The 72,089-nt window shown below is 44.6% G+C and overlaps 1 protein-coding gene across 1 annotated transcript; it reads right to left on the bottom strand.

Moving 5' to 3' along the window:
* Positions 1–30,318: 30,318 nt before the first annotated feature.
* LOC144752753 (uncharacterized) lies at positions 30,319–59,377 on the bottom strand. The gene is made up of 4 exons (XM_078640608.1): positions 59,284–59,377; positions 32,813–32,905; positions 31,466–31,597; positions 30,319–30,739 (listed from the first exon to the last, which is right to left on the bottom strand). Exons 1-4 carry the CDS (start codon positions 59,375–59,377, stop codon positions 30,336–30,338), a joined length of 723 nt encoding a protein of 240 aa, XP_078496734.1. The 3' UTR covers positions 30,319–30,335.
* Between the last annotated feature and the right edge of the window lie 12,712 nt (positions 59,378–72,089).

Genomic DNA, 72,089 nt, shown 5'->3' with positions numbered 1-72,089 from the left:
GCAAGTGACACTGCATGACCAATAGCATGGCAGCAGCCAAAATACATGCCATGGTGCACGATATGACATGGTGGTGGCCCAGTGTAGATCACATCCGTAAAGGAGCAGGTCACACTCTGACATATCATTGTGCACCCACAACCCATGTTGTTCAATACACGCAGCAGACAAACAATGCACAAGGCCACAAAATCTGTCCAAGAACACAAATTACCCAAGTTGCAAAAATTTCAGCCCTCGAAAAGCACACAATTCAAAGACACACCACCTCAAAGGGATAAGGGTCCACGAAATCAGACCTACCGGGGCGACTCTCCCACAATGCAGCACACACACATAGCAATCACAGAACTTCAGCAATGGCGGCAATGTGGTACAAAGTGCAACACCTACACCACAGGACAGAGGACACAACAGGTTCCGCTTGTGCGTAGTAACTGGCCACTCACATCTGGCATTGCCTGATACTGTGTGATGATAATGTACGGGTACTACCACACATCCGTCATGGAGTCAAAAATCCCACTGTCTGCCATCAAATAGCCAGCTCCACCAAAACAGTCACAATGTGCACTGGCATGCACTCTGTATGTAAACATCTGCAAAGCGTCAACATACATGGGAAACTGTTAACCTGCATCTCCCCTTAACATTTGATATGATACCTCATCGTCAGTTACTTGCCTGTCTGGCCAACATTGTAATCTCAGGCCAGGTGTGGAACTGGATTGAATCCTTTTTAGCTAACAGAACACAGCAAGTGTGGCTGCTGCCCTTTTCATCCACTCCAAGAAGTATTACTGTGGGTGTTCCAAAGGGCTCAACTTTGAGCCTGTTACTCTTCAATGTTTATGTGACTCCACTGATTTATCTGGCGGAAGGGCTGGGCGCTAAAATCATAGCCTATGCTGCTGATACCCAGCTGCTCTTTACATGGAAAAAAGGTGAGGTATCTCTGGACTCCGCTAAAAACTGCCTGACGGAGGTTTTTAAATGGTTAGCGCATGCCCAACTTAAATGTAACGCGGATAAGACTGAGGTACTCCTCTACAGGTCCTTCCCGCAGAATTTTAGGGATGACCTGTGGCCCGAGGGCTACCCTATGCCAAAATCAATGGGTAGCCTAGCTAAAAATCTGGGGGTATGGTTTGGCGAGGACCTCAGATTCCTGACACAGATTAATACATTGGCGGAAGTGTACTTTGGCAAACTGGTAGAGAGACAAAATATCGAAATTAAAATATCGATATACAATATTATCGATGTTTTAATTTAGATGGTATAGAATATCGATGTGCAAAATATCGATAGACAGAATATCATTTGAAAGGTATGTATGTCACTAATATCGAAATTTATTAATATCGAAATTTTGTTTAGTGTTATGTATTTTATTATGTTGTTTATATGTTTGTTAAATATGTTTTTTAACGTATGTTTGGAAATTAGTAATTTTGTTTACATTTAGCGTTTTAGTATCAGAGCGGGTTGTGGGTTTATAGGGGAATAGGGTGGGAAGTAGTTTAATAATAAATAATTAATTAATATATATTTTTAAATATTATATTTAATAATTAATTGGTTTTTAATTATTATTAATTAGTTAATTGAATTAATTAGAGTTAATGTAGTAGTATTGACTATTTTTTGTTATTGTTAATTAATAATTAATTGGTAATTAATTAATATTAATTAGTTAATTAAATTAATTAGAGTTAATGTGTTAATATATTAATTTTTGTGTTATTGTTAATGAATAATTAATTCATAATTAATTATTATTACTTATTTAATTACATTATTAGAGTTAATGTGCTAATCAATTAATTTTTTTGTTATTGTTAATTAATAATTAATTGGTAATTAATTATTATTAAGTGATTAAATGACGTGATTTATTTATGTGTAGTGGGTTGTGTGTTTATGGGGAAATAGGTGTGATATCATTAAATTTAATTAATTAAAGAGATTGTATTTATTTATTGGTATTTATTGGTAATTAGTTGGTCATTAATACGTGTTAATTAGTTCATTTATAATTACATCAATTTAATAATATTAATTGTTATTAATTGATTAATTGATATTTATATTAATTGTGTTTTTGTATGTGTAGTGTGTTGTGTGTTAAAGGGGAAGTAGTGTGGGAAGTAATTTTTACCCTCCGCTATCCAACGCTTTTTTTACTGTTGCACCCTTTGGAGTGGGAATAGTAATTTTTACCCCTAAGCTATCCAACGCTTTCCCTACTGTTGCACTCTCTGTAGTGGGAATAGTAATGTTTACCCCTACGCTATCCAAAGCTTTCCCTACTGTTGCACCCTCTGGAGTGGGAATAGTAATTGTTACCCCTACGCTATCCAATGCTTTCCCTACTGTTGCACCCTATGGAGTGGGAATAGTAATTTTTACCCCTACGCTATTCAACGCTTTCCCTACTGTTGCACTCTCTGGAGTGGGAATAGTAATTTTAACCCTATGCTATCCAACGCTTTCCCTACTGTTGCACCCTCTGGAGTGGGAATAGTAATTTTTACCACTACGCTATCCAACGCTTTCCCTACTATTGCACCCTCTGGAGTGGGAATAGTAATTTTTACTCACATGCTATCCAACGCTTTCCCTACTGTTGCACCCTCTGGAGTGGGAATCGTAATTTTTACCCCTACGCTATCCAACGCTTTCCCTACTGTTGCACTCTCTGGAGTGGGAATAGTAATTTTTACCACTACGCTATCCAACGCTTCCCTACTGTTGCACCCTCTGGAGTGGGAATAGTAATTTTTATCCCTACGCTATCCAACGCTTTCTCTACTGTTGCACTCTCTGAAGTGGGAATAGTAATGTATACCCCTACACTATCCAAAGCTTTCCCTACTGTTGCACCCTCTGGAGAGGGAATAGTAATTTTTACCCCTACACTATGCAACGCTTTCCCTACTGTTGCACCCTCTGGAGTGGGAATAGTAATTTTTATCCCTACGCTATCCAACGCTTTCCCTACTATTGCACTCTCTGGAGTGGGAATAGTAATTTTAACCCTACGCTATCCAACGCTTTCCCTACTGTTGCACCCTCTGGAGTGGGAATAGTAATTTTTACCCCTACGCTATCCAACGCTTTCCCTACTGTTGCACTCTCGGGAGTGGGAATAGTCATTTTTACCCCTACGCTATCCAACGCTTTCCCTACTGTTGCACCCTCTGGAGTGGGAATAGTAATTTTTACCCCTACGCTGTCCAACGCTTTCCCCACTGTTGCACCCTCTGGAATGAGAATAGTAATTTTTACCCCTACGCTATCCAACGTTTTCCCTACTGTTGCACCCTCTGGAGTGGGAATAGTAATTTTTACCCCTACGCTATCCAACGCTTTTCCTACTGTTGCAATATGTGGAGTGAGTATTTATATTAATTTATATGTATAGTTTTTAATTCATTTTAAATGTATATATATGAGTTATTATTTTTTAAATATGTTTTAATGTTTATATTTAATATTTGTAAAATTATATGTATTTTTAAATAATTTTTATATTATTATTAATAAATTTAAATACGATGTTTTTAATTTCGATATTTTTGTACTACGATATTTTTTTTCGATATTTTTGTACTTACCTTTATGAAAATATAACTCCGATATTTTTTATGTCGATATTTTTGTGTCGATAATTTTGTATGTAGATATTCTGTCTGTCGATATTATGTCATAGATTCGGCAAACTGAAACTCCTCAAGAAATTCCTGCCGCTATTGCCTAAAACGGTTAAAGAAATGGTGACCCACGCTCTCATTCTTTCACAGCTGGACTATGCCAACTCTCTCTACATTGGCCTTCCCCGCTATCAGCTTAAAAAGCTACAGATCATTCAGAATGCTGCCGCTAGAATGCTACTGTGTATTCCGGGTAGTTCCAGCATTAAGCATTTTCTTTGTGATTTGCATTGGTTTCCGGTTGACCAGCGCATTCTGTTTAAGGCACTGACCATTGCCCTCTATAAATCAGGACCTTTATACCTCAGGAGGTGCTTCAAGTTCTACGTGCCATCCAGACTTCTCAGGTCCCGGGGACAATGTCTTGCTGCTATCCCTCACCACAATCTCGCCAGAATGGGAGGTAGGTCCCTCTCAGTAAGGGCAGCTATAGCCTGGAACAGCCTGCCTTTTGAGCTCAGGAACAACCAAGACCATAGGCTGTTCAAAAAGCAGTTAAGAACCTTGCTTTTTGATTAGTCTTTTAGCTGCGTCTCTCACTTCCACTCTCCTCTGTACAGGTTTTCGCGCCAGGACACTTCCGAGTAGCCACACGTGTTATAAATGCCGGTTAACATAACATAACATAACATATGTAGAGGGACAATCAACGCCTACTGCAGAGCAGACTACAAATCCGATCAGTGATGATGAAGAGGACAATCTGCATATATGTTCAGACACCCTCCAACAGATAATGGACAGCCTCTGCACCCCACCCCAAGGAGCAGGGCAACCCAGCTGCCTCGAGGTGACCCACCACCTGCAAAGACCACACAGCAGGAAACACACACCACCACCGCTGTCTCCCAGGACCTCGCGAACAACACATGGAATTTCAATGCCGTGTGTTGGGTTATTTATTTATTTATTCATTTACTCCACTTCTAAAGCGCACTATCACCTAAAAAAGGCATCCTGGCACTAGCAGACTCATATCGAAAGATGAGGCAAACTTATAGCAAGCTAGGGGTTTGGAAAGAGCCATGTTTTCAGGTGCCTCCTAAATGCAAGAAGGTCGGAGACCTGCCTAAGTTCAACCGGAAAGGAGTTCCAGAGTTTCACCGCGGCCACGCCGAACAATCTACCGCCTGCTCTAGATCTCCTAAACCTAGGTATGATCACCAACCTGGCCGAGGAGGAGCGTAGATTGCGGACCGGCGCATGCCACAAGAACTTCCTTTGTAAACAAGCAGGGCCCAACCCATGCAGAGCTTTAAAGGCCGGACAGAGAGACTTGAATTGCACCCTCTGTCTCACTGGGAGCAAGTGCAGCTGAGCCAAAGCCCTTGAAGAAGAAGATCTTGTTGGCCACCCCAGGACTAATTTTGCCGCTGCAGACTGAATTCTCTGGAGTCTATCCATGAGATAGCTTGGAGACTCCAACAGCTAGGAGTTATAGTAGTCTACTACAACAATAAATAGCAAGGGGTCAAATGCAAGCGCAAACTAAGTTACATCCCTATGTGTTGAATAGAAAGCAAAAGGAAATGAACTAATAGTGTGTTGTGCAAATCACACCTAGGGTCTCTTATCTCTTGTGAGAAGATTCCCATCAGTCACCACTCGGATCCGTCCTTCATCATCTGGGATCCTTCACCCTCGAAGGTAGATTGTGAGACCCACAGTGGATTGGCAGATGGTGAAAGCCTAATCCTACATGTGGGGTCCAGTGTGAGGGGAATGCTTGATATATATTGTGGTGACTGAAAAGCAGTGCTAAAAAGTGAGGTGCAAAGTGAAGTTGTGGAACAAACTATAAAATTAGGTAGAGAGGAGAAAAAGTATTTATAAGGGTTCTCTTCAATCCTAAATTAAAATGAGTGCGTAGTGGTCTAAACAAATAACCACTATTAGAGATGGAAGGTCGACATGTCTCTGCAGACTAATTAGATCCACGTGGTATCTAGCTGCTTCCTCAGGACCATTACCGCTACTGCTTTAAAAGAAATCAGTGGAAAAAGGAAAAAATATCACCTGAGATATAGTGATACCGTCCTTCTCCTGACCTCCCACGACAGCCCAGAGGGACGCCCGGGGTACCGATGGACAGAGCGGTGCCCTGTTTTACCTGCGCTTAAGCCAGGTGAGGTGGGACTTTTGTCTCCTGCCAAATTGTCAGGAGAAGGACGGTATCAGGTGATATTTTTTCCTTTTTCCACTGATTTCTTTTAAAGCAGTAGTAATTTGAGATTGAAGAGAACCCTAATAAATACTTTTTCTCCTCTCTACCTCATTTTATAGTTTGTTCCACAACTTCACTTTGCACTTCACTTTTTAGCACTGCTTTTCAGTCACCACAATATATATCAAGCATTCCCCTCACACTGGACCCCACATGTAGGATTAGGCTTTCACCATCTGCCAATCCACTGTGGGTCTCACAATCTACCTTCGAGGGTGAAGGATCCCAGATGATGAAGGGCGGATCCGAGTGGTGACTGATGGGAATCTTCTCACAAGAGATAAGAGACCCTAGGTGTGATTTGCACAACACACTATTAGTTCATTTCCTTTTGCTTTCTATTCAACACGTAGGGATGTAACTTAGTTTGCACTTGCATTTGACCACTTGCTATTTATTGTTGTAGTAGCTGCTCCTAGGGATAGTAGTATTGTTGGGTCGTTAAACTGTCCCTTGGACCCCCATTCTCCTGGTTTGTTAATGTTACAGTAGTCTAACCTACTGAGCACGGTTGCCAGGGTGAGATGGCTGATCAGCTGCAGGTGGGGTTCGAGCTCGTGGCAGCCAAACTTGATGCCATATGTGGGTGCCTGAGTCCCATCAGGGACAACTTACAGTCCTTAACGGACACCCACTGTCCACACCATGTTCCCCAACAATCCTTGGCTGACATCGCTGGGGCCATTACTCGTATACAAGAACTGTCTAGTCAGACAGGCACCAGTGATGACAGCACAGAGTTGGCACAGATGCGCAGGACAATGGAGACCATGGAGAAGATGCTGGCTGGAAGTATGGCTGCCACGGCTGAACATCAGCGAGATGTAGTTGGGATCTTCCATGCCATTGAGCCTGTCCCAGAGAACTGCAGCTGAAACTTCCACACACACATCTCCGACCCCTGATGTGTCAGTAGCACACAGTGTTGCAGCCTCATCACCTTCGCACCCTGATGTGTCAGTAGCACACAGTGATGCAGCCATTACACCACCACACACACCAGACACACGGGACACAGAAGAAGTATCAGAGGACTAAGATGTGGATGGTAATTACTGTGTGAGGAAGGAAGTAGTAGCATCCATCACCACCATATGGCCTGTCCCTGCCTGGTTCAGCCCAATGCATCATTCCCTGGGACAACACCTTCCACTGACCCCCGGAACACTCTGCCACATTTACCTGGACCCCAAAATGGACTGCCATATCTTCACTGGTTGACAATTACACAGCAATCCGGCTGTGGACTGCACTCTCCCTCTTCCAATTCATGTTTCAATCCCCAAAGGACTCTGGTTGGCCCACTACTGGGCTTTCATGTAATGTGGGCTTGGTATGGCCATGTACAGCTCCAGCTGCCGGCATTCACCAGAAAGTGAATATAACATAAAAAACCACACTGATGTGTCATGACTATGTTCACTCAAGTATGAAAGTATGGATGGAAGTAGGGACAATGATTGCACAAGAAGGTGCAGCCTGGTAAATTACATCAATGCCCATGTTTAACACTGAGCCACATGTCCAATTAGATGACTGTGAAGGTGAGTTTTAGCTGTGGCCTTATTGCACATGAACAAAAATCTCGCAACCCCCAACATAGGCATACGTCCATGTATTGAATAGGGCTGTGTAGGAATTACCAAATCGGTAGCAGGCCAGACGTGGTGTCCTACATCACATGTGACAACATAACTTCACTTCGCATACCTACTCACACACATCTGTGTTGACACATCTGTTTTGATTTATAACATTGCTCCACATGGTCAGAGGTTGGACACCATACTCACATTGCTGTAGACACGTAAGTGCACAGGTCTGCCACCAACTATCCCAAAACAATGTCTGGCTCACAGAGGTGGAGCTGTCAATAGGGACTACCCCAATTGTGCATGCGTCAGTCAGTCCCTCCCTGTGTAGGGACGATGCTCATTGTGGCACATGATTTGTCAATCTAATAAGCATTCATCACAGTTAGACACCAGTGAAGTTGCATAGACTTTATTGGCATATGTGTGTCAGTACGGACAAGGCAACAGCCACAACATGCAGGGAAAAGCTTAAGACACTTTCACGCAGCACGGGAACATGTAGTGGTGCAAGAAATGGGGAGGCACAATGTACCCAAACTCATTACGGGCGGCAACGGTCTCAGCCCACCTTGCCTTGCTGCATGAGTCATGTGATGTTTGGCACCTGCCCATTGATCCGTGTGAGGGGACACGACTCAGCCCATGGGGTCTGCATAGTGCTCTGCCACCGGACTGTGCCAACTGTCTGCTCTGCTGACAGTGATCAGGTGAAAGGGTCCGACAAGGTCACATGTCGTGCTACATTGCCATGTGTGTACTCTCCCCCCAGCAGTATGTCCGAATTGGGAACGTTGCCAAACAATGCTCTGCTGCTCCGACCATGGAACTGCATCACCTTGCACAGGTATGTGTACAAGTGCGTAGTTCCACACACATGCATTCTAAGTCCAGATGAAGGCAGACATGTTAACTGTTGTGGTGGGATATGTGAGCATTCTCCACAACCCAACAAGGTGTTGGGACATGTGCTGTAGGTAACAATCCGATCTGGCTGCAGAAACGTAGTTACCCGTCCATCAATGCAAGGACAACTTCATGGGCAATGTGTTCCAATAGTACATCGTTGTCGGGTTCAAGGAACACCAGGGTGAGCCAATCAATTAACTGGTTCAGGCAGATGTGCTAAGTCCACGCCGTTTCAACAATCCCCAACACAGCCCAATAGGGGAGCGCTTGATATGGTCACTGCACATGAGGAGTTGCGCAAACTCCCATGCACAACTGTCAGCACATACACCAAAGATCAGTGCATCCCATGCATGGCTATCCCGGTGACACTCCTGTTCGTGGGAAAACAGGGGGTGCACTGTCAGTTCATAATCCAATTCAGCTACCGTTGTGTTGAATAGGCACCTCAATGGGCCACTCGAATGTGCAAGATCGACAGTGGAACCAGGGCTGGACGCAGGTGACGTAGGCAAGTAGGAAACTCAGATGGAAACTGTTTTGCAACATCGCCATTGGCACAGATTCCAAAAGATGCAGCATTAGTGCACGGTACAGTTCCACGTGACATGGTTGTGCATGTGCCTTTGTTGTTCTCGTAGCACCGGCACTCCTCAGACCGGCGGCAGTACGGTGGATGATATGCCACAGCTCTGGTCAATGAGCCGTATGTGTGTGCAACGTTTGGTCGTATGGGTAGTTTTTAACCAATGTGTCAAGGGCATCCCTTGCAGGTGTAGGTCGTGCAGGGACAAGTGTGTGTGGGGTGTGGGCACATTGGTCTTTCATTAGCCCAGTTTGTGGTGTGAGAGTCATCGGAGGCTTGCATGGTATCTCACGAAGGGTGTTCCAGCCACATTCAGGACCAAGGTCGGGGGTTTGGTTGGCCTTCCACCTTGTGTGTTGAGACAAAGGAGCTTTCATACCTAATTTTAGCCTGACTACTGCTTGTGTTTCTTAAATGTGATGTGGCCTTCGCGCTAACTTTGATGCCCGGCTTGTGATTTGGGGTGCACCAATTTCGAGACACACGCAGCTGTTGGCATGTTTGCTTGAGCTAAGGGCCCGATTGGCCTTGCGCTCCTTGTTCAGTCTCTCTCTTTCTCTCTCTGTCTTTCCCTCTCTCTCTCTTTCTCTTGCTCCCTGTCCTTTGACGAGCGCCTGACACACCTTCTTCTCTTGGATATTGTCTTGCAGGCTGTGACTCACAGATTGTCCATGGATGCCCCTCCATGAATCTTCAAAATAGTTGTTTGGAGACAAATTAGAATGTGACATTCTGTTTGGTCTTTCAATGGTGAATGAATGAATCAGGATTTCAGTACTCACATGTATGTTGATTGTTGCAATTGTGCGACATCATGCGGGTGCTTTTGTTCATGTTTTTGTTCCATTGTTGTGCAGTATCTTGGTCCAAGGGAGGTGGTGGGTGCCTGGGGTTGGGCCCGGGGGAAGTGGGGTGTGGTCCTGGGGGTGGTGGTGGTGGTGGCGGGTGTTGTGGCCCTATTGGGTGTCTGGCCTGCATGTTCAGTGGCTCCATGCATCTGTTGTTCTTCATGTGTGACTCTGGGCTGGGCTCCCTTTTGTGGTGCTGCTGTCATCCGACTTTGCACCAGGTCAGAGCAGGTGTTAGTTTTCTGCTGCTAACGCGCATTATCGCATGTTTTGTGGTCTTATCGCCAATCTGGCTGGTCGTTGAGAATGTTGCGGAGTTGTGTTGTTGCAGCTTTTGGCAAGGGAACGCCTACTCTGCATCTTATTAGCGATAGTTGCCAGGGTCGTCTGTGGCAATGTTGTTTGCAGCTGCTATCGTGGGTAAACTGGTGATGTCAGCTGTTAGCACCTGCTTGTGAATGGGGTGGTAAATGTATCGCAACTTTGGCTGCTATAAACTACCGATAACTCAGTCATAGCTCCTTTAGAATATGCCCCCATGTTGTTTTGGCAAATCCTAATTGATAAATACAATTTACTTTAGTAACTTATTTTCCGTCCCATTGATTCATTTTGCTGACACTTCTTTTGACCTCTAATTTCCCAGATAAGCGCTCAGTGCCCGGCTATTTGCAGTTTTGAGTTGCTAATTATTTACATAGAGGACTACATGTACCAGAATGCAATTTAACGGGAACAGAGGCAAATGAGGGTTTAATATCATTGCGACCTGCTGACTTCTTACTTCGGAGCATTTTTCAAAGTGCAGTAATTACCCGTGTCCCCGTGAAGTGAATGGGTCATCAGATGTTTGTAGAAGGCTAAAATAATCTACCTCTGTAGTAAGTGACCTGCCAATGAGAGCTGGTATGCCCGCCTCCACTACCCTGAACATGTGGGTTTAGTTAGTGGTTGAAAAGGCAGCAGAGCAGTGCAGCCCTGTTCCATGGAATGGAGCCGGTGTCGTTTGTTCTGGTCTTGCATCAGAACACATGAAAGACAAATTCACCCGCCTCAATAGGTGATTTATTTTCATTACTTTGATTCCAAACTATATTTCTGTGCAGTTAGTATTGTTAGATCTGCTCAAGCTGTCCCTTTATCCTTTCGTAAATATTTTGCAATTATTTTTTACAACCATACATACGACTTTCAAATTGCAACGTGGCTTTAACCCCTTCGCTGCTAGGCCTTTTCCCCTCCTGTGCTAAGCCTTTTTTTGGTGATTTGGGGTAGTGCGCGCTTAGGCCCCTGTAACTTTTTGACCACATAAGGTATCCAGGCCAAATTTGCGTCCTTTTCTTCCAACGTCATGTGGATTCTAAAGGTGCCCAGAGTTTGTGGATTCCCTTGGAGAGGTCCCAGAAATTAAGCAAAATACAGTAACATTTTAGTTTTTTTCAGAAAAATGGGAAAAATGGGCTGCAAATGAAAGCCTCTGGGTTTTTCCCTGCAAATGTTATCAAAAAAGGGTTTGTGGGGCTGCAATCACCATTTTCTCAGCTTTTAGGGAATGACAGTCTTTTATCAGAGAACTAACATTTTTCACACAGTTTTTGCATTTTTCTGGGACATAGCCTATTTTTGCTATTTTTAGAGCTTTCAACCTCTTTCCAGTTAATGGTAGAAATGAGTTTGAAAGCAATAATGGATCCTGGAAATCTATACATTTTCAAAAAGTAAACAAAATTCTGAACTCAGAAAGGGGTCATTTGTCTAAATCCATGAAGGTTTCTTTATAGAAACTAACAGTTAAATATTGGAAAAATTGAACATTAGTTGAAAAAAACAGCCTTTTGTCTCAACGTTTTCACCTGTAACTTCTTGTAATTTTGACAGCTCTTTGAAATCAATATACCGTTACATCTGTTTGACCTTTCTGGTTGTGGGGATATATAGGACTTGTAGTTTTATCAGGAACCCGACGAACCCAGAGCCAAAAACTGAGCAGCAACTTGCAATGGTATTTTATTATTTACCAGGTATAGAGCATTTATTCTTGGAAAATGTATACATGGAAAAATCGGTATGAAAGACACCTATGTATTTCTGAATTGGGTACAAATTATAGAGTTTAGATACCATATATATTTGCACATTTTCAAAATTGGGAATACTCATACTAGCATGAGAATTATTGGTCATTTTTCAAAATGATTTTTTTTTTACACAATGTCTTTCATTGGGAAGGGAGAAATGCATGACAACTCAATAGGTAATAACAGTTGATTTACAAATCTGAATTACCCTAAGTCTCCCAATAAAAACTGTACCTCACTTGTGTGGGTCGGCCTTGTGCTTGCGACAGGAAACGGTGCAAAATGCAACCTGGTCACACCTCAATTTTGCAGTTAGAAATTGACCCTTTTTGGCAAAGTGCCTACCTGTAGTTTTTGAACCCTAGCTCTGTCAGCACCCAGGGAAACCTAGAAAACCTATACATTTTTGAAAACTAGACACCCAGGGGAACTCAGGATGGGGTGACTCGACTGCCTCCCACCAGGTTCTGTTACCCAGAATCCCTTGCAAACCTAACAAATTGGGGAAAAAAATTGCATTTTCCTCACATTTCCGTGGTGGAAAGTTCTGGAATCTGTGTGGATCAACAAATTTCCACCCACCCCGCGTTCCCCAAAGTCTTATGAGAAAAATGGTACCTCACTTACCTGGGTCTGCCTAGTGCCTGCGACAGGAAACGGCGCAAAACGCAACGTGGTCGCACCTCAATTTCGCAGTGAAAACTTGCCCTTTTTTGGCAAAGTGCCTACCTGTAGTTTTTGAACCCTAGCTCTGTCGGCACCTAGGGAAACCTAGCAAACCTATACATTTTTGAAAACTAGACACCCAGGGGAATTCCGGATGTGGTGACTCGACTGCCTTTCACCAGGTTCTGTCATCCAGAATCCCTTGTAAACCTAAATAATTGTGGAAAAATACGCATTTTCCTCACATTTCTGTGGTGGAAAGTTCTGGAATCTGCGTGGATCAACAAAATTCCACCCACCCCGTGTTCCCCAAAGTCTTATGAGAAAAATGGTACCTCACATGCCGGGGTCTGCCTAGTGCCTGCGACAGGAAACGGTGCAAAATGCACACAAGTGAGGTATCATTTTACTCAGGAGAACAAGGGGAATGCTGGGTGGTAGGACATTTGTGCCGGCACGGAGATCCCATGCAAAAATGTATGGAAAAGTGTTTTTTTACCAAATTTTAAGGTTTGCAGGGAATTCTGGGTAGGAAAACGTTGGGGGACCCACTCAAGCCATACCTCCCTGGACTTCCCCAGGTGTCTAGTTTTCAGAACTGTTTGGGTTTGGTAGTTTCCAAAGATGGCCACCAAGCCCCGGGCCAAAAACTCGAGGGCCCCCCCAAAAAATAAGGTAGTTTTGCTAAAGGTAATTTTTAAGTCTCCACCGTACGATTTGGGCCTTTTCCTGTTGCAGCCACTATGCCTACCCACGCAAGTGAGATACCATTTTCAATGGGAGACCTGGGGGAACGCTGGGTGGGAGGATATTTGAGGATCCACGGAGAGTCCACAACTTTACCACATAGAAATGTGAGATAAAAGCGATTTTTTTACAAAAATTGAGCTTTGCAGTGGATTCTGGGTAGGAGAATGATGAGGGACCCACGCAAGCCATACCTCACTGGAGTCCCCTGGGTGTCTGGTTTCTAGAAATGTATGGGTTAGATAGGTTTCCCTAGATGGCCACTGAGCCCCGGGCCAAAAAATCATGGGAACCCCCTTGCAAAACCAAATTGTTTTGACTGAAGTTTTCAATTCGAGAGCGTGAGATTCTTGGGACAATATTGCTTGGAAATTGTGACAGACATTTTCAAGTTTGCAGGACATTGTGGATAAAAAAACCTTAGAATTCACAAGAAAGACATGACCATATACTCCCATGGTTTAATAATAATATCTACATTTAGTAAGTTATTTATAGCTGTAATGTACACCTTAACAGAGTTACTCAAAAGTCAAACATTCCAGCACGGCTATTTATTTCTCAAAGACACACACATACAGGTTGGATTTGGCACGAGGGCGAGTGATGGTTCAGTACATAAAATTTTATTAACAAGATATTTCAACGAAATTAAATGCTCTGTCAATAAATAAATGCATAAAAACCGAACCAGTGACTCGCAACTCGTGAGCTGTAAAGCCACGACAAGGCACCAACCGTTTTACAGGCCATTCACGCACCTTTCATACCTGATACACACCAGACCATTGACACCATCCGGAAGGAAAAGCAACATATTACAACATTCACAAAAAGGGACAAGGTACACCCTACTGCAGAATGAGAAAAAAGACAAATATTACAGCACAGCCATCTAATCCGCAAGCGCACACACATACTGGTTGGATTTGGCTCGAGGGTGAGTGATGATTCAGTACATACAATTGTATTCACAAGTTATTTCACAAAAATGAAATGCACTGCGAATAATTGAAAGTATGAGAAACTGAACCACTGACTCACAGCTCGTGAGCTGTAAAGCCAAGTCAAGGCACCAACCTCTTTACAGGCCATTCATACACCTTTCATATGTGTGACACATACAAAACATTCACACCATCAGCCACGGGCCCATCACATTACAACACTCACACCAGCAGACAGCGCCTTTCAAGGGACCATCACTTTCACACGCCCACATTCCTGACACTGCAACTACACAAAATGATGGACTACGTGGAGTGTCGCACAACTAGCAGTGTGTGTAGTGACCAACAGAAAGTAACTACTCACACACCGAGAGCCGAGGGCCAGTCCACCCACAGCACCAGCCAAGCATCACTCCACGCACACCGCCAGCCAAGCGTCACTCCACGCACACGGCCAGCCAAGCGCCACTCCACGCACACCGCCAGCCAAGCGCCACTCCACGCACACCGCCAGACAAGCGCCACTCCGCGCACACCGACAGCCAAGCACCACTCCACGCACACCGACAGCCAAGCACCACTCCACGCACACCGACAGCCAAGCACCACTCCACACACACCACCAGCCAAGTGCCACTCCCCGCACACCACCAGCCAAGCACCACTTCACGCACACCGCCAGCCAAGCACCACTCCACACACACCGCCAGCCAAGCCCCACTCCACGCACACCTCCAGCCAAGCACCACTCCACGCACACCGCCAGCCAAGCGTCACTCCACGCACACCGCCAGCCAAGCACCACTCCACGCACACCTCCAACCAAGCACCACTCCAAGCACACCACCAGCCAAGCGTCACTCCACGCACACCGCCAGCCAAGCACCACTCCGCCCACACTGCCAGCTAAGCGCCAGCCTATGCACACCGCCATCACATTTTGAATATTTTTTAACAAAACAAACAAAATAATTGCAAATAGATAAAAATCGAGTAACACAAACTCTGTAACTAAATACATTGCACAAATGCCAACCTTAAAAAAGAATACAAATTATTTAAAAAACACAGACCAGGCAGTACATTTTACCACTCATGGATACTCCCAAAAATTCTTTTGTGTGTGGTAAGCTCTATAACAAGCAGGCACACACATCCCAGGGTTAGAAGGACACCCAGGGCAGTAAATACGAGTCTCCTTCCGCAAACCTCTTCGCCAACAGACTCTACATCTCCTAGTGGGAAAGTCTTTTGTAGATGTGGGAGGAATGTAATCAGGAAAGTGTCGATCTTTCAATCGAGCCACATCCTCCACCACTCCAAATCTAGGAACACTTACTTGCTCCACAACAACAAGGCTTGCTCACTTTGCCACTGGACTCAAGCTAACCTGGCTGATAACGGCTGATTAGCCAGTAACCAGTCCCATTATGGTTGTTTCCGGGCCAGGTAAGATACGGCTTGGCAGTTCGGGCTGGACTGCTCCCATGAGGCATAGGGTCAGACTAATTTGCATATGGCCATGTCTGAACTGGGGTGCTGCAGTGACCTACAACCTAACATCATGGGCATATCAAAATGGCAAGGCAAAATATTTGTACCAAAAAAGGGTAGTGACCTTTGACCAAGGGGACACTCCCCACTACATTTACACAATTGGCACAGTGTGTCAAACAACTTATTACCACTTTTATTTTTCCATCCCCCAAGGGGGGCAAACAAAGCTAAAAGGATGGCCCCCAAAACATAAACAAAAAAAGTGGGCATCCAAAAAAGGCCCCCAAGGGGAGTGACCCTTGTCCAAGAGGCCACTCCCAGCACATCCCTACATTTAAAAAAAATTTGCCCCCAAGAGGGGAGCGACCCTAGTCTTAGATGGTCGCTCCCCTACACACAAAAAAAATTGTGGGCTACCTAAAATGGCCCCTAAGGGGAGTAACCCATGTCAAAGGGGCCACTCCCCAGCACATCCTTTATAATTTTGATAAATTAGACTCCCCCCCCCCCGGGGGTAGCCAAAGGCTTACGAAATGCCCCCTAAAGGGGAGCGACCCTTGCTTAAGGGGTAAATAAATAATTTTTTTGAAGACCTAAAATGGCCCCCATGAGAGCGGCCCTTGCCCAAGGGGCCACTCTCCAAAATAATGCCCGATTTTATAGAATTTAATTCAAAATATAAATAAAGTTGTGCCCCCTCCAGGGTGGCCAACAACTTAAAAAATATGCCCCCTAAAGGGGAGCAACCCTTGCCTAAGGGGTCGCTCCCCAAAACTAAATAGAACACCTAAAAGGGCCCCCGTGAGAGTGGCCCTTGCCCAGGGGCCACTCTCCAAAACAATGCCCAATTTTTTAATATTTTTAAAAATATTTTTTAAAAGTTGTGCCCCCTCCCGGGTGGCCAACAACTTAAAAATATGCCCCCTAAAGGGGAGCGGCCCTTGCCTAAGGGGTCGCTCCCCAAAACTAAATATAACTCCTAAAATGGCCCCCTTGAGAGTGGCCCTTGCCCAAGGGGCCACTCTCCAAAACAATGCCCGATTTTATTGAATTTTTAAAAATAATTACATTAAGTTGTGCCCCCTCCCGGGTGGCCAACAACTTCAAATATATGCCCCCTATAGGGGAGTGACCCTTGCCCAAGGGGCCGCTCCCTAAACCAACAAACTTTGCCATTTCTTTAAAAAAAAAGAAAAATCCCTGGTGTCTAGTGGGCATTCCTGCTGCACGATCGCACGATCGTGCAGCAGGAATGCTCTAAAGAGGCATCGAGGGAAAGGAAAACCCTTTCCTTTCCCCCGATGCCTCTTTAGTTTAAACCCCCCCCCCCGCCCCAGACTTACCTCTTTCTCCTCCGACGCGCAGGAAGCAAATGGCTTCCCTGCGCGTCGGAGGAGAAAGGGAGTGGGGCTCATGACGAGCTGAGCTCGTCATGAGCACCCGAGCACTGTATGTCATGACGAGCTCAGCTCGACATGAGCATACAAGGGGTTAATGTGTTTTAATCTATACTCTTATGCAATTAATGTTTTTTTAAAACGCGTTGTGGCATTCAAGGAAAGTAAAAGAAAAGCAGTAGGATAGTCAGCGCTGGTGTCATAAATGTTTTTTCTTTCTTTCAGTCCTGCTGCACAGCAGTGCAACATGGCTAAAAAAAAATCACTGACATTAGTTCTCGCATGGTGAGACCTATTGGCTTTGCCAGTGCTTGTTTGTTTTAGTACCTACATATGCCAGCGGGTCTCCTCGATCCCTCCACTGTGGCAGCAGAGCCGTCGACTCCCTCGGGCGCTGCGTGCCTCTCCACAAGCTGTAAATCAGGCCTGCTCCACATCACAGGTCCATAAAGGTGCGCTCATTACCCATTCTGGCTGGCGGGAGTGGAAGAAGGAATAGGGTCCCAGTGGGGGACCTCCCACACACCTGTACCAGGCAGTAGATCACCTCAGCAGGTGCCACCGTCACAGGATTCACTGCAGGCGCTCCACCCCCAGGCCCTGAACCGGGACACTGGTCTTGTCCCCGGTCTATGTACCTCCACTCTGTCGGATCATCGGCGACTTCCGGGACCAGTGACTGCCAGCAAGCAAGGAGGGGCTGCCTCGGTGTTCAACCCTTCACCGAGGCTTTAGTAATGATGGTCGCCCTTAACTGCACCCATCCTCAGCTCCATGCTGCAGCTGCTTTAAATTTCACTGCCCGCGGTTGGTTGGGTCCCCTCTCTTCCACAGGCCCTCGTGGGATCTGCCCACCGCCGACACCTGCAGTTGGGCGCAACAAGGTGGAGGAAAGGATTCACTCACAGACCGCTGCCCGCACACCAACCTTGCCCCATGGGCCCCCGCCACAGGGGAACCGCGGGTAGGACCCACTGCGGCAAAACCGTCCTGCAGACCCAGGTCAGGAACGCCAGTCATGACCTGCATGCACTTCGGCTCCCGCCAGGGTCCGCTGAGCCATCGTAGCCCTGATAGCCCAAAGTCCGCAGGCAGGCGAGATGAGCCAGGGGGGAGAGCTGCCTGCCGCCATTTCAGGTTGGCTCCGGTGCAGAGGGAGCCACAGCCCACCAACACCTGTAATTGGTGCAGGGTCACCTTAGGCCCAGCCAAGGCTGCGTCAATTGCTTGGGAAAAAGCCTGTACCTTGTCTAGAGGCAGCCTGCACTCCCCTGCCACAGTGTCAATATCAATTCCCAAAAGGGACATGCACGCATCAGGGCCTACTGTTTTGCCAGGAGCCGATGGTACCTTAAATTCCTGAAACATAGCCACCAATTGCTCCAGGGCCTGAGCGCACGCTTCTGATGCCGCAGGACCCATGACCATAAAGTCGTCTAAGTAGTGCATCACCTCCCTGTAACCTGTCTTGTGCGTGAACAACCACTGCAGCATGGAGCTAAATGTTTCAAAGTACCTGCAAGAACCCGCGCACCCCATTGGCATACACATGTCATAGTACCATTGGTGATTTAGTTGAAAGCCCAACAGGTGGTAATCCTAGGGGTGTACGGGAAGAAGGCAGAAAGCTGATTCAATATCTGTCTTAGCCATGATAGCATTGGGCCCCAGGTCCCGCACCTTCTGCAATGCAGCATCAAAAGAGGAATAAGTCACCGAACACAAGGATGGATCAATGGAATCGTTCACTGATGCTCCCTTTGGCAATGATAAGTTGTGAATCATCCTGAATTGACCAGGCTCTTTCTTAGGCACCATCGCCAGAGGAGAACACACATAACCTGGCAAAGGGGGAGCTGGGAAAGGGCCGGCCACCCGGCCAAGTGCCTGCTCCTTCTCTACCTTTTGGGCCCTCCACTTTCTCCCATCGGAAGTCCCTGTCATAATCCAACCACGCTGTACCCCCATGTGTTGTGTGTGCCTTCAATATCTTATTCATGTAATACACCAAAGATACCACTAACTCAGGCTTCTTCTCCATCATCACCGTTGTAAAAACCTGGAAACCAAACAGCCAATTCATGATGGACTCTTCCACCCTTGACTTTCTGTCTCAGAAGGAACCTTCTTTCCCTTCCTTCTCCCTGAATTCTACATCCCTCCTCTTGGGTCTGATCAATGCGAAAATGTCTACATATTCTCTCTTCTAGATTTTTTCCCTCATTTCCATGGTGATATGAGTTGCCAACTTTCCAGGCCTACATAACAAAGTATCATGCCCCCCCACTGCCTTAGACTCCCCCTCCGCATCTTTGCTCGCGGTCTCCCCGTCTTACCTCCAGCGGACACTGATGCTTCTGGTGGGGCAGGGGGCGTTTGTCCTGCCGCCTGACTGGAGGTGCCTTGAGCTTTAACAAGGAGGACTACCTGTTTACTGATTTCGCTTAGCGCGCACTCCGCCCCGGATTTAGGAGCACATGGTGCTACTGCCACGCTACTTAGCTGGGGACCCCCCGCCGGCGCCGCTAGTTGTCCCAAAAGAGTGGCCACTGAAGCTAAGATGCTAGCCGTAGGTTCCTGTGAACCCCCTGCTGGAACCTCCGGTTGCGGATGGAGGGGGGGGGGTGGGACCACAGTCACTGGTATCGCCCCGGGTACAGATGCCCCACCTACCAACCCCACTGTTGGAGCCATAATGACTGGAGGTATTTCTGCTGTCCCATGCTCTCTAGGGTTAGGCCCTGGCGCTAATGCCTTCAGAGCTCCCCTGATCTCTGCCAGAATTGGCCCTACATCGTTCCCGCTTGGTGTGGGCTGTTCTTCAATGAGCTGCAATGCTATGGGGAGGGCCATTATCTCAGGAAGCACTGCCTGTGGTGATGAGATGGGGAGGGCAGCTATCTCAGGGGCCGGCTGCAGGAGGGGACCTACTGGTCTCGCGGCCTTATTCCTGCCCTATGCCTTTTCTGCCCCTTGCCCTTCTTCTTCCTGTTAGGCCCACCCCTGCACTCGCCTCCTGCCTTGTGCTGTTGCTGCCTAGGTTTCTTTACCAGGGGGGGAGGCTGCTTTGGGTGGCACTCCATTCCTACGGGGACGGTCCCCTATGCCAGCCTGCACCGGGTGCTCATCTTCTGATATCGGGGACTCCTCGCCCTGGTCATCGCTACTCTCCTCACCCTCCTTGCTAAGCTTAGCTAAAACTAATTTCAAAAGCTGCTCAATTTCAGGGTCCTTATCTTTTCTCTTGTGGCTACACCTTCTAGCCGGCATGATGACCCCTGGGGAGGCTTATCTGTGCTACCCACGCAGAGCCCCTTTTAAAATTACCCCCACCTGTGTCCCTAGTCGCCCTGACTGCTGTTTCAATTCAAAATGCCCCAACTGAGCGAAATGCAAATAGGTATATACAGTCAAGGCACAAACAAGTATTCCGTTCAAGGCACAAATAATATTTATTCCCACAATAACAATGAGACACTTAAGTGATTCAATCTCCGGTGTGTCCTTGGCTACTTCACGTCCCCACGCACACAGACTGGATGGGCTGCTTGCTCCTCCCCTTGGTTCAACCAAGCGCCTGGACCGCGATGCTCCACTGCGTGCCCTGCCTAAGCTTTTCCAAAGCTCTTGACCTTTGGCCCGCACTGTCCAATCCCATGCTCACAGTCCAAATTAGACATGCCCCCACCACGAGCTCTGCCTTTTTCGAATGCTTTACCAGGCGCTTGACCTTTGGCCTGCACAGTCAACTCACACGCTCCCCCTCTTATCCAGATGTTTCCGAACCCTCTTGCCACGCACACAGTCAATTAAGATAAGCCCCCACCGCGTGCTCCGCCTTTTGTAATGGTTCCTCAGCCCTCTCACAGCCCACCTGCCCCCTGGCCAGCCAAGTCGACAAAGAAAGATGCCGGGTGCCAAGCTCGCGAAGGGCCCTGAAGGCTGCCCGCAGGCCACCGGAGAAGCACAGGCCAAGCCACCTGTTCAACTTAGCCCACCCCCGCCTCCCACGGCTGCCCAGAGGCCCCCAAGCCCACCCGACACCTTACCTGGCGAGATGGGCCGCCGTAAATATGCCGACGCCACGTGGTCTAGACCGCACCTCCCCCGCTCGTCAGCCACTCGTCGCTGCTTTCTGCCACGTGGACCGGACTCGGCTGCACTGGATCCGGGAATAAATATCCAAGTGACGGAGTTAAGATAAAACGGGGGCGCAGTCCCAGGAGCGCGCAGCCGGTCCGGTGCAGGCAAGGAAAAAAGAGACCGGGACCACAGCTCCCAGAACCTAAATAGGTCCCAGTCTCCGCCCTCTCCTGCACCGGACGTGCGTTACCCAGTGCCCCGGAAGTAAAACGCGGCCGGTCGCCCATAGGGCTAGCCGGCCGCCTATCCTGATCTGTGGGCTTGGCGGGGGCCGGGGGGCCGGGCCCAAGAGGCGCGCTCCTCGAGCATAGCGCTCGGCAAATCAGGCCCCTCTTCAGGCCACCTCCACCCGCAGGTCCAACAGCAGCCTCCATGCACTTTTCTGCTCAGGACACCATAGCCGTTGCTAGACTTTTCCACGCTGGACAATCCCATGTTTTCGTGCATTTCACAGCTACTTCATTCAGGATTTTGGTAGGATTTTCTGGCGAACGGACCGGGAGCTCAAGAGGCTCATGTCCTGTCGGCCATGTTGCTGGGCCACGCCCCCTGCACCCACTGTGACTTAATGTCCAAAAGCTGTTTTCTCTGTGTAGGATCATCTAAATTCTACATGATATGTAAATTAAAACCTTTAATTTCTAGCTTTGTCGGGGACAATGCCAGTAAAATAAAAGTTGTTAGGTAATGATCACCTTTTTACTGGCATTTTCCCATATTTTTATTTTCATTACCCTATTTTTGCAGAACCTGTTTTTGTTGCATTCGTACTCTGCACACTTTACTCTTGCTAATCAGAGGTAAAGTACTTGTGGTATCTCTTCCAAACATGGCAAAATTAGTATACATCTGTTTGCCACATTTAATATACTTATAAGTCCCTAATATATGGTACTACAAGTACCCAGGGCCTGTAAATGCTACTAGTGGGCTGCAGCACTCATTGTGCCTTCCTCTAAAGTTGAATTGTAAAACACCTCAGGTCTGGCATTGCAGTTTGTGTGGGCAGTATTAAAACCGATAGTTTGACCTGACAAAATACATCTTTTATATCACACAGAAGGGCCAGAGGAGATTTAAAGATCTCCAAGGGTTGACTCCCCCACTCAGTATATGAACCACAGAAAGAAACCCTTGGGTCTATAGATACAGCTATCGTAGCTGGAGACCTAGCTGTAGTGGAGTAACCCTTTTAAATAACAGTTTCCCTCACCCACCATAGGTGGCGTGCTTCATCATTGGGAACCTCCTTGCACTGTGATGCCTAGTCATGGTACAGGCTACAACCTCTCCCTGAGAGGGAGGAGCTCAGGAATGTTTTTTGAAAAAAGAGGAATAATAAATACCCAAATGATGAGCTAGGTGTGGTGAGGGCAGGAGAGCAAAGTGAAAGTGATAAGTAAAACTAGCTACAGGGCCCGCGAGTACCATTATTAGTATGTCAGTGGGCCAAGATTAAAAAGAGGGATCTGCAGGGAGTAATTAAACCCACCTTTAGTGTCAAACAAAGGTCAACATGTTTCGGCGTATACACCTCCCCAGAGGTGTTGCGACTTTCTTCAGGAACTAAATTCAGTGCCGATGCTCAAAGTGCTCAAATCAAAAACAAACTAAACTATGACATATACAACACCGTCAAGTGATACTATGAGATGTTACAAAGTGGAGGACTTACTGATTGTGACCTGCAAAAAATTAACCCTGGGCGAAGAACTACGCTCCGTTCGCGGAGCTTGCGGAGTTTCGGCAGCTCCGCGTTCCGCGGAGAACGCGTAGCTGTCGATTACTCCGCGATCCGGTGCGTAGCGTAGTTCTCGCGCGCTGAATAACATTATCGCGTGCGCGGCAATGGCTTACCTTCGTTCTGCGTTCGTTTTTTCCTGGTCGCTTGTGCCACCATGTTTGGAAACACTCTCGCACAGTCCCGTGCGACTGTGCGAACGCGATAACGTCATTTGGATGCGCGATAGCGTCATAAGGATGCGCGAGGATGCTTTTTGGTAAGATCGAGTTGCCGAACACGCAGAAACTGCATTCTTGCACAGAATAACTCGCGAGCATGTTAAAACCATAATAAATTACCATTTTGGTTAGGAAAAAAAAGCAAAAAACCTTAAAGTTGTACCTTTGGCTTTATTTTTAGGGGGGAAGGACCCCTCTTTTTGTTTCTACTCTTGTTTTGAAGAGTAAGGAGGAAGGGCTCTTGAGTTTACAACTTCCTGTTCCTGTCCACCAGGCTCCTCCCAGTGCTTTGTCCATGTGGTGCTCACTTTCCTTTGGATTTTGAGCTGGAAGGATCACTTTCTGTCTGTGTTGGCTGCATTACTGATTTACCTTGGATTTAATGAGGACTTTTTGAATTGGAATTCTCTTTTTCAAGTAAGTTTGTGTAATGTATGAGAGATGTAGACTTGTGCTTGTTTGATTTGATTTTTTTTTTTAACTACAGTATTCAATCCTGGAATTAAATTATTGATGGAGGCCTGTACTTTCATGAGGTCCCAAATTGTATTTTTTTTTTAACTTGCATCCAGGCTTCATATAGAGGTACCCATGGGTCCAATCATGTTTCTGTAGTCTGTGTTTAAATGTTTATTCCAGTTTGTAAACAAACATCATGGATGGCATTGGATTATGTTCATTATGCAATAGCAATGTCTGTTGTGGAATTTCTGTTTGTGGAATTTAAAATGTTTCTAATTTTTAAGCCAATATCTGACCCTAGTAACCCATGTAGTTAGTGTGTAGGCATGCTTGAGTTCATTGTATTAACTTTCTGTGGTTGGCCTGGCCATGTGTTGGTGGCCATTTTATGTTTCCAGCCACTTTGCTCTTGCCATAGGCCTCCAACCTTGTGGCCTACTCTGGCAGTAGGCCATAGGTACTACTCATAGGGTCATGAAAGTTAATCAACTGTTTTTGTGGTGTACCCTTAATGTGAAAATCATGGATGGCTTGGATTGATATAGAAAATCTTATTTTTATGTGTGGGGTATTTCTGGTTTTGGGTGTGTTTAAACTTTAAATACTCTGTCAATTTCTGCCATTAGGTAACCCTAGGAATACAGCTTGGGTAGTTTTGGTAACTTCGCACAGTGTGAGAACGTGAACTTACATTTTTTGTCTTGTTCGCGCACTCAATGTACTTGCTCGGGAACGCGAACACGACTTTTTATTCCATTCGCGCTGCCGAACATGCCGATTTAGCATTCTCGCGGACAATATGTCCCGAGTTGCATAAAAGTTTCTCGAAAATGTTGCAGGTGTTTCTTGTGCACCCAAAAAGTCCTCATTTATGTTATGTTGTCATTTGGTTGTAGTTTTCTCTTTTTGGAGCATGGACCACTTCCATTTTCTGTCCTCTATGTAATTTTTTTTTTTTTTTGGGTGGGGTGACCAATTTGGGCGGTGGTGTGGTGTGTCCATTTTGTGAAGCAAAGCATTGTCCCTTTGCCATAGGCATTATTGTCTGTCTTCTCTTTCTTGTCATGTTGTTGTTGGTGGCCAGGCCATGTGGTGGCGGCCATTTTGTGTATGCTTCCTTTGTGATTTATTTTGCCATGTTGTTGTTGGTGGCCAGGCCATGTGGTGGAGGCCATTTTGTAAAGTTGTCCATGTTGTTGTTGGTGGCCAGGCCCTATGGTGGTGGTCATTTTGTGTATGCTTCCTTTGTGATTTATTTTTCCATGTTGTTGTTGGTGGCCAGGCCATGTGGTGGAGGCCATTTTGTGTATACATCCTTTGTGATTTTGCCATGTTGTTGTTGGTGGCCAGGCCCTATGTTGGCGGCCATTTTGTGTGTCCTTCCTTTGTGCTTTTGCCATAGGCATCCAAGGTTTTTGACTATTGTATTGTGGCAGTAGGGCAGAGTTACTACTACTCATAGCCATAGGTGCATTAAAGTTAATCAACTCTTGACGCGACATTACATTTTTTGTCTTGTTCGCGCGCTCAATGTACTTGCTCGGGAACGCGAAAACGACGTTTTCTTCTTTTCGCGCTGCCGAACCCGCCGATTTTGCATTGTCGCGGACAATATGTCCCGAGTTGCATAAAAGTTTCTCGAAAATGTTGCAGGTCTTTCTTGTGCACCCAAAAAAACAGAATTTGTCATTTGGTTGTAGTTTTTGGAGCCTGGAACAATTACTGTGTCTGTCTTCTTGTTTGTGGGTGGGCTGACCACGTGGGCAGCGTTGCGGCTACTTTGTGAAACAAAACAAAGCATTGTCCCTTTCCCAGAGGCATTTATTGTCTGTCTTCTTTTTTCTTTTACTTTTCATGTTGCTGGTGGTGGCTAGGCCATGTGGTGGCGGCCATTTTGAAGGTACTTCCTTTGTGCATTTATCATTGGACTCCCAGCTTTCTGTCTGATCTCACAGTAGGCCAGAGTCCCAGAGGTAGTAGTTAGCGGGGGTGCTGCCTTATGTAGCTGTTTTAGTTCGGTGTATGCAATTAACATCATTAGGGCATGTGTGTGTATGGCATTGCATTCAACAATGTGTTGTCTGGGCAGGGGTTTGTTTGTATGTGTTTTTGCGGTGTTAGGTTTACAACCTCTGTCTTAGCCATGGGCTATTTATTCCTTGCACATTAACCTGTCATGTGCAGCAGGCATCCTCCTTTTTCTGTCCATATTGGTATCTATAGGCCTGCTTGACTTTATTGGTTCTTTCTGGACTTCATGTGGCCTTTGAGCTGTGGTGCTGCTGGACTGGTATTATTAGTCTTCTGTTTTGTCTTTTATACATTGGCCTGTTTGTCTTTCAATTGTTCATGTTGCCTTACTGCTTGTTTGACTGATGTTGTTCTGCCTTCTTTACTTGTAGGTGCACAAAAAAGACTGAGGAGGTGCTGGTTGTTTCTTCATCCATCGCTCGTTCTACTGCCAGACGGACGTCCTTCAGTTGTACGCCACGTGTGGTGTGTGACTCATCTGACCAGACATCTCTGCAATTTGTGCTGCTGTGAGCTGACTGACATCAGAAGAAGATGGGCCCTAAGAAAGCTACCAGGTCCTCCACCACAAAGAAAGTTGCTGCGAAGAAGGAACAGCAGAAGGAAGTGTCACTTAAGTCTGGTATGGACCCCAAAACCTTTTTTGGCACCCCAAAAGGTACGCCTGCAGCAGCGGGGTCTGGGGTGCAAGCTGGGACCAGCACATCTGCATTAGTGGGGGCAAGCCAGCATCCCAGGGCCAAGCACATGATGAGGGTCGAAGAGGTAGCCAGCCTTCTGCTTGCGAGCAGTGATACTGAGCCAGAACTAAACTTATCGCTGTCTCAAAGTAGTACACAATCCACGCAAGATGGAAGTGCTCAACAACCTCCGCCAGCAGTAGATGTTCAACAACCACAACCACCGCCCGCAATAGGAGTTGTTCACCCACAACCACTTCCCGCAACAGTTGTTGAACAACCACAACCACCGCCCGCAACAGTTGTTGTTGAAAAACCCCAGCCCGCAATCGTACTTCCTCAAGAACAACAACCACCATCTCCGCACCAAATAGTAGTAGTTGTTCCTCCCGAAGTCGGGGCAGTTCAGGAAGTAGAGCCTCCTTCCGAGTAAGAAGAAGAGGAAGCCACTTCTGTAGGTGATCTATTTCCTTTGAATTCACCAAGGGAAAGGAGGGTTAGTGCATCGAGTTCTTCGCAAAGCATCCCTTCCGATGACCTTGATACGGATTGGCAGCCACAACTATCTGCGCATTCAAAGGAGAGACATCCCAAGAAGACCATGCTAGGAAAAAGGAAGTTTCCAGGCAGGCTTGAACTTATGGAGGTCGATGTAGGTGAGCAGGATACTGCTGGTGATAAAGACGGGTCTGACACTGTCATCATCACAAGCGTTATTCCTGGTGCAGAGGATGTAGAGACCAACATTTTCACCCTATCCAGAAATGCTGCAATGACTGATGAGCAGGTACCACGCATAACTCCTACACACTCAACACCCAAAGTAACACCAGCTCCAATTTTTTCATCAGCGAAGGCCCGGCAGCATCCGACATCCAGCAGAAGCGCCACTTCAACAGAAGGAGGTAGTGGCAGTACTAGGACTGAGCTGTCCCATAGTGAAATTCCACAATCCTCCAGTCCATCCGGCATTGGCAGTGGGTCCTCCTCTTCCTATGGCAGGAGACAAAAGTTTACCTCCCCAGTGTGGGACTTCTTTACGGTTCACCCAGTTCAGGAGAACATTGCTGTATGCACCATTTGTCATGTCAATGTTAGTCGTGGTAAGCTTGGTACAAACTATGGGACTGGAGGCCAAACGACCCATTTGAAAAAAACACACTTGATCAGGTGGGAGAACCACCTTGCAAGCTTAAAAAATGTTAGCACTCGTGTTGGTGGGGATACAGTGGTACAAGGTCCACTCATGGTTGACCAGGAGGTAGAAGAAGAGGGAGACGATGACCTTCTATCTAGGAGTGGTACACAATGGACCCCTGTCGCCAGCACTGGAGTGGTAAAGTCCACATCCGCCGCATCAGCAACTTCTCAGTGGCACCAGAGTCAGCTGGAGACACCAAGGAGTGCAAAGTCTGCGATGCAAGGTGGTCCGTCTAGCATAACTCAAAGACATGCAAAGCAGCTTACCATTCCTAGCATGTTAAGGCAGGAGGGAAAGTACGAGCGGAACCACCCAGTAGCACGTTTGTACAATGCCAAACTTGCGAAAATGTTAGCACTGGACCTTCTCCCATTTTCATTTGTTGAGGCTGTTGGATTTCTGGAATTAGTGGCAACCCTCTGCCCAAAATGGAACGTTCCCAGTCGCTACTATTTTGCCCGAGTGGCTGTTCCAGCACTACACCACGACGTGCTGGAATTGATTGGGAAAGCCTTACAACAGAGTGTTGTCCATTGTATCCACCTGACAACAGACATGTGGAGCAGTTGCGATGCTACAGATTTCATGTGCATCACCGCACACTGGATCTCTTTTGCAGGTGTTAAAGACAAGTTAACTTCAGGCCTCCGTGACGTTGCTGGAATTTTTAATGATACGCGCAGACATGCAACTATAGCCATGTTTGGTATGGACAAAAGTCATACTGCTGAAAACATTTTGTCTGACTTTAACGACAAGGTCTTTGAATGGCTGAAACCAAGAGGCCTTAAGATTGGTTTTGTTTCCACCGACAATGGCAGTAATGTAGTGAAGGCAATGAGAGAAGGACATTATTTCAGGGTACCCTGTTTGGCACACTGCATAAACTTAGTCGTGCAAGACTTTCTGAAAAATGAAGCCAAAGTCAGCAACATAATGGCCATCTGCAGAAGAATATGCACGCACTTTAACCATTCTTTCAAAGGACGGAAGCTGCTACGGGTCATTCAGCATGAGCATAAGTTGCCAGTCAAAGCACTCATCCAGGAGGTCCCAACACGTTGGAACTCAACTTATTTCATGCTTGAGCGTCTCTTTGAGCAGTACATCCCACTGAATGCTTATGTCATGTCAAGAAGATTAGGGGATCCTACTGTTAATCTTAAAGCCCTGACCATTGAGATGTGGCAGTGGGACCTCATTAAATGCATCACAGAGATGCTACAACCCTTTGAGGTCTTCACACGTGCAGTTAGCAGGGAGGACTGTACTATGGGCCAAGCCATCCCATTGTTGTACATGCTTGAGCAACAGGTGAAGGAGGTCTGTCAAACATACGAAGGTGACGAACAAAAAGTAGATGCATATACCTTAGCCAAGGGCTTAGGCAACCGCTTGTGTGCAAATGTAAGGCTCAACAATATTGTGTCAGGTGAACATTACATAACTGCAACAATCTTGGATCCACGGTACAAATTATTTGTCAGCAGTAACGAAGTAATTCCATTTTCAGATGAGGATGTTGACAAGTACAAAATTTCCATAGCTGCGGAAGCTAATGAGTTAGAAACTGAACGGCTGTTACTTAAAGGCCTGCCACTGCCAGCCCAGGCCAGTCCAAGTACTCCTGACGCAAGTTCTTCACAGCATGAGAGCAGTGCGTCTGCTTTCCAGCAGGCACCAACAGTACCAAAAGCAGCACCTACACGATCTGATTCAGCAGACCCAACCAAAAGCATAACTGCTTTTTTTCTACAGAAAGGGATGGGTAAGTCCGTTGCTGTTGCAAAGGGAAAAGAGGACCAGCAAAGCCGAGCACCAATGAACATTGAGCGGATGGTTCAGGCCTATCTGGATGACACAACAGAGGTGTTCATGGAGCAAAGCCCATTGGTCTATTGGTATGAAAGAAGGAGACAGTGGCCAGTGCTGAGCAGGCTGGCGATAAAGTATCTGGCTTGTCCTGTAGCCAGTGTCTCTTCTGAGCGGGTTTTCAGTGCTGCTGGTGCCATTGTCACATCGAAAAGGACTAGTCTCTCCCCCAAAAGCGTGGAGCGGCTGACAATGATAAAAATGAATCAACGCTTCATACCACCAGACTATCAAGTACGTGAATCACCGCCGGATGAAGAAAGCGAGTGCGAAGACGTCCTCACTACTGGGTTACATGACCTACTTCTGTCTGAACGCACAGAGTTTGAGGACGAGCTCCTCTTCCCTGACAACTAGGACAGGTATATTAAAGGAATGATGCAATGCATTGCATAGGATTGTTATTTAATAATATAAATTATTTATGCACTTGTGACCCTACTACTACAGGTGCAGTCAGTACTTAATTTATCGTTCGTAGTTCATGTTCATGTTGCACAACGTACATTATTTGGTGAAACAGTCCCCCCTCCACCCCCCCAACAAACACAAATGAACTTCAAATGTTTTCTTGTGAAAATATCTTTGTTTTATTTTTATATTTTCATAATGATAATAGAAAAATAAAATATATAACAAATGTAACACCCTGACCCAGAGCTGTCCCTACCCTCCCCTAACCCCAACCAAATTTCAACCCAAATGTACACCCCAACTCCCACATCCCACCCACCAACAAAAGGATTAAAAAAGGGGCAAAAAACAGGGTCCATTTCAAAGCCGGCGGGCTTTCAGGTGTTTGTCCACCATTATCTTCACACGCTCCTCTAGACCGTCCTCCAGCTTCTTCCGCTCCTCCTCCAACTTACTCGCTACCCGGCGGAGAATCTTCGCTTGGAAATCACGGCACCTACACTTGCATGCATGTTGTTGTTGTTGTGGGGGGGCCGCCGAAGATGTAACAACGCGGCGGCGGGCGGCTGCCTGACCACGGCGACGTAGTCCTGCAGGCTTGGGGCCCGGGGCATTGGAAGAGGCAGCAGCTGCTGCCGCCGCCTCCTCCTCCTCCTCCTCGGCCTGATCCACCAGCCGGCGGTAGGCCTCTACAATTGCCTGCAGTTTCCGCTGCCGGGCCCGGACTGCCAACTCCTTCCTTGTTGGTTTTTGGGAAGGAGTAACTATAAAGAAAGAAACAGAATTGTTGTAATCCAAACTCCCCGCAAATCAAGAACACAACATTGATTCAAAACATAGTGGGCGGCACAGTAGCACTAGCAAGCAAGCTGAGTACCAAAAATTGTGTTGCGTCTATCTTGAACATTCTACAGCCTCTATTAATTTTTTAGACTTTTTGTCACGGCATTATGCCTGCCCTATTAGCATGGGTGTACTTCAACGGTCACACACATTAGAACGAACACCTGTCTTTTTCATATCTCCTTTTGTATTATATACTCTGATTCCGGGAAGGCGGGAACACTCTCAAAGTAACATTAATTAACAGGGGGCAGCTAGTAGTACATGTCTAGTAAAGACTATAATACTTTATACCGCGCAACAAACCTTATTTGGTTTGTGTTTCACCAGCAACGACCCATGCACCCAGTCGTCCCCTCCTTCCCTTGCCTTTGGGTTTGCCCAAAACACCGCTGCTGCTGAGACTATCCACTAACCACCGGTATTGGGTGTGTCTCCCAACCACGCTGGCAGCTGTGTTTTCCCCTTTACATGCTTTAACAACAACCCATGCATCCGACTGCTATCAGCCACTTGCATTACTGTAGTGGTAATGCTTAGCATGCTAATGACAAGTAAAGGTAACATCATATATTTTCCAGTAGAGTACAGTGAGAAAGTTTTCCCCTCCCACCAAGTAATGCAGATCACTATTGAATGTAACTTACCATCGCCCGCCGCTGTTGGCTCCCCCCCCACTGCTGCTGGTGTAGGTGCCTCTGTTCCTCCTGTCCCCGCCGGGATCGCTGAAGCTGCGCCGCTGTCCCCGTCGGCACTGGTCGATGGTAAGGGTTCTGCACCTATAAAAATAAGTACACCTTTTTAGATGGATGCACAGCCCCCTTTGTACTTGTTCACCAAGAATGGAGTTCTTCAAAACAGTTAAGTACAACGTACGTAATCAGTATGAGTCCACATTGCATAGTACAGCAGAGTCACTACACATATTAGCATTCATTGTTATGGTATGGTACCCAAGCTCATCTCATCTGTCCTGCTACTCTAGTCCTTGGAAATTGGAAGTGAACTATGTAACATTTGTACATCAATGTATCCAGTTTTGCGCATGTTAACTCGCAGCTTGTTGCGCAGTACGAGAAGACGCTCTGAGGCAACACATCATTGTTCAATGCATACACCTGAAGAGGTGGGAAAGTAAAAGGGCCCGTATTTAAGTTGTGGAATAGAGTTTGCTTACAGGTTACAACTTCTTTTTAGCATGGCTGCATAAAACTGGCATAAATGTATTTCATACTGTCTAACGTGCACCACTTTTGTCATTATTTTTCGGCAGAGGAGAAGATTGCCTTCTACGAAGCGGACATTTCCATAGCTTACAAAAAAAGAGGAATATCTGACCAGTATACGTTGGTGAGAGGTCTCCGATAGTTGCCACATTTCCCTATTGTGCACTAGTAGCTGTACAAATGTTGATTACTTTATTATGCCTTTTTTAACTCTGGATTTTTTCTGGTGGGCCCTTCAACGTATTTGACGGAACAACTTAAAAACATTGATGTTACTTACTTACTTCTAACAAAATAAAGCTTTTGAATGACCACTTTGACTCTGAAGTTTATTTTCAGTGTCTGTTGTCTTGGAGACTCACACGAGTGAGTGAGCAAAAGGGGGTTTCTTAGGTAACGGTTTGTGTACTAAAAGCATTCGGCATCTTGGTATTGGGGTTCAGGAGTGTGAATTGAATAATTGACCAATGACTCAGGCCATGTAGGCTGTCGTTCAGTGAATTGTGCGTTCCTCAGAGTTCTGTGACTGAGGTGTAAGTAAGGTCCAACCTGCCTATCAGTACCAACATGCAATTTTCGTGTGCATAGTTACATAGTTTTGTAATATGTATATAACTCCATAGGAGATAGAATACCCACAAGACTAGTAGTGGTATACTAACGTTTACAAAAATACTAGACAAACATCATTCTGGATGCATACTTGGTTGCTGTCAATTGCCAAAGCAGACACATTACAGAGGAAAAAACAAGCACTGTTGGACTTACTGGGGACAGCAGCAGGATCCTCAGTAGAGGAGCTCTGTGTAAGTGGTGGTTCACCCGCCGACTCGGTCCCTGTATTCTGCTTGCCCCTGGGTTCTGTGGTTCATGTAAAAAATAATAAACAAAGAGAAAAACATTGAGTGCTGTGAAACATAGACATCATTGCAAAAAACACTGCTACAGTGGAACAGAGCCGGAGGCAACAAATCCATGCCAGGGGCCGCAACGCAAATATGTATCCATCCTTAGAGTATTATTAAATTAAGGATATCTATTGGTGCGGTGGCCCCTGAAGTTTGGTGCCCCTGTGCAGTTGCACAGCTTGCACATGCCCCCAAGAGCCGGCCCTGGCTGAGGTAAGAAGAACAAAGTAACGTTAGCATTCTTTGCAAGAAAAGGATTCGATTCATGCAGAAGAGAAGGCCGTGAAAAAAATGCTACAATATGCAAACTACGTACAATTATCCATCCACCGCTATTTCACTGACGGACAAAGGAAGGACAAGACTCTATTAATAGCATTAACTAACTTCAGTTCTCAACAATAAAGAAAATCTCACATCAATAAACAGCAACAGCTAGCGCCAAGTTGAAACAACACGCAAGAGCCAGTGAAGAAGAAGAACACTGTCATACAATGACAGTAGATATACCGGAATACATCGGAAATGTAACTAGGAGCAACAGTCATCGCGTTACTTATTCAGCCAATATTTACAAAGATACAATAACAATATTTATACAACTATATATATATATATATATATTTATATAACTATATATATAATATATATATATATATATATATGTATATATATATATATATATATATATATATATATATATATATATATATATATATATATATATATATATACACACTTTATTTTTGGGGTAGCCACTCACCAAGACCCACAACCTCCACACCAAGCAGGTCCAACAGGTCCTGCTCCCGGTCCAAAATGTCGGCCCAGCGGTGGGACAGCTGATGGTGGGTACGCCGGATACCGGAGCAGCGGAAGACTGCACGGCGCACCTTCGCCCACCGCCGGAGACGCTCTTCAATGCGCTGGTAGCCGGAGCCGGGCCTGCCGCCTGCTGCCAAAGTCAAGGGGAGGTGACGCTGGATAAAAAAGACCAGGGCGGCCACCTCCTCCTCCCCAAAAAGTTGGCGGGGCGTCACTCCTGCCGGGTGCATTCTGCCGCAAGGCAGCCGGGTTTTTTTCGGCACAGCCGCCTTGCCCTTTGAGCCGCCGATGCTGCTGGCACCCTTCACCATGGTTCTGGGTGGAGGGGAGAAGGAAAGTTGAAGACAAAAAGGTTAGGGGAAGAAAGAAGAAAGATAAAAGAAGGAAGTAATATAAAACAAGAGAAAAGTTGCAAAAAAAGTTGTAAAAGTAAAAATAAAATGAGAAATATAAACCTAGGCACAGACAGAAATAGGTAATAAGTAAAGAAAGTTAGAAAAACTGAGGGAAAAGACCAGGATGGAAGAGATAGGAGTGAGATGCTAAAGTAGGCCCAAAACCATAGCCAGAGTGTGAAATCGAAGATGGCTCTGCCCGTCGCGACCACCGCGGTAAGTTCGCGCGATATTTGACGCGATCACGCACTTTGGCAGTGCAAACGAGAAGATGAGTTCCCGAACATGTCTAACACAACGCGAACACGTTACTTGTGACCCGGAACCGGAAATAAGGGAACGCAAGCGGGCGGGACAAACCTCATTGAGTAACTTAGCGCGCTAGCTATCTCGAGCATGCAGGCAGCGCCCCGAACACGCGCACCGCGCTCCTGAAGACGAAAAACGGCGCGCGAACGGGTCTAGCAAGCTACTACGCATGTCCGCGGAGCTACGTGTAGCTCGCGGAGTGCAAGTGCGTCTTCGCGTAGCGTCACGGAGTGCGGCTAGGCGAACTACGCCCAGGGTTACAAAAAATATGTGCAACATGTTTTTATATGAACATTGTGTTTAGAGAAACACGGTTTAGAACAAGACGGCAAGTCAACAGTCAAACTCAAGTTAACACACATGATAGTTCTATCTGTAGAAAAATCTATTCTAGAGCATCTGATAAGATAACTTATTTGCCATACATCCAAAATATGTACGCTCCACACCCCTTATCCAACTGTAGTATGCAGAATCAACAACATTAATGATGATAAATCCAACATATGCCAACCCTTGCTAATTTAACCCAATTTCTATTCATCAGGGGACAGAAGTGGGTGTATAAACTACATAGTGATAAGGATGCCTTCCTTGAATTATGAGATCATGTGGTCCTCCATACCCTGATAGAGTGGAACCTACACCTTTGTTTCCATGTGGGCAGCTTGAATAGTACTTAGAATACCGTGTTGGGAGAGAGACATTACTTGATCAGACCACTGGTTCACTAACTTTATTTTGTACACATTTTGTGCAGACTCAAATTCCAGGTCCTTCCTGGTCTTGCCTCTGCATACCTCTGTTGTACTTTTGAAGGAGACCCACACTTGCCACACCTCCATAAAAAAATATTTAGATGCTTCCATACATGGATCCTGTTCAAGTCCTTTGCTTCTCTGCATACCTCTGTTTGACATTTGAGGGTGACCCACACATAGTACAAATCTATAAAAACAATATTTAGATGCCTACATACATTGGTCCTTTTTCAAGGCCTTTACCCTGTGCCGCATCTCTTATTTCAATTAGTTTATTACATCTACCCTGTGACAGTGCTCACTGGGACTACTTTTCCCAGCATGCACTTTGAATACTGGGCAGAACAATTGGTCCATGCTATCTCTTCCAGTGAGGTGTGTTCTTTTCTTTTTTGAACTTTGAATTGTACATATGCCATCTGGGGCTTATGAGTATGATAATAAACTTACTTGAAGCTGCCCTATTTGGAATTGTGCAACTCGTGGATTAAACCCAAATCTTTGTGACTGAGAGTGAATGTTTGCATTGTTCAGCATTCTATCCATCATTTGTTCCTTTTGATTTTGTCGCCCTAAGTGGGACAGGTATTCCCAGATGTGAGTTCCGTGCTCCTTGCACCACTGAATTCAAGCTAGACTGGCTGATCAGGGGTGATACCCCGAAATTGGTCCCAGGATGTTTGTTTCTTGTCCAAGCTTGGCAGTTCTGGCTGGACTGTTCCCATTAGGAACAGGGGCACGACTGATTTGCATGTGACTGGGTCCAAACTGGGGTGGTATGGGGCACAACAACCATGGATTAAACTCAGGTCTTTGTTATTGGTGGTGAATGTTTGCATTGTTCAGCATTCCATCCATCGTTTGTTCCTTTTCCTTTTAGAAAGTTGGCATTTCCTGCCTAAACCAAATGTGCCTTTCTGTCAGTATCCATGATCACTTGACTGTTAATGTTTTCCTTTAGTGTGATGCATATTTCTCCTGGACAGGGAACAGATGGCCTTGAATTTTGTAAATGGGTGTTCCGGTTCTGAGCAGGATGGCCTGGAGGGTAGGAAACAGCCCCTTCGTGAGTGTCACAGGGTACCCTGAGAGCTGTGCCCAGACTTTTTCTAGCTTCAGAAGATGACTACTCTGCCACTGGCAAATACAGCTCACACCTGGGCCAGCTTGCCCTTTGTTTCACTAAACAGATTGGAGTGAAACCCAGGGATAAGGTAACAAATGACCAGAGCATTTTGGGATTAAACAAAGGAGGTGAACTCCATCCACAGGCAGGCCCTGTGCATAAATGTGGCATTCCCAGAACCTGAAATCAGAACACTCCTGAACCTGATAAGATTCAGAAGAACGACTGACCTGCTGTCTGAAATAGGAAGATTGGACCTGTTTGCCTTGAGCCCAGGACCACAGAAGTGAATCCAAGGGCCAATTGGCTGACCTCCTTTTTCAGCTACAGGGACACATCACTATTCCAAATGCCTGTTCTTTTTTCCGATTGACCAGACCGAACTGGATCTGATATGGTCCCCTCTGCTGGCATCTGTAGAAGTGAGCCCTGACCCGTAAGTGCTGTCCTCAAGTTCCTGGACTCTTGGCTGAAGTCAGAATGTACTTCTCCATGGTTAACTGAAGGTTTCACTGAATCTGACATAGAATGGTGGATAAAGATGCAGGCCTAGCATTACAGCACCATCCTGCTTCTGATTGACAGCTTGACTGGATCAGATGGAGTGATGCAAAGCATTGCATTGCATCGCCATGCAGCTCCTGATCACTTTCTTCCACGGATCTTAAGCGGAGAGACACATAGCCCCCTGAGCATGACACCATTTTGCATCAAAGTGAGAAGGTAAAACTTCCAGGTCCTTGTATCTAGCTCATGCTCCATATGGGTCAGCCAAAAATTACGACTTTATCGCAATCCGGCACAACCAGATACTCGCGGTTGGTACTACATGCATTTTGGTATATTTTCCCATTAAAGTTTACTCAAGTTATACTGATTTGATTTTTGTCGTTTTGGTGTCATTTTATTTATTAAAACTTACTTGGAATTTTTCTTGTGTTGTCCTTTCACTTTATTACTGTTTGTGTGCTGCATGCACACTTTACACATTGACTCTAAGTTAAGGCTGACTGTTTCTGTGGCGAGCTACCAGTGGTTTAAGCACAGGATTATTTACTGACTTTTGTGTTTCATCCAGACAAGGATGGGTATTGTTATGTGAAGATGGTTTTTAACTCCCTTCAACCTATAATCACATTTATTACAAAAGTTACTTTACAGGTAGTTTAAAAAAACACATTTCATGATGAAAGTAGATTTTTTACCACCTCCAGAGACCCTTTAGACATTACTGGCTGGAGTTAATAACTCTGTTCTTCATGCCAAAATAGCCAGGTTTCTGGGTTCAGGACGATAACAACTTTTACTTATCTATGATTGGCTATCTGGGTTGGGTAGAGGGACAGTTGTCAGAACAAAAAACATCTTTCACACTTCCTCTTTTGTCTTGGTGATGCCAAATGGGGCTGACAGGTATGTTTTCCATTAATTCTCAAAGCCCTACTAAACATTCTGGCTCCAGTCCTAGTAGGGGTAAAACCCACTCCTGGCCCTGACAGCAGGAGGAGAGTGTGTCTAAATGAAGGAGTAGTTTAGGAAGAGCCATATTCCCTTTTGATTAAAGAAGGAGTTAGCCATCTTGGATATAGAACTTCTGGAAAGAAAAAGTGCTACAAAAGGTAGTGGGCATATGATGAGACCTAGACCTAGTGCTGCTGCAAGAGTTTGACCTGCTTTTATTCCTGGCATCCTTGGCGTGATTTCCCCTGACTGTTTTGCCTTCTGGCCTCCTGCTTTGGTCACTTTGTTTTTGCTGGCTATAGGACTCTGGGCACTTTACCACTGCTAACCAGTGCTAAAGTGCACGTGCTCTCTGCTTTAAACATGGTAACATTGGTTTATCCAGAATTGGCAAATTTCATTTACTTATAAGTCCCTCGTAAAGTGCACTACATGTGCCTATGGCCTGTAAATTAAATGCTACTAGTGTGTCTTCAGCTATGATTGTGCCACCCTCTCAAGTAGCCCTTTAAACATGTTTCAGGTCTGCCATTGTAGTGCCTGTGTGTGCAGTTTAAAACTGCTATGTCAACTTGGAAAGTTAAACCTCTTGCCAGGACGAAACCTTCCTTTTTAATACATAAGTGTCACCCCGAGGGTAGGCCTGGACAGCCCAAAGGCCAGGGTGCAATTTATTTCAAAGGTAGGGTATGTACTTTTAAGTTTTACATGTCCTGCAGGTGTGACTGAGTGGGCTACCGTGACAGGATGGGAGGGGGGAGCTGGATCCAACCTCACTCACACCTAAATAAGCTGTGTCCTGTTCCCACAGAAAGGGCCACATACCCTTTGTAGTTAGTCTGGCATCAGGGTTAACAGGGCAGGACATCTGGGCACTTCAAAGTCACTTCAAAGTCAGACAGAAGTCTCCCTTACTTCAAATGTACTGCTGGGTATAAGTACTGGACCTCAGACACCACCACTTCACTTCTGGACCTGTGGAAACTCTGTCAGGAAAACAGACTGCTGTGCTGCTGAAGGACTGCTACTTTGCTGGATAGCTGCTCTAGCAGAACTGCTGCCCTGCTGCCTGCTGCCCTCCTTGCTTGGGTGAGAAGAACTGTACCTGCATCACTTGAACCCAGAGTGAATCCAAGGGCTAGTTGACTATCCTCCTAATCTGAAGACTCAGGGACATAACAGGCTTCCAACAACCCTGCATCTGCATCTGCATCGAGACTCTGTCAGTTGTGAGTCTACCCTGCAAAGCGGTGCTACCCCAGTCTTGGACCCTAGCAAGTGGACTTAAGATGCTTACCAATGGAACCAACACATTTTCTCTGCTGAGCGGCACATCTTAGAGCAGAACCAAATCACCACTGCTGCTGCGTGGATTGGGCCCCATGCAGAAGGTCTACCTCACCCTAACAGCCTTCACAACTGAAGCATCGCCGATGGGACCACAGACATCCAATCCAGGTCCTCGCATTTCTCGTTGACGGCAGATCGGTGACAACGCCAGCCTCTACATCGCAGCCTTACAGGCTCAGAGCCTCAGAAGTGACACATTGCCAGTTGAGCCCGGACTTTGCATCACATGCCCTGTTAATGGGATGCTCGATCACAATGCAACAGGATCTCGCAATGCAGCCTCGCTGTATCGCTTAGACTGCGCAACACTTTTTTGGCATTTGATCCACGTAAAAATCCACAACCAGGATTTAAGGCGCTTTGTTCAGCAGGCCTAACCTGGTCCAAGTAGCCGGCCCATGCCCCATTACGGTCGGCCTGAAATAGTGACTCTGTTCTGGTCCTGCGCAAACTGATATCTTGGTAGTTTGGGCTTTTTGGTGCTTCCGTACCATGGATCTATAAAATTAAATGTTCTGCTTTCCCTGATTGGAATTTGTCATTTTGGTCTTGTTTTATTTATTCAAATATATTCTATTTTCATAAACCTGGTGTGAGATCTTTTTGTGAGGTGTTTTACTGCTTTACTGTTTGAAGTTTTGCACAAATACTTTACACATTGCCTTCAAGTTTAGTCTTACCGATCTGTGCGAAGCTTCCAGGGGGAAGAGCACAAGTTTATTTGGGGATTGCTGGTACCTTGCCCTGACTCGGACTGTGGTTACGGCTTGATCAGGGCTCACAGTCCAGTCCACCAGGAACCCAATTTCTAACATATTGCCTCAATGGACTTCCAACTCATCTTAGAAGACTTCACTCAAAAGATCTCTGAACGGTCTCCAGATTTTCTCTGGAATTGGCTCCGGGTGACAGAGATGTGAATGTCACATCTGGGATTGTCAGGACTCTAGACACCTACTAATTGATCTGACCGTAATCAGAAACAGCAGGAGTCAGAGAAAGATGCAGTGGTGGTGAGAGAGATAATTCAAACAGTGAAGACCCAGCTTTCTCTTCCTTTTAGCCCAAAGTGAGGATCATTAGCAATGATAGTGGTGTTTGCATTCGACCAGGAATAGCAAGTGATTCGACCTCTTATGAAAACTCTAATAACTAAACATTGGGTTACATTGGCTAAGCCCCTCTACCATCCTCGTCCCCTAATCTTGGTTCACCTTTTGAGATTAAGAACAATAGAACAATGGGTCCCAAACTGTTGATCGAGATTGTTGTTGGATCGTGAAAGTTCAAACAATAAATAAAAATGTGTTTAAATTCTGTATTTATCTTTCCACATATTGTGTTCCTCGAAGACAAAGGCCAAATGCCAAGCTATGTCTTCTGATGAGGAGCTGCCTATCAACACAAAACAAAATGTAAATGCCTATAAATGTACTGCACACATTCAGCAGTTAGGAAAACAAGCTTTTTACGTGAAGTGACACTTTACTTAGTGATTCATAAATGCTAACTATTCACTGAATCCTTATTCCACACATTGTCCAACATAATTTTATCAGTAAAGCTGTATTTCTGTGAAAATGTAGTGGCCATTTCAAAGGAAAATGTTCTGTCGGTAAATGACAGTGCGCCACCACAAAATGATTTAGTTACATTAAAAATTCGCCCACCTCATCTCCATTAAGGCTAGGTGGGTTGTGAACGTTTAAGAAGCACTGCAATTAACCATGGTTACTTAATGGCTTAATGGAAAAAGCAATAAAGTAAAGCCTTGTTTCAGCCATTGGGCAGAGCAGAGACAATCAAGAAAATCGCTGTGATGAAAAGCAGCAAGACTCCCAAGACTTTCGATGCCGCTTGGTGCAAACCACCTCTAATTCACCCTAAGATTAGCGATCAAAATAACGAGGCAGGCGCTGGCAACTGGATGGTGAAGAACAGGTTTATTTCTCCAGAGGAGAACACATCACATCAGACACCGGGGCTATCGTCAGGAGGTGCTCTAACTGCATCTTTGTGGCATGGACTTTTATATGCTTTTTTGTCAGTTTATTACATGGTCAAACATTCCTGGCATCAGTTTATTGCATAGTCAAACATCCTTGGAATCCCCACCTCAAGCTAGTTCCCACACAAACTCAGCAGCAATCGTCCCTCCACCCAGATCTAACAGATGATCGCTATCTCGCAGCTGGACATTCCGACAGGATCTAAAACATGTGGGATCGGTCAGATCTAAGGGGTCGTGTCACTGATTAAATTCTGGCCCCTTTGTTGGTGAAGCAAGTTCTGTCGTATGTGGGTAATAAACTATGTTCACAGGGGTCCGTTAGTGCCTGGGACCGGATTGAGTGGCCAGGTGCAGGGAAGGAGGTTATCACAGGGGGCTTGCCCGTGCGAGGAGGATGAAAGGATGAGCGGGTTGGGTGCGGGAAGTGACTCCGGGGCATTGTCATGTTGACAAGGTTTTACGACCCTGGTACATGTGTTCAGGCTTAGTCAGAGCGCGGGGGATGATAGCGAGGTCGGGGTGACTCACAGGTGACCAGCATAGCATGAAATGGCCGCGATACCTAAAATGGTTGCTGCTTACGCGCTCGCAGAGGCCTTCGCTAAGCAAGATAGCGCCGGCAATGTTCATATTTGTCGTTTTATTTTCTACAGTCCTCCCTTTGAACATAGTCCCGCCAGCTTGCTAGTCTATCTCAATGTCCATAATGTCCTGTATCTCTCTATTGTTTATTACTCTCATCTTCGTGAGCTCAGTGTCCATAGTCTTAGCGTGCAAGTAGTTCAGGCAAATAGAACACAAAAGTGGTATACAATGTATCCCCAAACAACAACCACATAATATTAATATTGGAACCAAGAGGTTCATCATTATTTTCCAGCCCCATTCTTTCAAAATGCCCCAAAACCAGCTTCCAAGTGTCCAAGTCTCTGACTCCTGATGGATTTCTGACGCCAGCCTGTGGAGGTGTTCAATTGCCTTGAAAACAGAGGGTGAGTTGTCAGGGACGTAAGTTCAGCAACTGGCTCCGATGATGCGGCATGCTCCTCCACGATCCTCTGGTACCACATCTAGAACAATGCGGTTCTGTAAAGCCACCAGGCGGACCGCCTGAAGCTCAGCTGTGTTGTTGGTGAGGATGCCAGCAGTGACGTTCAAGGCTGTTTCAACTGCTTGAGTTAGGTGCCGGATGGCTCGGCTGTTTGCCATCGAACCCCATAGCGGGGCAAGTCCTTTTGCCGCGTCGAGGAACTGTGATGTGGCGGAGTCTGCTTGTTCTGTGTCTTTGGAACGACTTTCTATGTGGTGGTCTGCAGGTGCTGTGTAGGTTGGAGGCAGAACAAAAGCGATGTAGCACTTGCCCCCCCAGCCTTTTGGGAGCCAGGTGTAGGCATTGATCCCACAGATGAAGTACATGTTGGGGGATGCAACAAATGAAAGGGGGTCGGCAGTGTTCAGAGTCTTCGTTATTTGGCAGGAGCTGTGACCCACGATCTTAGTCCCATGGCCTTCGATGCAGACAAGGCCTGAAACGTTCACCACAGATAGGGCCACTGTCAGAGTTGCGGCAATTTGTTTCTTTAGATAGGAAAAGGTAGGTCTGGCAGGGTTGTTGTACACTTGCATTTCAAATCGTTCTTTGGTGGGAATGTTCATTGGAAAGGTTGCATTCGAAGTCAGAGGGCAGAAGGGAGCGGATGTTCTTCCCGTTTTGTTCAGCCAGAACTCTTTGTAAAATTGTTTGATTGTCCCATCGGATGTGGCGTTGTCTTTGTGGCTCTCTTGCAGGAGCATTAACTAGGCGAGGCAAGATCCATGAACAGAAAAGGGTGAAGGGATGAAAGGAAAGGAATGTTCAGTGGCATGAGGTAGCAACCCACAGATCCAACAGTTAGTGGCGTTTGCGGCAAGATTGTGTTGGTGCAATAATTGTACGAAAGAATTAGTCCAGAATTCTTTGCATCGTTCTCGGAGGCGTGGTGACAGTGACACCAGATAGTGTTCTTTCTTGGTGGTGGGTTGCATGGTGGGTGACATTGTCCTGTAAGCGGGAGCACTCTCTTCAATGATCCAGACTGTGACCATCAGCAAGAGGCAGGTGAGAGATGCTGCCAGGAGGGTTATTGTCTTTGTGCTGTGCAATTTGGCAAGTTTGGAGTCGTCGCAGTGGTTCTTCGGTCGTCCGGGTTCTTCCATCACCTTCAAGAGGCTCGACGACTGGCAGGACCACATACTTTTGTCTAGCATTTCTCCTGGTAGCATTTGTAATGTTAGCTACCGTTTTGAGACTTTTGACTCAGTTAGTGGCCTGCTTGTCTGAGCACTCTCCTTTCGTCGATCTCAAATTGTACCTTTTCTTGGGTTATACCGTGGAGTCGGGAAACTCTGCCATTTCAAGTGTCTCTGTTTGTGGGTAGCAACTCAGGGCTGGTCGGTCTTTTGTCAGGAGCTCTTCTTGGCTGTTCACTTCTTCGGGGGCCGTCAGTGTCGGAGATATCTTCTTACAGTGGTGCGCATGAAGCCAGTTTCTTTTCCCTTCCACTCGCAGGGCAGTTCAGGTGGTGATCAAGACTTGCCAGGGGCCCGTCCACCTGGTTCCAAACTCTTCAAACTCTGAAAATTTCACGTCAGCACGAAGTCCCCAGGCTTGTTATCGTGTCCTGGGCCCCTGGATATGTCTGGTATGGCTTGCTGCACCTGTTGGTGGATAAGTGTTAGTTTGTTCGTTAATTTGTACAAATAGTCGGACATTAGTATGTCCGGGGACATCATTAATGGAGGTTGGCTTTGGTGCCGCCTAAATGTTCATAGGCCTGCCGAAGACTACTTCATAAGGGGTCAGTCGGTGTTTGGTTGGGGTGGAGCTCATTGACAGCATTGCCAGTGGGAGGGCATCAGGCCATTTCAATCCAGTTGTGGCGACTATTTTTGCTAGCTTCAGTTTTAGCATGGCGTTGTGTCTCTCTACCAGGCCCGCTGATTGGGGGTGGAAAACGGCATGAAACTTTTGCTTTACCCCCAACCCTTTCAGTATGTTCTGTATAACTTCTGCTACGAAGCGGGGGCCATTGTCGTTCCATAAAATTCTACAAAGGCCATATCGGGGGAAGAACTCTTTCAGTAATATCTTTGCAGTAGCTAAGGCGGTGTTGTCACGAGTGGGGTAGGCCTCCACCCATTTGCTAAAGGCGCACACGATCACTAGTACGTATTTTAGACCACAGCACCTGTCTAGCTGGATGTAATCCATCTGGAGGACTTCGAAGGGGTGATCAGGGACTCCAAACCCTCCCCGTGGTACTACGGTCCCTTTCCCTGGGTTGTGTTGCAGACATACTATGCATTGCTGTACTAGGCGTTTTGCTGATTCTGCTATCTTGCTGTTATGCCATACTCTGGTGATCAGTTCGGTCACGGGGGCAGATCCTATGTGTGCTGGTAAATGTGCCATGGTCAATATGGGGCTCAGATAGGCATTAGGTAGCAGCCATTTGTTTCCGTCTTTTGTCCTCCAGCAGCCTTCCTCGTCTCTCAGTCCCATCCGAGCCCATTCAGTCAGTTTGTCCTGTGTGCCTGTCATTTGTATGTCCCTTACAGTCGTTCTAGCATCGGTCCATTGTTCTGCTTGTGACCTGGTCGCGTACATTCGTGTCGTGGTTCTGTCCTGGGCTGTGGTTCGGGCAGTAACGTCGGCCAATGCGTTTCCATGTCCAATGAGGTCGGTCACTTTCTTATGTGCCTGGCATTTAATCACTGCTAGCTGCTTGGGGAGGAGGACTGCTTCTGTCAATGCGGAGACTAGATCCCCATGTAGGATGGGTGTGCCGTGTGAAGTCAGTAACCCTCTTTCTCTCCACAGGAGCCCAAAATGGTGAACCACCCGAAGGCGTAGTGGCTGTCGGCGTATATGTTTACTGTCGTACCAGCTGCTAAAATACATGCTTGTGTGAGGGCAATGAGCTCTGCTGCTTGGGCGGATTGTTGGGCAATGCGGGCTGTCTCTAGGATGGTTTGGGCTGTGGTGACGGCATATGCTTCTGAGGTGGTGCCATCGGGAAGTTTGATGCACGAGCCGTCTACCCATAGTTCCCCATCTGGCTCTGGAAAGGCAGTGTCTCGGAGATCTACTCTACTCTTTGTCTGTTCGTCAGTGAGAGTTACACTGTCGTGCAGTGGAGTCACACCAGGGTCATTTTCGGGTAGGGGTAACAATGTGGCTGGATTGAAAGTGGCGCATCACTTCAGAGTGATGTGTGGTGCTAGCAGGGTCAACTCGTATCCTGTCAGTCGCGCGCTAGTTAAGTGTTGGGTTTTGGTCAGGTTTAGTAGCGTGTCGACTGCATGGGGCACTAACACAGTGATTGGATTGAAGAACACTATTCCTTCACTCTGGCGTATGGATACTGCTGCGGCTGCCACAGCGCGCAAGCACGCTGGCAACGCTCTAGCTACTGGGTCGAGGGTGGCAGAGAAATATGCACAAGGGCGGTGTTTGTGACCAATTCATTGCTCTAAGATGGACAATGCACATCCCTCCCTTTCATGTGTGTAGAGGAAGAATGGTTTGGAGTAATCCGGGGTTCCTAGAACAGGTGCTGAACCAAGGGCATCTCGCAATTCTTTGAATGCTGACTGGCATTCGGGTGTCCAGGGGAAAGGTGAGGGGGTGTCTTTGGCTAGGAGGGAGAGAAGGGGTTTGACAATGAGGCTAAAGTTTGGTAACCACTGTCGGCAGAAGGAGGTGAGGCCTATCAGAGAGCGGACTTGCTTCTGATTCTTGGGATCGGGTGTTTCTAGAATTGCCTGGATCCTGTCGGGTGTGAGTTTCCTCCCTTCTTTCGATAAGAGGTGACCTAAATATATTACCTGTGGTTTGCAGAACTGCAATTTCTTTTGAGAAACTTTGTGGCCATTTTCTGCAAGGAAGCGTAGGAGTTGGATGGTGGCTGTGATGGCTAGTGGAGTGGTGTCTGCTGCTAGGAGGATATCACCTACATACTGTATCAACACCACCCCGTCTGGTAATTGAAAGGCATCTAACTGTATTTTGAGCGCCTGGCTATAGATGCTCGGGATTTCAGTGTACCCCTGGAGTGCTCGACAACATCTTTATGAGCGGGATCTTAGAGTGAATCCGAAAAGAAAGCGACTGTCTTGGTGAATGAGTATGGAGAAGAAGGCATTCTTGAGATCGATAACGGTGAAAGTGGTAGCAGTTGACAGAATTAGGGTCAGGATGGTGGTGATGTCAGAAACTACTGGGTACTGTGGTACTACTATTTTGTTGATCTTCCGCAGGTCCATGATGAAGCGGTAGGCTTTTCCATCTCCTTCTCCCTGTCTCTTTATGATCGGTAAAATAGGACTATTACAAACATTGCTCACTACCTCTTCTACCACTCCTGCCTCTACTATTGACTGTATGATTTCGCTCAAGGCTTTCTCGCCCTCTGGCGATATCTTATACTGGGGTATTTTTGGTAAGGTTGCGTCTTGTCGTATTGTCACATGTACTGGGTCAATCATCATTCGTCCTACGTCTGAATCAGCCCTACCCCACAGATGCTAGGGTGAAGTGTCTAGTAGGGATGTGTCTGTCTCAGAAATGGGATACATGTGTTCGGATGGATTATCTCTCGGTTTTTGGTGATTGTCATATAAGATGACTCATACTCCGACTGGCGAACATCTGATCGCACGGAAATGCTTCAGTAGATCGAGACCTATGATGGCGTCTGGAGTGTTGGAGGAGAGAAGGAACGTGGTGTCGATAACATTGTTTTCAAGTTTGAAGGGGATCGGTCTGGACAAAGGGTTGGTGGAGGGAGTATCGTCAAATCCTATTGAGGTTATAAGTTAGCCAGACAAGGGTGCCCTTGGAATCAGTCGTTTGGATAGCGCACTACGTGTTGCTCCTGTGTCTACCGAAAATGGCGACTCTTTGCCCAGGACCTTTGCGGTAACATAAGGGCCTTGCTGATCAACATAGAGCTCGACTGGATCCCTCCCTTGCCCCTGGCTTTCCTATGCAAAGTCATACATGTTGTCGTAATCTGTCTGTTGACACTGGTTCTGTCTAGGGCGGTCAAATGCATTCACTCTTCCTGGCCTTCCTTCGCTAGCTTCACTTGCATACCCTCTCCCACGTCCTCTTCCTCTCTGTTCATTTGTTATTTCCATTATCCTTCTGCCCCTACTAGCTCCTGATAAGGCTGAGCATTGGGATTTCCAGTGTCTGTATTCTTTGCAAAATGCGCATTGATCCTGTCCTAAGTCCTGGTGTCGTAAATATGGTGTCAATGAGTCATTTCTAGGAGGCTGTACTTTAGGGACATTCTGTTGGTATCCTCCTTTATATTGTTCCCGTCCTGTATTCACCCCTTGGAGTTGGGCTATCATTTCTCTTTCCTTCAAGTCCTTCTTTTTCTTTTCTGTGGCTCTGTCATTCTCGTTTTTCTGATGTTCATATTACTGGGCCATTTGGAGAATAGCCGCTGGCTTATAGGCTGCACAACTACTTTCGCTAGTTTTTAATTTCAGTGATACCTCCGGCACCAGTCCTTTGACGTAATTTTGCACGAATAAGTGGTGTCCGGTCGCGGTGGACATGTCCTGTCCACTGTAATTGGAGAACACTGTTTCGAATCTCGAGAAATACTCAGAGACATCCTCTTGTGGTTTCAGGTGGCACTCTGTTACTATGGACCAGCCTATCCTTTTCTCCGGTATCAGTGTTTTTACCTTCTGCACTATTTTATCAGGGAGGTCCAATATAGCTTTAACTGGTTTTTGGCCAGGATTCCAGTGTTTATCTAATGTGCTGAGTTGTTCCCAGGTATGACCGAGCAATTCTGTGTGGTCTATCCTCTTAATCTGCTTCCACACGTCGTCTGGCAAACATAACCCGAAGAACAAGTCAATGTCAGCAAGTGTCATTATTGTGGACCCCAGAGCAGTGCCTAGTTCTGTGTAAAAGGTGGTGGGATTCTTTCGCAAATCTGGAAGAGATTTACGGAACGTCAGGATGCCCTGTCTGTCCCATGGCTGATACACCCAATTGTAGACCACCCTCCCTTTAGCGTCCTGATGGTTTATGTCGTCATTAGTCCCTTGTCCCCTAGGGGGAACACAAAACGGGCGGCTTCCTTTATCGGCATCATGTTATCTAGCTTCTCTATTGGGGGTGTTACTGGCTTCGATGCCCTGTCTGTATCTATCCGCCCTTGTTCTACGAGGTGGAGGAATACTTCTAACGTGGACAAAAATAGTTCTGCTACATCGTTGTTGTTTTCGTCTCCTATGTCGACTTTTCTATAAAGAACCATTAGCCTCCCGGGTCCTACATTCTGATATTTCTCTTCATAGGCAGTAAGTGTGTAGTGGCAGAAACGCACAATGAAGAATCGTTTGTGGCTCTCGACAGAAGAATTGCATATGTCAGTCACATACTCTTCCGTTTCTCTTCTCTTCACGAGGGTTTTGACTATCTTGTTTATGTTTGCCCGCTCGTGCGTACTTAATCGTCGAACCCTGGGCAACCCTTTTTCTATTGATCCTATTTCTACTAATGCGTTCGTTGATGAGGTACTTGGTGCAAGTGGCTCGACTGGAGCGGAAACGGCTGTGGCCTCTCCGTTGGTACCTTGCTATTTTTGGTGCTGTACTATGGTATGAGTAGGGGCATAAGGAGGTAGAATGTAGATGATCGGGGGACCTAACAAGAGGTCATAATTTATTCTCTGTTTAGCCGGTAACTAGGGGTAAAGAGTTGAAGGCGTTGCAACAGGGCACTGGCCTGATATTTTCGATTCTTGTTCATTTCTATCAGTCTCTCTTTCTTTTATATCTTCCTCTAACTTTTTACGAGCTTGGTGAGCTGCTTTTCACATCTCTTTATCTAGTCTAGCTTTGTTTCTTCTCTTTCGTTGGGTTGCTTCTTTCTGCCACAGACCAAAGTTGTCAGGCATGGATGGCGTAGCTTTCTTTTTGTGGAGCGCTATTTCTAAGATTTCTATTTTGGCGAGATCAAAAGATCCCGTTAGTGGCCACTGATTTACCCGGTCCTTTCTAGTGTATTTGTGCCATAGTTTGCTATAAGCAATGATGGCTACTCCATTTTAACATACATGTCCTTGTTAGGGGTGCCTTCCGGCGGTGCTGGATGACCGACCTCTAACAAATGGTCCGGTCCAAAACAATCAAACAATTTTGAGAAGACAGGCATGACGTACAAGCGGTCAATATAAATATCTCAATAGGTCATGGACAAAGGTCCGCACTACCTGCCCTTCGCTGCCTGCAAAGAGGGAATATTCCTATTCTACGTTGTTTGCAAGCAGGGAATGTCTCAATTTCTACCAATAACTTCCAAGAGCGGAATTCTAGTAATCGAGCAAACAAATTCAATACAATCAGACAATCAGTTTTGTCATATATCACGACCTTACCCGGACCGTTATGGACAGTTTCTTCGTCATCCCCTTCCAGCGCCCGTTTGTCCTCTCACTCCAAAAATGCGGCGTTTCTGTACGGTCCCAGTCAGGACCACAGGTCACTTGAGAGAGGTCCGTTCCGAACCGGTGAAGTTCAGTTGATTGGCCGCCAGACGAGGGTCTTTTTCAGGCAGGTGCACTTCCCGATCGTTTAGATGTTCACCCCGTCGTTAGGACCTCTCTCACCGGACCCACGTGTCGCTGATGGGCCTGACGTTGGTGCGCCAATTGATGAAAAGCAGCGAGAATCCCAAGACTTTCGATGCCGCTTGGTGCAAACCACCTCTAATTCACCCTAAGATTAGCGATCAAAATAACGAGGCAGGCGCTGGAAACTGGATGGCGAAGAACCGGTTTATTTCTCCAGAGGAGAACACATCACATCAGACACCGGGGCTATCGTCAGGAGGTGCTCTAACTGCATCTCTGTGGCATGGCTTTTTATATGCTTTTTCGTCAGTTTCTTACATGGTCAAACATTCCTGGCATCAGTTTATTGCATAGTCAAATATCCTTGGAATCCCCGCCTCAAGCTAGTTCCCACACAAACTCAGCAGCAATCGTCCCTCCACCCAGATCCAACAGATGGTCGCTTTCTCGCAGCTGGACATTCCGACAGGATCTAAAACATGTGGGATCGGTCAGATCTAAGGGGTCGTGTCACTGATTAAATTCCGGCCCCTTTTTTGGTGAAGCAAGTTCTGTCGTATGTGGGTAATAAACTATGTTCACAGGGGTCGGTTAGTGCCTGGGACCAGATTGAGTGGCCAGGTGCAGGGAAGGAGGTTATCAAATGGGGCTTGCTCGTGCATGGAGGATGAAAGGATGAGCGGGTTGGGTGCGGGAAGTGACTCCGGGGCATTGTCATGTTGACAAGGTTTTACGACCCTGGTACATGTGTTCAGGCTTAGTCAGAGCGCGGGGGACAAAAGCGAGGTTGGGGTTACTCACAGATGACAAGCAGAGCATGAAATGGCCGCAATGCCTAAAATGGTTGCCGCTTACGCGCTCGCAGAGGCTTTCGCTAAACAAGATGGCGCCGGCAATGTTCATATTTGTCGTTTTATTTTCTACAGCTATTAGGGCTCAGCTAATTAGGAGCATCCTTACCACAGAGATGCATTGGAGCTAGGAGATGCATTGGAGCAAGCAGCTGCATTTTGTTTGGTGTTGCTACCCATAATATCAACAGCTGTCAGCATTAGAAGAACAACTAACCAGTACTGGATTTCAAAGTACTTTAGAGCTTTAATATTGAAACAAATCTTTGCTTTATGCATTGCTTTTTAGGTTTTGCCTCCAGAACACTTTATCTTTCTTGAAAGACCATCATGTCATCAGACCATAAACCTAAACATACATAAATACATACATGCTTTCATACATACATACATACACACATACATACATACATTAATACATCTCTATACTTCCGCACACTCATAGAGGCTTTTGAATAACCCCTTTCAGCCATTGCATACAGTGCCTTAGATGGTGTTGGGCACTGGCTCACAGTGCTAAACATCGGCGTTGTCAGCAGCCCACAGCGGAATCCAACAGGTTCTTTACTTTAGTCCCCGCTACGCTCTCTCTCTGCAGACCCCAACTCCTGGCTCATCTCCTGCCAGGCTGTTCTTCTCATGCACGTTCAGCAGGTTCCTCCCTGCAGTCCCTGCTGCTCTCCCTTTTCCTGCCAGGCTACGCCGTGCATGCGCACCTGACGGGTTCCGTCCTGTAGCTCCTGCTGCTCTCATGAACGTTACCCCATTACTTCCCCCAGAAACAATCCCCACTGCTTTCACTGTCCCCCACTGCTTTCCCTGCCCCCCACTGCTTTTCCTTCTCCAGTCGGGCCAATCCCTCTGCTCATCTGTCTTTGGAGATAATTTGAATCTGATGCAGACCTGGTTTGAATGCCAGACGTGGACATTCTCATTGAATTATGTTTGTTATTACATTGCTGAGTTTATTTTGTGTAGCTGATGCATGGTAAGAGGATCATCTGCAGGTGCACTATGAGAGCCCAGTCCCTCTTGCTGGTCCTTACTGCCTCAATATGATCTCCTGCGACAGAGATACTGAACTCACTCACTATGGTAGTAAACCCTCAGGCCTCTAGCCGGTCAAGGCAACCTGAATCTTTCTGGGATATTCATCCACTAAAGGGAACTGTTAAACTTTGTGATCATAACAATACTTAACAAAACAACCAGTCTACATTAGTTTACCATGAGATGTCTACTTCAAGGTGGTGATCTTAATTTTATAATACTGGACAGATGCTTCCCCTGCCTCCACCCATGACTCAATATGTAAGGGACAAAGAGTACCGATGAAGCACATTTTACTGTGTTTTTAGTGAGATACTTTAAAATGACCAATATATGCTTTGAAACCATTTTCCTACAATACATGTAATGGTCTTCGCTGTTCAAATCTAACAGGGTAAGGACATATGAGATATTACATGGGGTCGGCAGAGATAGTAAAGAGAATAAGATACCCTCATTGAATATTCAATGTTGTAGCAAATATAAACTAATAATGAGAAAAACCGGTTCCAGAGAAGGAAAGGGAAGGGAAGGGGAAGGGAATGGAAGGAAAGGGAAGAGAAGGGAAAAGGAAAGTGAAGGGAAGGGAAAAGGGAAGGGAGAGGAGAGGAGAGGAGGGGAGGGAGGGAGAGAGTGAAGGGAAGGGAAGGGATGGGATGGGATGTGATGGGATGGGATAGGCAATGGAATATGATTGCCAGCATACTCTGCAAACATGAAGAGAACACAAGCTCTGTCTTTCTCTGTAATGAAGATCAAGAAGCAAAGCACAATGATACATTATCTGACTTTGACTGGAGGCAACGTTTTGATATGCAGATTAAAGCACATTGATAGAAGGTCATGTACACTATCTTTACTACACTGACTGACTCAGCAAGGGATGCAGGAACTGAGTCAGGAGGCAGGAAACATAGGGGAAAATATGCCTCCAGAGGCGATGTCACAGATCTCCTGGTCCTGGTATTGGATGGGTGCATGGTGAGTGTGGGCCACTTAGAAGCTCTATGAGATCAAGTATAGGCAAGGAACTGGCAGAGCGCCTTCAGTAGGAGAATTTACTCAATCATGTCAATGCACAAGACACAAAACTGTAATCTTGTACCAAATACACACCAGCCTCCAAGAGCTTGTACCAACCAAGGCATTTAGATATTGAACAGCAGAAATATTATTGATCATTAGACGGTTAGAGCATTGGGCATTACAATTTGTCAGGTTCTTGATAGCAGAGGGATCTGGAGGGATCCATGCAGATGACAGGATATTTATTTTTTATCTCTATCATGGGGTCAGCGGAAACCTTTAACCACGAGATCTTATACTTGGTCATCAACAGTGCTTAGTCTGTTAACAAATATGCAGTCAGTGTTAATTAATCATGTCTGCCCAGTGGAGGATTCAACATGAACAGTTTGGGGTTTTTACTCATCAAGAAAATAATCCCTGAATTTTGATATGGTAAATCTATGCATAATCTGAGAATGTATTTATTTACAGAGTTTTGTATAGTCCAGACCAGGCGTCAGGGGTGTTGGAGTGCTGTACAGCAGATTGAATTACACAGATAGTGCATACAATTCAGGAAGGAGCCAGGGGAGAAAATTTACATTAGCACGCAAACTGGATGAAAAGGCGAGGGATCACAACGAACATCTAAAACAACATGGTGAGAAAAATATAGGGAGAGCCATCACATAGGGTGACTATGATTAAGCATAATAATGGATGAATATGTTGAAGACAAAGCACCAGTGCCATCATGCATGCTGAGATTTGAAAACACATGTTGCACTTTCTGGAATGAGAACCATATGATGAACACATGCAGTTGGTGGCGATTCAGAAAGGTTTGAACTTAGCCTGGGTCATTTGTGGGCCTTCGTACTGGTTAAATGGTGTTTATTCTTTTTCTAGGAAGGTTTTGAGCACCTTTTAAAAAAATGTTCAGATAAGAAGCATTCCAGATGGATAGTAGCAGTGAGTTCCTCTGTACTGTTTCAGAAAACACTTACTTAAGAGTCTTGGGTGACTCTAGGTGTAGAGAGATGTTGCTCCTAGCGTTTTTTTCCAGTGCTTCCAAAGATCTGGAACTTTGAGGTAAGGGAGCATGTTTAGGTACATTCCTTTCTTAGTTATACACCAAATCTTATTTAACATCTGAGTTATAGGGAGAAGCATTTTAGGTCATTGAGCACTGGTGAAATAGTTGTTTGCAGCCTGTTTTTGCCACTAGTGGTAGATCTGCATAGAAGATTGCTTTGACTGGTGCCAACCATGATGTGGGTATGCCTTTTCAAATTGCATAGATATGTATACCCTCTAAATAGGACAGTCAAGACATATGCCCCTTTAAATGAGGTCATACAATTGTGTCATGAGACATTATCATTGATTAGGTCCAAGCATTTTATATATCCTGGAGAGCGAGTTCACTCTGCCATACAGCTGAGTGCAATCAGTGTGTTGGTAGAAATGAATGCCCAAGTTAGTAAGGAGTTCACCCAGGAAATCCAAAGTAAACAGCATTGGAGCAAGGATGCGTCCCTGAGGAACACCATCATGTGTGGTAAAAGAATAGTGATTATCCGTGCTGATTTCTATTTTCTGTTTGAGAGATAAGAAGTGACCTATTTTAGTACCAGGTCCTCTAAGCCGAGTTTAGGGTGGCAACAAAATTGTTATGGTTGATATAGTCAAATGCCACAGATAGGTAACTTTGGATTAGGAGGCATGACTCACCTCAGTCCGGGTCTGACACCTTTTTTGAAGTCTCCAAGAAGGTTGTTTTTAGTTTCTGCAGTTTGATTGCTGCACAGTGTTACAGTATTTTATCAGGAACAGGGGATTGGTGATCGGTCAGCAGGTATTGGCCTCAAGGTCATGGCCTGACTTTATTTTAAAAGGGGTCCTACAAAACCTGCTTTGAAATAGAACAATACCATGCTTCAGAGAGACATTTATGATTTTGAGCAAAGCAGAGGTTAAGCTTGAGCTTGTATTTTTGTGAGAAGATCAGGGATACAGTCACCCCGGTGGGGGAGAGGGGAAGGGAGGTTGGTAGTTGTGATCACCTTTGCAAGGGATGCCCTAGCAATTGGTTTCAAATTTGAACAGCTTAAGTTTTTCTCTTCATGTTGGTACTCTGGCTTTTGAAGAAACATTCACATATTATTGTTTCGGACGCGGTCCATCCATTGTTCTATAAACTTTGAGTTTAAAAGAAGAAACCTTAAAAATGTAATACTTAAGGTGTTTTATTTGGGCTAGCACACTAAGATAACAACTTCAGAGTGAGATGAAAGCAAAAGGATTTCTTCATTTTCAAGTGCAGGTCAGATATAGATGTTTTCTTGAGGACTTTCAAAAGCCAATGTTCATGAGCGGTTCAAAGGTCAAGTTTAACATTTGGGGTGGTCCGTTTACTGTGTGAGGTGATAAGTCTGGCATTTTCTGTTCATGTTCAAGGGTCGAATATTGGCAGTTGATTTGCAAAGGTCAAAGTTCACAGGTAATCAAGGATCAAGCATCACAGTTTGTGAGTAGTGGAACAAGATATTGTGTAGCCTTTTTAGACTAAGACTAAACAGATCTTTTCTCTTCTGTGATACGTTTAAATGCTATAATTCCAGGGTTGTTATGCTTATACTTCAGGTGATGACTGCCTTGACTCCTTCTTTTCTAGGTGAAAATATGTGATGGAGGCTTCACACATGGCTTTCAAATTTCATGTGTGGCCAAAATCAATGACCACATTCTGTCTTGGATTTTGTTTGCTGAAGTGAAAGGGTGGCTACTTCTTCAGGTTTGTCAAGAAGACAAAGGAGGTGGATATCTAAAACCGTGGCAGCTGGAGGTTGCTAATTTGGTTTCCAGTCCCTGGCAATGAGAAGCAAGAGCAATGACTTGCGTAGAACCTTCATTTCACCTGTGGAAATAATGGGTTGGGATTTAGATAGTGATATGTACAGCATTTTTTTAGTCAAAATTAAAAACATTGCTTTTTTCTCATCTTCTTTCTATAATAAGCCCTGCCTTATGATCTGGTTCTACCTGAAAAACATTAAACATCTATTCATTCGAGAGATTGTTAATGTAATGGAGTACTGTGAAAGTATATTCTCCCAGAAATGAATTGACTATGAGCGAAACTTAATTTAAAAAATCAAATTTATATATTTCCTCCAAATAATTTAATTTGTTTTGTCTCCACATTTTACACCAGCTTTAACGACTAATGGACAATGATTAATTAGCAACCAAATGTAGATTCACAACTGAAAGGTTTTTATATTACATTTTCATTTAAGATTCCAAGTTCATTTAACGATCAGTGGCCTACCTGTTACCCAGAAACTGTGGGCCATATTATCAAGACTGGGAGATAAAATTATCGACGCTTTATCGACAGGAAGCTGCCGCTAAAGTGGTGATAATGGGCTTGATAATATGCCCTAGAGAATTCCCTTAGAAGCCCAGGTTAGACATGGGAATTCACTAGGGCATATTATCAAGCCCATTATCGCCACTTGAGCAGCAGTTTCCTGCCAATAAAGCGGCAATAATTTTAATTCCCAGTCTTGATAATCCGCCCCTAAGATTTAATACAATTTACTTACAATCTTCATTTTTGTATTTTAGGATTATTTTATTACTTTCTACCAATCTTCTTTTATTCTTAATCTACGTTTATTATTTCAGAAAAAAAACCTCCAGCTATTTTTTAATGTGAAGGTATATTTCCTCTGATTTACAGTCCCATTCTCACTACATAATCATTTTCACCATTTGCATCTGTTTAGATTATTATAAAATTATAATACTTACCATTAGTTTATCAATCAAATATGCACATAGACAAACTATGTTTTTTGTGTATATGAGTTTTGTATATATGTATGTATGTGGTATTTGTACAGAGTGAATCTAGCTGAAAGGGCAACTCAGTGATGTACCAGGTTAAATGCAAGCATAGCGTCAAAGAGTGATTGGAGAGGTAGTTGGTTATTGTGGTGTTATGCATATTAAATATATGGTTTGTATTGCATATATGCCTCCCTCACGAAATCCAAACAAAACTTAGGTATGTTGTGCAAATGTTCACAATAAAGGATTCACCCTATTTTGCATGCCTTAATGATTAATAATCCTTCTTCTCTCCCAGACTCACCTTGAGGAAAGTCACTGTAGAGCTGTAAAAGAGGCTGAAAATGAAGAGAACTAGGAAAGTTGCCCAAAGACCATCTCCACTTTGAGGTTTCTCTATCTCCAAATGGTCATCATCCTCCACGTACATGCAAACGTTGGGTGCTACAATGACACAGGCATTAATCAGTTCTATGTTGAAACTACTTTTAAAACTATGCAGTTAGGTTTAAACTGAGATAAAGTCTCACTATCCAATTAAGTAGAGCCCGGCAAAGTTTCAAGTCACTCTGAATTTCAAATTTGATGTTGTACAATCATTTTAGCATTTTATTTAGTTTTACATTAACTGCTTTACATTTTTTACTTTTGTACAGTGTTGCTTAATGTGTTTACTTGATTAAAGGTTTCAGTGTACATTTCATCTTTAGAGTATCTTGTGCCATAATGTCGAAGTGATTCTTATTTAGCTTGAATTTAATCATATAGAGGACTATTCACAAAGGCATTTATGAGTATGTGAAATAGTACTACATTGTCACTACTTTACATACTAAAAATGCCTTTGTGATTCAACTCCATATTCACATGTTTGAATTCCGTTATTGTACGGTTTCTACACAAAGAGCCATCATGAACCCAAACATGGGATAAAGAAATAGATAGCGATTTACATTGTTTACACTACAAGACATAAAGTGCCTTTGGTTGACAGTTATGTTACCGCTTTGTACTTTTAGAAATGTCAAATTTTGGGAAATTGTTGGTGTACTGAACTTCAACTATGGAGAAACAAAGTTAAGGCTTCATGCTGCACTAGATGACAAGCTCATCATCTCCCGTGGCTCCTGGCACAAACATAGTCTGAATACCATCAAACTGGAGAAGAAGAAGCACAAAAAAGAAGAAAAAAACAAGGCAACATTCCTACTCCATCAATCTATCAGTACCATCCCAATCCTGTCCCAATTTAGGAAGCAACTGAATACAACATTACATCAATGCGCGGTAAAAGTCCACTTCCACTCTAAGAATCCAGGGACCCTTTTAATCCCCAACTGAGTGAACCACTCACTGCCTTTGTCCATGAACAGTGCTCCACCGTCTTCCAGCTACGGTGATGCTATACAATACCACATGCATGCGTACATGGTGAGGAGGGTGTTACAGTGACATGTGGTTGTAAAATTATCAGCTGATAGATTCTTAGCGGTAAATGCAATAGGTCACTAGAGCCAGGATTACCAGCGGTGGTACAAACTAAAACCCTATCAGACCAAGTACATCTTCAGAGAATCCTTGAATCTGAGAAAGTTTTCATTGACGCAAAATGATAAAGAGATCAAGTTCCAAAAGAAGGGTGTTTTACTATGAATGTATCTGATACCAAAATGTTTGTTTTTCTCTCAATGTATTCTGTGTCCATTTTGAGAACCTGACATCAAGGGCTGGGTTGGATTGGAAAACAATAAAGCAAAATAAGGACGGTTGATACATTTCCCCTTAATAGACCAAGGAGGCTCGACCCAACTATTGTACATAGTGTGAAATGCTACTCTGGTCACTGCACATTACTAAGGAATCACATAAAGAAGTTTGTATCAACTGTATCAGGTGATACCTTCTAATCATTTCATTTCAAATGTACAATCATTAAAAGCCTCCATCACTCAAAAAAGTTAACTTGATGGTCAAAACCTTTGCTGGTAACAACCAGTGTTTTATGTAAATCAAATCAAAATGGTAAGAAATAATGAAAGAGAAGGTGAATAGAAACATAACTTAAGATATTAAAAGAAATACAAATGGGACAACCACAATGGCAAAAAATTGATGAGGGGTATTAAAACCAGTAACATAAATTAGCTGTGCAGTTTTCATTGTTGCTTTTGAAACCAAAGTACAACATACCCTAATGGGAAGCTGTCAGTTCTGGTTTTTTTATAGTCCAAAAAGAGGTGAAAAGTTTGCCAGTGTTTATGTTACTGTTCTCCTGCTTTTAATGTACTTGCGCTAGATGAAACAAAGCATAGTGGTCATTTAGCTGGTATGAGAGACATTCCATGAGAAAAATGTATCCTTAGTAAATAGGGACATATGTGATTATCCGGACTCTCACTTTAAATATTATTATTTTGATTATTCAATGCTTTTAATGGTTCTGTATTTTAATTGGAATGACAAACAGTTAGCACCATGTACAGCTGAAGTATACTTCTGCATTTGACTGAATAGTATAAACATATGACCAAGCAGATGTAATCTTTCACAGTGGTTGGCTTGTAAGGATTCAGCCAGTTGGTGAAGTACAGTGTTGCCTGTCAATGATGGGCATAGTAACGAGGGCCGAAGATCTTAAATTTCTTTGTTTGACCAGGAGCCAACCAGGATGGGGGAACGTTTACCATTGAAGTTTACTTCAGGTTGAAGCGAGCCTCCTAATTTTGCTCTTTTTGAATTGCTGTTGTAGTATTCGCAGGAAGATCTCGAAATAGCCATTTCCATTTGTTAACTGTGAATATCTCTATAGCAAGAATGGGGGTGAAGGATTACTCAAGAAGCAGATAAGAATGGGTTCCTTGGGGGATGAGTAGATGGTGAATTTTTTTGTGACAATGTTAATCTAGTAATATTTTAACCATGGGCAGTGGCAGACCCATTTGTAAGAGGGCAGTCAAATAGCAATATGGCAGCGGCGCTCCAAACAAACAGCAGCATTTAAGTTTTTGAATAATTAAGACAAACGCAGTTATAGTTGATCCAGCTTTGGCCACTTGGGAGACAGTCCATGCCTTACTGCCAATCACTTGAATTGTAACAAACTTTGCTATTAATTTGGGGATTGAAGCAGTCAAGGATGTGTCTGGGGGTACCATGTAGACAGTTAAGAAGGTTGGTACTAAAGTAAAAAAAAGTAAACAACCTGCTGGTATCTACTAAGTCAGGTTCCCCGACAGACCATTGCTCCCCCTCAACATTTCACCTGGCCTCAGACAATATGAGCACCCATTTTGCTCCACTCCTAAACAATGTGATCATGTCAGGGATTTTCCCCCGTCCTGGAAGAAAGCCTGTATTAGGCCCATTTTGAAGAAACCCTCTCTAGAACCCAACAAAATAAAAATTTACCATCCTATATCCTGCCTCCTGCTCGCGGCCAAACATTTTAGAAAAGTCGGTCAATAAAGAATTAACCTGCTACCTGGACTCTAGATTCCAATGACCTCCTAGATTCCACCCAACATGGCTTCAGAACAGAATGTGCTTTGATTATGGCTACTGAACAGCTGGATGGTGGGGGGGGGGAGAGCTGTCCTTATCCTGCTTGACCCATCAGCTGCATTTGATACCGTTAACCATTCGGTAGTAACGCAGCGGCTAAAGGCAATAGGAATTAAAGAGATGCCTCTAACAATACTCCCCTCTTTCCTTACCTCGAGGGAGCAGATGGTGTGATGGGACAACTTTAAATCAGAGAGGTTCTCCCTCCTATGTGGATTACCGCAAGGTTCAGCACTTTCACCAACCTTGTTTAACATCTACGCGCATAGTTTCTCGTTGGTTTCTTATGCCGACAATATCTATCTCTTCGAGTGTAGAAACTGTGGTTGAGAGTTTTGATAACTGCCTGAAGCACATAATGGGATGGATGAATATGAGTTTTCTTAAATTGAACACAGATAAAACGGACGTCATAGAGTTTGGAAAAGGTCCATAGCTATGGAATCAATTATGGTGGCCAACAGAGGCAGGTAGTTGCCCCCATCCATCTGTAAAGACTAGGAACTTGGGAGTTATGTTTGATGACCAATTAAACTTTGCAGCCCAGATCAACCTCCTGACTTCCTCATGTTCCTTTTTACTAAAGATTCTGTACAAAAGTCTGCCTTTTATTCCCCAAGATCTTAGGAAAAATTTATTAGCTGTATTAATTCTCTTGAAAATTAACTATGGCAATGCGCTGTTCCTGGGCATTCACAAGCGGCAATTAGTAAAACTTCAGGCTCTACAGAACCCAGCAGCGTGGGTGTTGCTTAAGGTTCCCAAAAATTCAAGATTCTATGCCTGGTACACAAAGCACTGTATGGCTGGGGAGCGTGGACATGCAGAAACTCCTTCTATGGCACTCCCCGCTGCGGGATCTCAGATATGCTAACACAGGACTAGTTCAGGTCCTCAAAACTCAAAGGGCCATATGGGGGAGAAGAAGTCTATCCTCTCAGGAGGCTAAACTCTGGAACGAGTTGCTGGTCATTACTAGGTTACAACCTAATAGACTGCAGTTTAGGAAAATGATCAAGACATGGCTATTTCCCTCAAAGTGAAATACTATCTTTCCCCTGAAACAGCACGCGTTACATGTTACATTTAGCGCCGAGATGCCGCAGCATTCATGCGCTCTAAAAATTCTTTACTTACTAATACTAATACTTATCATTGAGGGTCATCACAGGTGATTTCCACAGATATAAAATGTTTCAGGCCAAATTTACATGAAAGGGCTTCAAACACAAATGAGAGGTAAAATATGGGAAGGCCCCTTATCTTAGCCACCATATGTGGCCTACCATGTGTTATACTGTGTAGAGGTTAATAATAAACAGCCATATGTCCCCTGGATCACAACAAGTTAGCAGATTTTCTCTGATTCTCATAATGGGAGTCCCAGTCACTCATGGAAACCTGAGCTAGGACTAGAAGTCAGGCAAGAGGATTGTTCCTTTCCAGATGACCTGAGAATTGGTTGTTTACTACAATCTAAAGAGCTCTGGCTAAGAAGGGGAGCTGGATATTGGCGAGTAGTAGTTGTGGGCATAACTCGAGGAATTTGCTGGAGCGTAATTATGCAAAAATACAGACAAATTATGTGAGATTACACCGAATTATGTGAAGAGCATAACCCAGCATTTAGCAATAATTCCTTATCGCACAATGTACCCTCCTGTTTATATAAGCCCTCAGCATGCATTTTGGGATAAGAAAACAGCGGTAACTGCAGCATAACACAAACAGCAGCAGACAACAGCCACCCGTGTTCTGATACCTTGCTCTTGCATTTGTCCCTCAAGTTTGTCAGAGTTAGGCGAGTGCGGGTATAATTGTGTAAATTTCAGTCATTTTGCACCACAACAGTAACGCGAAATTACTGACATTACAGATATTACTCCAGTGTAATTACATTTTCACCCAGGCCTAATGAGTAGTTGGTCAGCTACTTATTTATCTGCATAAATCTTCTTCAATAAATACGATACTAGTGCTTGTTTGGGATTGTGCTAAACTTCGTGGGTTAAAGGAAACATTAACAAGTTACTGGTGATTGATGGAGGAACCGGGTGGCTTGGCATGAGTTTGAAATGACAGCTAGGGTGTGGGGTATTTGAGTCTGTTGCAAATAGGCTGCTAGTGTTGTTCTCCAGCCTCTCTATTGAATGTCAGGATCTTGATGCCCTTCCTAGTATAATAAGCATTTGTCTACATGGCCCTCCACACTAGATACAGCAAGCTCCTTCCCTCCACCTCTTCAAGATGGAACTGAATACTTTTTGTCTTCCAAATTGGACCATTCAGTTGGTGGATGCGAGCTGCCATTTTCCCCTGTCTTGCTGACAGAAGCATGTTTCTTTGTAGCATAGCACAAATTTAGTGAAATGCATACAATGGTGAGATACATATGAGCTTTATAAAGAATGCATGATCCACCCATGATCTTGATAGATCGAAACCACCATGGGGGTGCTTGTGTTCCCATCTAGAGGGGACCTTCCCTAGTAGTATGGCCAGACCAAGTATGATTGTTATTGACTAAACTGTGTCTGGAGTGACACAGTGGGCAAAACATGATGCAGCTGAGTAACTACAGTTCCAGAGACTAATTCTGGCTTTCTACCCATCCCCATTTTATTGTTCTAAGTCAGACTTTCTAACTGTGATGGCATACCCAGCCATAGTGTCTTGCTCACTTTAAGATAGGACTAATAGAGTACCTCATGATGAGCCAAACAAGGCTGAAAACAGCCTGAGATTGTTAATATTTCTGTCTAGAAGAGATCTGACCTACTAACCATGGATGGACTGTGTGCTTTGGAACCGGATCAAATTGGATTTGCCCATTAGAGAGGCGTAGTAGGAAAATGCAAACAGTAAAATGGAATGGAGCCTTGAGTAATCACCTGTGGCTAAGATTAATTTAAACATTCCAACCAGTCCTTTTTTTTGTCTATGATCTATATGTAAACACATGTCTCCATGAGACACCACCAACTTTAGAAAAACATGTATAAAATGGGTGTGGCATCTTGACACTAAATTCATGGCTGACAAGCACATTTCTTCAAATACAACTCAGACGATTTAGAAAAGCACTTTATAATGGCCCTACAATGGGGGTTGACAATTGTGTGTCTGTCCCTATTACCTATGATTTTAGAGACACGTGTCTTTGTAAGCTGATGACTTCCAAAATGCACAAGTCTTCTGGACTTTTTGAGGAGCTTCACTCATCTTAATGATGTCTTTTATAAGAGAACGGATGCTCATTGCCTTACAGTATGGTGTGTTCTCCATCCTGCAAATCTGATTATTGAGAAAGACATGCGTTCAAGGTTTATTGATGACTTTTAAATAACTAAGCAGCATTAAGAATCCACCATTAGTCAAAGAGAGGCATGTGTGTCTATAGTCCGTCCATAAAATTAAGATAAACGGCATCTTCATAACCCTAGCATTACCTCTGGAAATTATATGCATCTTACTTCTACGATTTTTATTTTTCTTTAAAGAACTTTCCTTCGTGACCTGGTCATGATTCTCACAGAAGCACGTGCCTTAATGATGGTCACATTACTTTAAGAGAAATATACTTACATGACCCTACAATGAATTTTGAGAAGCATATGTCCTAATGATCCTACCACTAATTGAGAGAAGCTTATGACTTCATAACCTGCACCTGATCTGTAGAGAAACACTTCTTAAGTGAAGCTACCACAACAATCTAAGAAGCTGGTGTCTTCATGAGCAACTTATAAGTTTTAGTAAAACAAATGTTATTGAGTCCTTGAGGTCTTACTGTGAAATTTAGAGAAGCACATGTTGTCACAATGATTTTTAAAATCGCGAATGTTGTCATGAGCCTACCACAACTTTTAAGACACCCGGTGTATTGACATGGGTTTTGAAATTTAAAGTAACCATATGGTTTTATGTCTTGCCCATGATCTTAAAAAAACAAACATCTTCATGTCCATAACATAACTTTAAAGCATATTTCTTGAGAACCTATACGAATCAAAGAAATGTATGTGTAGGCATGACTCATCTATACATTTTACAGATGCATATGTCATCACAGTATTTTAAAACCTGCCTTTATGATCTTGGCATGAATTTTTCGTAAGCGTGTGTGCATCAAAGCTGAGGCATTTTTTTCGTAATCCTGCATGAATTTTACAGTAAAATATGCCATCATTATATTTTAAAGCCTTCTGATGCACGCGTCTTCGTGACCCTATATACATTTTACAGAAGCATGTGTGTTTACAACCAGCTCTTGACACGTAGAGAAGTGTGAATTCCCCTGACAACCCCCTGGCATTTAGTGGAACTTAGTTCTTTGCAACAGACGCATAGCTTTAAAGGAAGTAAATGTTTGTGATTTTAGAAAGTGATTGGTTTATATAATGACAGAGAATCCTGGAAAGGAGCACTCATATACAGACCTCCAGAAAATAAAACCCATTTCGCGACCCATCTACTAGAAATGCTGGCCCCCCACGTCATAGCAAGTACAAATTTCCTCTATTAGGAGATTTCAATTATCATATGGAACTGCAGCAGGACACTTACACCTCCGAACTAATGGACAATATTAAGGCAATGGACCTGACCCTATTAGAAACCGGTCCGACCCACATGGCAGGTCACACCCTAGACTTCCTTTGCACCAATTCGCAGGCAGTTCAAATTGTGGAACTCTACCCAATCCTTTGGTCTGACCAAATGATAATAAAATTCAATATCCGAGTTGATTCGATAAAATCCACTCACTCGAAAAATGTAAAAATGAGCAGGCCCTGGAACAAAATAAATCCAAACTCCTTTGCTAGTACCTTCATGCCTCCCCCCATAACCCTCAACTCTGACCCAGACAAGGTGGCAAAGGACCTAGACAAAGCAATTACGATGGCTTTGGATCATATCGCCCCAATACAGCAAACTAAATGCCCAAATATAACATCCCCTTGGTTTACACCAGACCTTAAAACAAAGAAACAGGCTATGATGTGCACTGAGCGCAAATGGAGGAAAACAAAGGAGCCTCTGGATAAACAGCTCTACAAATCTGCACATAAAGACTACATGAATCACCTAGCCGTAGCGAAGAAAGCCTATCTAGGTACTAGAATAGTACTGGCTGGCAACTCTTATAAAGAACTATATTCCATAGTAAAGGAATTCTCTAAACCCTCCTCCTGCCAACCATCTACCACCGACTCCCAAGAATGGGCGGACAGGCTCTCCGCCTACTTTAAGGATAAAATTGATACAATCCATAAAGGCTATCATAGAGAGACTGATTCCTCTAACACCAAGGACACTCTCTTATGTCCATCCAATCTGCCTACCCTGGAAGCCTCATCCCTGCCTAAACCCCTTCTCGAATTCCACACTGTAACGGCGGGAGAAGTCATAGATAAATTTAAAAAAGTAAAATCAGGTTCCCCTAGTGATCCCGCTTCTGCTCAGATCTTGGCAAAAATAGCCCCAGCCATGATGACTGAAATAACGGCACTCTATAATCTATCAATAGCCCAAGCCATCTTTCCAGAGTCCTGGAAAGAAGCTACTGTAAGACCCATTTTAAAAAAGAACAATGCTGACCCGGAGCAACCATTAAACTACCGTCCTATCTCTCTTTTGCCACTCTTCGGCAAAATAATGGAAGCACTAATCAACACCCAACTAACTAAACATCTAGAGGACAACATGCTACTGGACTCCACCCAATCGGGGTTTAGAGCTTGCCATAGCACCGAGACTGCTCTCCTGGAGGTTGTAGATAACATCCGGCTGTCCCTGGACGCCAAGCAATCGGCCATCCTAATCTTACTCGACCTGTCGGCGGCCTTCGACACCATCTCTCACAGCGTCCTACTAAAGCGGCTAACTGAGATTGGTGTCGAGGGTCAAGCTCACAGATGGATTCAGAGCTATCTGACAGGCAGACGATCGAAGGTAAAATTAGGCCCCTTCTCCTCATCTTATGTGGATAATGATAGAGGTGTTCCGCAGGGCTCGATCTTGAGCCCAACCTTATTTAACATATACCTATCACCTCTAGCTAAAATAATCAAAGCTTACGGCTTTGAGACGGTATCCTACGCCGACGATACCCAGATCCTCATAACCCTAGGACCAAACCACTCAGATGTCAAAGGGAGCTTCCAACAGTGCATGATCTCCACCCAAGAATGGATGAGTACCAACCACTTAATGCTAAATGCCGTGAAAACGGAAATTTTGCTATTTGGCAAGGCCAATAAAATCTGGTCGGAAGAATGGTGGCCATCGTCCCTAGGCCCCTGCCCAGCTCCAAAAAAGTCTGCTAGAAACCTGGGTATCATCATCGATGACAAGCTGACTCTGTCCCAACACATAAATAAAGTGGTTCATACCTGCATTGGGCAGATGAGAAACCTAAGAAAAATCTTCAAGTGGATCCCACTTGCTTCCCGGAAACCCCTCATCCAGGGCCTCATAATCAGTCGCCTTGATTATGGGAATGCACTATTGGCTGATGTGAACGAAGGCCTCCTAACCAAACTCCAGACCGTGCAAAACTCCGCTGCAAGGCTGATTCTTGACCTCCCTCCTCGTACCCCTTCAGCCCCGTGCCTAAGGACTCTCCACTGGCTCCCAATTAGAAAGCGCATCAAATTTAAGATCTGCTGCCTAGTGCACAAGTCCATTAATGGACAGGGGCCAAAATACCTTCAGAGAAAGCTCCAGGGCTACTGCCCGGGAAGGACTCTACGTTCATCTAATAAACATCTTTTAAAAGTCCCAAAGGTCAGGACTGTCAGAAATGGTGACAGAAGTTTCTCAAAAATAGGCCCCACCACCTGGAACTCCTTACCACTCTTCATTAGAACTAACCCCAACCACAAAACTTTCCGCAAGAATCTAAAAACCTGGCTATTTTAAACAACCCACCGCCCCCTGTTCTCTCCAACTCAGACTCAGCAGCGCTCTGAGACCAAATGGTGACATATGCGCTGTACAAAAATAAATACATACATACATACATTGGTTTATATAACTGTATTTGAATTTTAGAGAAGTATGGGTATTAAGAATAGACTCTGTAAAAGTGGTTACAAATTGCGCACTAACATTTACCAAATCAATTCTGATTTTGCCAACTGACATATATGTACTGATATGTCAATTCACAAAATCATCATTCATGGAGGTCACAATCTGACCTACCTCATTAATATGCACGAGGTAGGTTGCACATTGCGATCCACAACGATTGGCTACAATCACTGGGGTGGTGACCTGCTGAGGTCAGCAGACACCATGTCTGTGAGTGTGTTTCAATAAAGCAATATTGTTTTTAAATGCAGCCCATTTTCATAACAGAAATACAGAGTGTGTTTTAAAAAATTTAAACTTTTAGAATGTTTTTATGGAGTAAGCAGTGCTCTGGGGACCATTATCTACTCTTATTTTTTTTTCTAACATACACAAGGGGGAAGGGTCCCTTGGGATAACCACCTTTTTTAATGTGTCTGTAAATAATAATGTTTTGGGATCAGATTTTGGTCTCAAAACATTAGTACATACCATAAGGAATTAGTACATACCATAAGGAATTGGTATTTGGAAAGGACACCCTAAACACACCCCTTCCAAATACCAAATCTGTATGGATTCTCAAACCCATCTAACACTTCAGAAAACCTTTTCTGAATTGTTAAATGAGATTAATAGGCTTTAAAAAGGGGGTTAGATTTCACAGGCTCTCTGGTTTACTGAATCAGAGGATTTGTCAATGCTATAAATCTTTGTAGATCTGGCCCTGTGTGCTTTCGTGGCCTGCTCATGATGTTTGTAGAGGCAGATACATAAAGGGTTGAAAGGAATATTGATCACAAAGCCTGAATCATTATTGAGCTACATGTTGATGACATTTTAAGCTAAATGTATAGATGCACTATTAGATGGTTTGGTTGACCACTACTAGATCTACCAGGCACTCAGTGGACAATCCCTAACTTAAGTGCAGGGGTCTTTTGAGGCTTGGTCCCAGGGGTCCCTTACAGGGCTTTAGGGTCCCTAATAAAATAGAGGCAGGAAGAGGGTGAGAAGGTTGTCGCTTGCACAGATTGTTTTTGCTACCTTCATGGTGGTGGTTGTACCCACCGAAAACTGGGACTCAATAGAGAACTTAGTAGTCCTAAACAATTTAGATCTAAATATATCTTTAAAGTTTTGGATAAATTGCAAATCCCCATGGTGTTGTGTTAGTTGTTTATGCTGCCAAAGCAAAAAGAGAGATTTTGATGAAGATTTCATTGCATGGGGTACAGTCTTGATGACGTGTTTGTAATGATATGAACATTTGATAGCTCATTCAAGTGATCACTCAACTGGAGGGTCAACTAGACCGAATCTTAACATCAGAGGAAGAATAAGCCAATGTATGGGCCACTCATCCCTCTCTTGGTCTGATCATTTCCCAAGTGCTAAAATAAAGGAAAAGATGATGAGCAACTGGTTCAATGTGACAGGTGATATGTTCGATCTCTCTGCGATCAGCCTTTACGGAAAGAAGGACCGACCAATCTGTGAATATATTTGTTCAGACAATTTAATACTGCCCTCACTGCACTTCTCAATATCAATATCATCAAGTAGAACTATGAAAACTAATCCCAAGCAAGTAATAAATTGGTTGGAAGTGAATTAAGAGATGTGAGAATGGATTATGCAAAACTGGAATGAAAATTGAGAAAATCAAGGAAAGCAAAGGATAAAGCAAACTGCTAGTTTGCTCAAAGAGGCTTGTAAAAGATGATCTCCAAAATAATTGAGAGTTCAATATTGAATTGAGGGAGGGCACAGACAGCAGCCTATCTGCGCGCTTCAAACCCATTACACCATTACAAAAAATGTTCTTCTATGTTAAAGAATATTAGGGCATTCTATTCAAGTTTTTCTTCAATATAAGAAACCTAAGAAGAACTAACGTCCTGTTCGCTCCTGAGATAAACAGGAAATGCTATCCTGTCCTCTCCAGGGTTACACATTTAAATGTTATCCTCTGTGCCCGTTTATTTTGTAATTTAGATTGTAAGATTGGACAGTTTTGTAACTACCGCCAGAGAGCAACTGAGTTGGCTCCTCTCTGAACATAACATCCCTGCTATAGCCATCCCTAAAATAATCATGAGTCCTATATTTCTACTTTTTAAAATGATTCTTTTAGCTAGGGTAAGTTTTTTAGGATGCTAAGTTATGACTAGCCATCTGCCACTTTAAGCGCTGGGACGCTTGAAGCACTGGCGCGCTTCTAATGAAGATGCAATGCGCTTTAAAAATCGCTTGATTATTAATATTATTATTTTAAAAAACTATGCTTTCACCTGAATATCTCACTTTAGCTAGACCTGTTGTGAACCTTGCAATCAGAAAGATAAAGTTAAGCTGCCTTTATGATCATTCTTAGGCCTGCCTGGTAACCCTGATTATGATAAATCTGATTTAATGTGAGGGACAAAGTTGACGTGGCATTCTTGGATGAGAAAACTGGCCTTTTGGATCAGGTATAAGGGCCAGCCTGTAATCTTTATTTCACTTATATTATTAGCTGCTATTGATACAGCCAATCACTGTTGCTTGAATGTCTGGAGAATATATGAGGTTTTTGACATTTCAAGTTCTGGTCACATTTTGTAAAGAGCTTCAACGACTGTGTCAAGGCCATTATTTGCTTAGAATGGACAGGTTTGAAATTTGTGGACCTCAGCTCATGGATCCAGAATCCCGAGCATTACCGCCACCTCTTTCAACATATATATGCAACCACATGATCAACTCCTTATGCAATACCCAGTGCTTAATTTGAGCAGGTGGTTTTCACCAGCACTTATTTATGGGGACTGGCACTTATGTTCTGCCTCAGATGTTTGCTAAGTGCAAGAGAGGGAAACATACAGATCAGAAACAGAGATGAAGAGAAAAAGGGCCAAACCGTCACAAAGGGAGAACGCAGGAACCTGCAAGAGTGAGAAAAGAGGGCATGGACTGTCTGGTAGTGGATTAAAGACTACCAGCTTTCGCATTTGGCATGCCGACGTTAAATTGCACCAGCCACTAGCTTCTGAGCAGAGCTTCGGGCACTGGCACTCTTTCTTTAACTAACTAAGCACTGGCTGTACCCATTAGTGTTTGATCTACCTGCCACCGACATCAATCTAGTAGTTTGCAGCTTTACAGAGAAGGTGAGGAATGCTCTAAGCAGAGCCTTGAGGATGGCAAGCCTTGAATGAAAGTTAACCTGCAAAGGCTGATTGCTTGTTTTTGGGCTATCATTCTCTCTGACCTTTGGTTGGAGTATCTTCAAGTACAACTATGTGGTTAATACTTACCATTCTGCTTTTTTGAAGATCTGCCCCTTCATAACTAAATGGGCAAGCCTGGTAAATTTGACATTTTACAGGAATAAAATTGCCTGTTGTATCCTCACAACCAGGTCAAGACTTAGTTGATATAATAGTATTGCTCAAGATACATATGGAAATTCACAGTATTTAGTCCTCCAATTATATTTTGCAATGAGGGCCACAGAGGTTGTAAATAAGGCTACAAGCCACCTGAACCTGTGTTATTGAACCCTGTTGTCACCAGACATGGTAATCATTCGTAGTATGATGGTGTCTTCCAGGCTCCAATTCAAGGTAATGGAACTAGCACATAAAAGCCTGGAGGGAAGATCTTGTAATGTACCAAGAACCTAACATCGGCAGATCACATCCACCCAGTTAGCATGTGGATCAGCCACAGTCTGTGCAAGTAAGCGTGATGGGGCATTGGGGCAGGGTATGTTAGTCGACAGACAACTGGATTGAATTTATTTATTTAATTTTCCTTATTCTGTCGTCTGTCGAATTCCCCTCCTCCCGCCCGACCTGCCCTCACCACCCTGCCCCACATCGCTTCACTGCGAGGACCACCGCTGTGTGGAATGCTTTTCAATACTAGCCCACATATATATGAAAGAGTTTGGAATTTGCGCCCTCTCTATAGATAGTATCAAGACTTGAAATACCCTATCAAGTAAACCCCAGTATAATCTCAATAGCCTTAAGTTTGAGAAGACTGAGAAAACACTGTTTATTGGCTGGTAGTTCAGATAGTTTTCAGGGACAGATTATTATGTTTAGGATCACAATGTCTATCTTTATGTTATACTTTGAGACAGTGTAGGAGGTCAAGCAATGCAGCCAGATGGTTCTATGTAGCAGAGAGTCTTATAAGAATCAATGTAACCAGGTGTGCCATAACCCATTAGTGTCCTGCTCTTCATAACTATTTCATAGCTTGAACAGATGCATGCCTTCTGAACTCCGATGACCTGCAGAGAAGCATGTTTTCACAGCCATAGGCATAATAGTTAAATGAATAGATTTCTACGCAGACTGCTAACCAATTGAGGGGCATTTCTCTACAAATTCCCGACGAAAATGAAGACATTCAGGTATTCATAAACTAGTTGTGGTATTTTATAGAAGGAGATGCCTTCATAACCCTACCATAACTTGTTAAAATATGTCTTTATATCCATGCCTTAATTTTCAGACAATTGCAAAAAACACAGTTGATGGACAGAATGTAGAACAATGTCATACATTCACCCCAGTACAAGGATCTGGGCCTAAATCCATCGTTTTTTTGCACTCCACACCACCCTGGGTTAGACACTGGCTATATGCAAATCAGCTCTGACCCTGTGCCTCATGGGAACAGTCCAGTCCGAACTACCAAGCCATGTCTTTCCCAGACCGGAATCAAGCATCCAAGGACCGGTTTCTGGCTATCAGCCTTCATCAGCCTGGATAGCTTGACTCCAGTGGTGTGGAGAGCCTGGGACTCACGTCTGAGCATACCCAGCCCACTCGGGGTAAAAGTTGCAAAAAACACA

This window comes from Lissotriton helveticus, chromosome 5_1 (genome assembly GCF_964261635.1).
Source record: "Lissotriton helveticus chromosome 5_1, aLisHel1.1, whole genome shotgun sequence".
In the NCBI taxonomy this organism is placed as follows: Eukaryota; Metazoa; Chordata; class Amphibia; order Caudata; family Salamandridae; genus Lissotriton; species Lissotriton helveticus.
Note: the sequence above shows the minus strand (reverse complement) of the source record. Positions and strands in the feature narration are given on the sequence as shown.

Coding starts and splice junctions, on each gene's coding strand:
- LOC144752753 (XM_078640608.1), bottom strand. CDS start 59,377: ATGGCTATTTCGAGATCTTCCTGCGAATACTACAACAGCAATTCAAAA. Junction 32,906..59,283: donor ACCTGAAGTAAACTTCAATG/GTAAACGTTCCC, acceptor CATGAACCACAG/AACCCAGGGGCAAGCAGAAT. Junction 30,740..31,465: donor GCCAACAGCGGCGGGCGATG/GTAAGTTACATT, acceptor CTTTCTTTATAG/TTACTCCTTCCCAAAAACCA.